Raw genomic sequence first — 56,486 nt, 5'->3', positions numbered from 1 at the left:
TAGAGTGTGCCCAAAAAATCAGCTCCATAGGATCATCCTAACCCTTCACTCTGTGGACGAACCGTCAACTGAGGGGGTCTACCTTACACAAATTGAAACCACAGGAGGTCTACTTGTAACTTTTTACAGATGTAAAGTTTCCATTAACTATCAAATACCTTATAAATCTAAATTTCTTTGCAATTATTAGATATCCTAAACAAGTAAAATTCTGTACAGCTATCAAATACCATATAAATGTGAATTTTTCTCATTTTAAAGCTCTAGCGTTATTTTTTACCTCATCAAAATTTAGTCACAAAACATTTATTTTTGCATGAATAATGTTCGTGTTTTTTTTTTGTTTAAATAAAATAAAATTACCAAAATATTTGATAAAAGAAGAAAAAGGTAAATGGGAAATAATAAGTAGAATCAAAAGTTTGTCATTAAAATCTGTTATCAAATGCAAAAAGTTTACATACCACACTATGTGATCATTTTGTAACATGAGACCTGAACTGTTGTGTTAACTCCTGGACATGATCGCTCTCTCCTTCAAGAAGACGTATGACCTACAGTCATTTGTATTTGGATAAAAAAACTGTAAAATATACTAAAATAGATGATAAAAATGAAAAACAGGAATGCTCCACAGATTCTATAAAATTTATAGAATAAAAAAAAATATTTCATTGGTTTAGATAGAAAATGAACAAAGAAAATTATTATGTACATAGTAACTAGTAAGTGAGAAAGAAAGCTCCACAGATCATTTTATTGAAATTTTCAACTTTATTTTCTCTTGTTGTTAAGATATCATGAAACCGATGGTGCCCGACTGTCAAGTCCCTTGTGAGCGGTACCACCCTTGATGTTTGATCCAACAGCAGATCACTTTTTAACTACATATTGTTGTTAAACTAGATGAAAAACATCATGTGTGCAGAATGTAAGGAAATCAACAAACTATCAACAAAAGCTCATAAAAAAGTGTCATTATAAAGCAACTTTTAGTACCTCATCCATGGATGGGCGCATTTCTGGATTTCTCCGAACACATAAGTACGACGCTTTAGCCATATGATACAATTCGTATGTGTCATAGGATTCTCCAATACAAGGATCGATGAGTTCATGTAGCGCAAGCCTCTCAATCAGCGGTTCTGCCTAAAATTACAAATCAGCACACACGTACATCTTTATCAATATTTAAAACACTTGCTTAAAATGTACCGGATTTAAAGGTGTCTAAAATATAAATAAATGTCCTTCTCATTTCTTATAAAAAATAAGATAAATTGAAAAGAACAACAGGAATTAGTTCATAATAAACAAAAACTAGAAATACATAGGAATAACATACCCATTGGAGCAAATATTGGTCCTGCCCTTCTCTATTTACATCAACTACCTTGCGCCCGGATATCAGTTGTAAAAGAACAATTCCAAATGCATAAACATCTGTCCTTACAGAAACAATACCATTCTCTGCGTACTCTGGTGCAAGGTATCTGCAAATGTTAAAAGGTTTGATGGGGATTTTCAATTGAAAAATATCCAATTGTAACAAGTAAACCTAGAAAGCTGGATGCAGTAAGTACTCTCACCCTAATGTGCCAATAACCCTCGTACGAGTCCAATCATCGGTTGTCTTCCATTTTGCAAGGCCAAAGTCACCTAGCTGCGTAAATGATTCCGTCAATTGAAAAATCTGTTTACAATGTATTCCATGTGTAACCTCAAAATTTTACATGCATATGGCGAGGGGTTAAAAAAAAAAACATAAAGAAACCTGTCAGAAAGAGGCTGGAAAGCATTTTGCACATATTCTTATAAATGGGTCAAGTATATGTGTTGACAGGGGTTGGTTTTGGAAATACATAAACTCAGCCACGACACATAGAAGTTTGTCTCTATTTTCTTTTTTCTTATTGTATGCATGTATGCAATTGAACATTTTATTTAACCCGGAATTTAGCTCGAGACTTGGGAAAGCACCTTGAATTTATAGATGAGAGAACAGAAAATACAAAGTGGAGGCAAGCAGGTAGCCTCTTTATGTAACTGTACGTAAACACAATTTAAATTCCTCATAGGCTTTTGAGTTATAATTTTCTGATTTTAAAGCTTTGTTGATGTTACTTCTACATAGCACATTATTCTAATGTAAAAAATCAATTCTTTTCTACATTGATTGATATATGCTACTGAAATGATGAATCGTGTTTAAGGGGTTATTGAGTAAAATATCTTTACCTCCTCTACCTGAAAATCTTGCAGTAAAGTAACATCTTTCCATATAGATTCTTTCATATCTATGGGATATATGACACACCACACAAAGTACGAACCACTCTATCGGACATCTTTATCTTGACCGTCCCAATTCTCGTGATGTCACAAGTTGACCTGTCACATGCTCCTATATCTTGGAAAGTAACAAAATATTCCATCTTGGAATACCTTGAATCTAAAATCCACTCATCATAAGAAGTACGATTACCTGTAGAGATTGTGAGAACATCTCCAACCTTTATACTCTGCTCATCCGCTACCACTGCCGTATTTGTAGCATCGTTGTCCGACATGTAAGCTCATTTCACACCCTTTCCGCTGACCCTAGATTTTGACTTTCCTTTTCCTGATCCCCTGTCAGACGACCTTCATCTTTGATTCTCCCAACAAACAATCAACCCATGCTCTTAACCAGCATCTTGATTAGGCCTCCTAATCTCATTTGATAAGAGTGTCATCATGATTTCTTCCCTCTTCACGATATCCTTACCAAATAATAATGTAGTCACAAGATTGTATTACAAATCAGTAAGTGAAGAAGTAAAAGGTCCTTGCCTTCTTCCTTCATCTTTTCTTCAACCTTGTAGAGCTGATCCACAAGCCCATTGAACACCGTCATATGTTCCAGAAGATCCCTACCTTCCTGCATCTTCAACCGTACAACTACCACTTCAGATACAATCAATTGGAGAAATTTTTTGACATGTAAAGCTTTTTCCAACTATTCCCATAACTCAAGTGTTGATTCTTCTTCCATAACGTTAAACATAATGTTATCCAGCAGATAGTCGAGTTATGATGACAACCTTCGATTCAATGTCTTCCTAAAAGGCATTCATCATCTTCTCCATCTTCCCATCGTTTCCCTACAACACATTAACTAGGCCTTGTGCCCTTACCGTCATACCTATCGATGTTGAACTAGGTAGAACTTGATTTTACCTCCATCTCAAACGACTCCACACTTCTCGTTGTATGGCTTCACCTCATACGAGAATCTCTTGAATAAATGTTCTACTTGATCCAATCACAACACTCAAGCTCGCTCCACCCGCCTCAACGATCTCTCCAACCTCAGCACTGATACCACCTGTTGGGCAAATCCGTCGGGCAAATTCGATCTGATCGTGAATAAGTAAATGGAAAAGTAAAAATAAACACAAACCATGAGATGAACAAGATTTTACGTGGTTTGGCCGAAATGCCTACGTCCATGGGCGAGAACATGATCTTCACTGTGAGAAAGAAAATAATACAAGGATTACAATGGATTATAGCCCCAAACCCACAAAACTTGCAACCCTTACCCCTCTCAACTATGATCGTATACGGGAGAAGCCCGAGAGTAAAGCCCAAGTCAAAACCCAAGAAGAACCCAAGAAAAAACCTAATAGAAATAATCAAGAGAAAACCCAGAAGAAACTCTCCTCTCCCTCTCTCTCTCTCTCTCTCTCTCTCTCTCTCTCTCTCTCTCTCTCAAGCCTTAGCCGCAAGTTCTAGGAGAAAATCCCTGTCTCTGTTGCAGCCACCCAGTCTCTGTTGCAGCCACATAGTCTCCTGATCGTGTAATAGGAGCCTATTATATCTAAGTTTTACAAGAAAACCAAACAAAGCACCTTTCTCATCTTTGCTTCCCACTAAAGGTAAGAGTGGGAAACAAGGCAACTTTCCCAATCAGTAATTGGCTTCCAAGTGTCTTAATGTTCAGTTTGCAAATAAGATTAGTTTGAAATAATTTTATTAGCAAAAAAAGACCATATTGGTGTCGAAAGAGTCCTTCAATATATGATGTTTTTCCTCCGGTATATCCTACACAAAATATAAGAAGAATAATTCATTTCAAAGCCAGCTCCTACGTTGTCAAACTTCAATTGCAGTCAAGCGAAAAAGGTAGAAAGACTTTATTACCAAAATTAAAAGTAGAGACTACTACATAAATTTACCATCGGAACAAAGTCATGAGTGAGTAGTATATTGCTTGGACGCAAGTCTCGATGAATAATAGGACCCCCACGGCATTCTTCATGTAGAAAACGCAACCCTTTTGCCGTTCCAATGGCAATAGCATGTCTTTGGTGCCACTCAAGTACAGTTCCAGGTTTACCTAATGATATCAGTAACATAAACGATCAGTATTAAAAGTGAAGCAGATCAAAGAATTTTTTTTTTAAAAAAATAAAAAATTAGAATCTACTCTTGTAGCATGGAATTCAAGCCTGTTTAAAAACTAAAAAACTTACTAAATAGGTGTGACTCCAGAGATTTGTTGCAGATATACTCGTACACCAAAATAGTGTGGTTCTCTTCGGAACAATACCCCAAGAGCATAACAATATTTTTGTGGCGTGCAAGGCTTAGAACATGTACTTCAGAACGAAATTCAGTATATCCCTGTCCACTTTCTTCTTTCCGTAGCTTGGCAGCAATAACTTGTCCATCTATAAGTCGTCCTTTATATACACGGCCGAATCCACCTTCCCCCACCAGGTTCTCTTTTGAGAAGTCAGATGTTGCAGCTTGAATTTCGGATAATTCGAATTTCATTGACTCCTTGGCATACAATATAGTCCTCAGCCCACAGCCAGTGCAAAGGATTGGCTGTTCCGAATATTGATGTCGAAAAACGATATTGTGTTGGCTCAAGAGAACATGATGAACAGAACGGTTCTGTTGTTTTCCTTTCAAATGTTTTCCTGTATTAAAGAGTAAAATCCTTTTCAGATTGAAATATTCATCTCTTCAGTAAAATCCTTAAAGAGCAAAGTAAATGTATCTTATGCATTGGATGTCAGATCAGTACGGGACCAATAACACTCTGTAACTCTATGTGGTATTGACATAGAGTTTGGGTCCTTGGGGGAGGGGGGACTGGTCATTGTACTTTCTTGCACTTCATTACATTGTACTTCTTTACTGACTTTACTGTCCCAGACATGCGAGAACATGCATGTCACTAGGTGTTCGATGTGATCAAGCCATTATGGATGGATTTCTTACTTATGTCTGATGGTTTCTAAGTTTGTATTTGTGCTTATTCTAGCATTTCCCATAGTTTCATCTTAAAATTTCATCATTTACATATATTTCAATACGTTTCCGTATTTTTTCAAGATTTCCTCCAAAATTTCCACCGAAACTGAAATGTTTTTTTTTTTGGGTTTGGTAAGCTGGGATCGAACCTGTGACCTCGAGGTTGAGAAACAAGGTCTCAACCATTGAGCTACATGCTCGAACCCTAAACTGAAATGTTCCCGTGTTGATCGAACTGAAACCAAAATTTAAAACCTTGCCCCAAAGAAGGTTATGACTCCTACAATTTTAAAAGTTTTATGGCTGAAACCAAAGACATTGCAAATAAATTTAAACACATATGGAGCGTCAAGAGGCTATCCGGGCATTTATGGTGGTGGAGGTATCTTTAGAGATCATGTGGGTAAGCTTATCTTGGATTTTTTCTCATTTTTATAAAGTTGGTACTAGCTTTGAGGATGAATTGAGAGGCATTTTAGATGGCCTTAGATATTTTAAGACCTTGGGGTTTCTCCGAGGTTTGGATTGAAGGCGAAAGTAGGGTTTTGATTGGGATGATCAACACAATAAGGAGCATTCATTAGTCTATAAAGTTATTACTGACAGGATTTAAAGGATCTCATTGCTAAGATCAAGCGAGCTTTATCCACCAATATAGTCTAGGCAATCAAGTACCGTACCCTCCTGCTAATTTCGCCTGTGATATGAATTGTAATCAAATCTTTTGGGAATGGAAAGATATCCCTAGTCCTGCTAGAGGGCTTTAAGGTGTGATGTATTGGAAATTCCTAAAATTCTGTCTAAATGATTTCTTACTTATTTTTTGAGCTTTGAGGGAAGGGAAGGCATCAAGCCCTTCCATGTTGTATATTTTGCTCAATATAAATAAATTTTAAGGTGCTAGGCCTGGCAGTTAGATAAATTATGGTTTAAGATATATAGATATAGATATAGATATAGATGTAGATAGATACATCAAGAGAGGGAGAGGTGAAGGAGAGAAGAAGATGAAGAGAGAAGGTAGGGGGAGGAGCTGTCATTTATGAAAAATCAAAAGTTCAAAACAAACTAGCTGACTATTAGACACACAAGATAAATAATAAGGTGGTATGTATATTTTTGGGGTGTCAATACTGGTCTCCATCACTCTGTGTATATAATTAGTGAATAAGCTGAACTCAAGAAAATATTGAAGGAAGGATAAATTCTGCAGTAATCAAACATCACAAACACTTCCCCTGCACATGACCAAGTTAAAAGCGACAAACAATCACAAATCACAAGCATTTCCCTGCCAATGATACGAAAATCTGATGTATGTGGGAGTCATGGCGTGTATATGATTTGAAAAGTTGTGGAATGTGACTATATCATATAATTACACAAGAAAACACAATGTGACACACATACCCGTTATTTCTTGCTTAGGAGAAGAGACAATCTCATCATACACCGATGTATTGTACTCCTGCAACCTGTAACTGGATGAAGATGCCAAGTTGCACCTATTGTCATCAAAGGTTTCTTGGGAGCTTATTGATACAGAATAGCTTCCACAAGAAATAACAGACAGATCATTGTTTACAGTTGCACTATCTTGAACATTCAAGGTGGGTGCAACAGACTTCCGTAGTGAATAAAAAAACTTTTCTTCTGAGACATCTGTATCATTCATTATTGTGACAAAATTCCTCATCGGTTTCACAGATAAGCTATCTTGAATGAGCGCAATCTTGCAAGGTATATGTTTGATGAAGAACTTCAAATCCTTTCTTAGGTGCCTGCAAAAATTTGCTACCCATCATTAAGAAATGAAAAACAAATAAAGAAGCAAGGTGAGAACAACATCTAAGTGAAAATTCTGATGTCCCTATCAAGAATTAAGAAGTAATTGTTGATATAATACGACAATTGTGTGTTTCTACGGTTCCAAATTGCACTGACCAGTAATTAAAAAAAAGAAGAAAATGTGCCAAAAACAAAGTTGACTCGTCAATGCTATTATGATTCAGGTTGTTCGAAGGGTATTTACTCTTTATTATCTTGTGTAATTGTTACGTGACTAAATGGGTCCCACTTTGGTTGAAATAAATCAGTTTAGATATCGTTATTTTTAGATTTGCTCTCTAGTTATTAAGTATAAGTAGGACTCTTAGAGATAAGGGTTATCTTGAATGGCTTGGGTAGGAGTTTTACATGAAGTGCTATATTGGGTTTTCTATAAACATTAAATAACATGTAACTAGTCATTTTCAAATTAATCAAGAAATTATCCCAGAAATTGTGTCTTTGAGCACAAAGGAGAACAGACCCTTCCCTTGAAGTGGGTCGAGAGGCTAATCTTCCCTCTAAGAAGATCAAACCTATTGCGAACCGATTTGGGATCGTAAAAATTGGTATTAGAGCAATCGATCCTGTGCTACGGTTGCATCTTGGAAGATTTTGGATTCTGTACATTATGATTTTCATTAATGTGACATGTCTTCATGATGATTTAGTACATTTCTTGTGATCTACGTGAAATTTTAGGGCATGGGCATTTGCACATACTAAAACTTCACAATTATGGTATTACAAGCATCTACGCACAAGAACGTGAAAGGAAGAATGGATGGATTACTGATGACTACTTTTGGAGGTATATTTTGGATGTTACACATTTTATGAAAGATAAAGAATTTTATTACAGAAAGAAAGTAGGAAACACCTCAACCGAGCTATGTCACAAATATCTCTGATATTTTCAAAATATCGCATTTTGATCACGCCATTTTGAGAAAACAACAAAATCCCGAAATAATCCCCAGATTTTAAACGTATAGCGATATTTTCATTTTTATCATAAAAATATCGCAATAATATCATGATATTGTCCCGGTACTTTTACAATATTTTTTCTTAAATTTTATATATTCATATTTTTTTAAATAATTTTTTCTCGTTTTTTCCCCGATATAAGCCTGAAAAAATAATTTTTTTTAATATATGCTGAGATTTCCCTTGCCGAGAAATGGTAAAAAACAAAGAGAAGAAACCACAAAAACAAAGAGGATTGCAACAAGAAACAAAGGAACTCAAGGAGGGAGGATATCAAAAGTCTACAAAGACTACCTTCCAAGTCTCGCATGGGCTAACCTATATACATCAATATTGCCCGATCTAACATGCTGGAAATGAACTGGGAAATCCACCACTATCTCATCGATCATATAATCGAATCTCTTGGGATGATGATGGCCCCCATCTAGCCACTTGATGACATTTAACAAATAATATCAACTTGGCCAGGTCTCTGCTCTAGGTAATATTGATGCCCTGAAGAACAGGCATCAATTCCACTTCATTGGAATCCGTAAGCCCAAGAGGACTAGAGAAAGACCAGCTAGTTTGACCCCTCTCGTCCCTGAGAATTCCGCTTGGGCCTACAAGCCCCATTTTGCCTTAACTCGAACCATCGAAATTAAGCTTCATCAATATTGGGTCAGGAGGAATCAACTGCAGAGATAGAACCTCCTTGTCACCACTAGAGAAAATCTCTCTCCAGCACCGCCTCAGATCGGAGCATGAGATAAACCTGAAGCAAGGGAGGATCTTCACCCATGCAAATGGTGAGCAATATAGCCTTCACATAAATATATAAAAGATGCATGTGACGCTACGTGTTACATGCCATGTTATATTTTATAGACGATACTTGTTGTGAAATAGGCTAGAACTAAGCCTTTAAAGCTGCTTTTCAAAAGAAAATCACACATCTAGGTCTAGGAAAAAGTTTCAGCTTCAACAATCAACCCTTATTGAATAGCTCTTGACGTGTTTGATCAAGATATGGTATTTTCAACATCTGTCCTACAAAACCTCTCTCTAGACTTCTTTGCTCTATTACCAAACAGATGTTTGGTAAACCTTTTGAACTTGGCAGCCTACTATCACAAGGCAACAATTTAGCTCACCACATCTGCTTTTATACCCCTAAAGGAGGGTCAAAGACTCAAAGCAGCCTTGGAAAAGTGGAGATCATTCCAAAACTCCATAAACGTGTAGAAGACTCTTGAAGACAGTCGGAAGTGTCTAGATACTTGTAGATATTAGTATGAATTCTAGTGTCATCTTGTAGTCTCTTGGTATAAACATGTATGGAGAATTCTAAAGAGCTTAGAAGTTTCTAGGAGGGTCTAAGTGTCCTACTTGCCTTTGGTACAAGACTAGGCCATTTGAAGTAGACTGACTCAGGGCTAATGTTGGAGTGTAGCAGAAGTGTCGAAGGGGTGTGAGGCTAAGGATTAGGGCTGGTGATAAATGGTATCAGAGACTTGCATTCATAGACGCGAGAAGAACAATGGCAACTTTGAAGGTCACTATGTCAGAGATGAATATTGAACAGTTGAATAATCACTAGAGACGCCAAAGGTATGAATTCTTGAGCGCAAGTGTTATAGGGGAGTTAGAAATGCCAGGATGGTTGCCATTCAAAAAAAAAAATCCCCAGGAGATGGGGAACCTCTTGCGAAAATTGGAACAGTACCTTGAGGCTATTAGGATTGAGGATGAGGAAGACAAGGTGTACACGACCCCCATATACCTCATCGACGACTCCAAGCTATGGTGGCGTAGGTGACATGGTGACACAGCAAGGGGACTATGCACCATCAGACCATGAGAAGATCTCAAGAAGGAATCAACCCATCAATTCCTTCCTAAGAACGTAGAATACTTGGCTCAAAAGAGACCAGTGTGCCTCAAGCACATGAGGTCAATTTGTAAGTATGTGAAAGAGGTCACAACACTCACACTTGACCTTCTGGACATGGCAGAGAAGGACAAATCCTTCTTTATGAATCGACAACATCCATGGGTCAAGCAAGAACTATAACGCTGTGTCATACAGGACTTGGCTTTAGCCTTGGATGCAGCGGAAAAGATGTTGGAGTTCACCAGAAAGAAGTCTTCCAAAAAGACCAAGTCCCAAGATGAGAAAAATAGGTGAGACAAGAGGTCTCCTTCTAAGGAAGGACCAAGGAAAAATTCTAAGGATAGGAGCAAGACCATATCTTATAAGAAGACATCAAATTTCTTCGTAAGGTTTAGAGGCTATCAGGAGAGGGATTGCCTAAAGAAGGCCCCTAGTGCAATGAGGGTCAAATACAAGGAATGTGAGATGGCAAGCGAAGGTGAAAAGGAGGAACCATAGGTCGGTGCCTTAAGCCTCAAAGCAACCAGGGGCCAAGCAAAGGGCCCTAAACCCTTGAAGAGAGTTAATGTATACATGGTTTAAATTTCCACAAAAACCTATATGAAAGGATTGAAATGTTTCTGTCTCCATCCTCACTGAAATGCACATCGAACCTGAAATGCATACGAAAACCTAAATTTTAAGTACATATATATTATAGTATTTTGGTCAAAACTTTGGTATACGTCGATTTTAGTCAGAAATATCAGTGAAATCTTATAAATTCAGGAAAAAACAAAGGAAAATATAGGCAAATGGTGGATATTTAAGATGAAACCTTTGGAAATGCTAGAAATACATGTGCAATTTGTTATGTACAGAATTATCAGGCATACATGAGAATGTAACTCACTACGTGTTAGATGTTGTAAAACCCTTATAGGTTGGGATTTTGCTTATGTGATGGTTTTGTAGAGTGTATTTGTGCTTATTCTAGCACTTCCTAAAGTTTCATCTTAAATGACCATCATTTGCATATGTTTCCATACATTTTCGTGATCGAACAAGATTTCCATCAAAATTTTCATTTGAAATCAACATGCTTCAATTTCTATCACGACCAAAACGCACCGAAATTGAAACCTAAAACCTTGGATGCACATGGACGTGCACATCAACGGCAAGGTTACAAAGGCCTTGGTGGACACAGGCACAACTCAAAACTTTGTATCGAAGGACAAGGCCGAGTGGTTAGGCCTTCAACTTGAGGAGACAATGTCGGAAAAAGCCTTTAACTTGGAGACCAAGCCCATCGGTGGGGAAGCCAAAGGAGTGGAGCTCAACATCAGTGGATGGAATGGTGTAATCGACCTTGCAACAATTCCATTGAATGGCTACCAGGTAATATTAGGCATCGAATTTCTGTGCGCAACAAAGGCAATTCTCGTGCCTCATCTCGGAGTGGTGACCATCATGGATGAGAGATTCCCATGTATGGCTCTCATACACGGATGGTTGGGAGGCTCTCAACATTACAATTAAGCGAAAGGCCTACAAAAATGTTAGGGCTGGCAATTTCACCCATGAAACCGGGGATCCGCCCCGTCCCACCCCGAACGGGGCGGGGATTCCCGGACTTGGAGCGGGGACGGAGACTTAAAACGGGCGGGGATGGAGATGGCCCCGCCCCGCTCCGTTTTACTATGCAAGCCATTATCAATATCCTCTTATAATAGTATTGTTTTAGTGTTTTTTAAGTTAACAGTAAATATTTTTTTTATGCTAGTGATATTGGCACTACCATATTTTGAAAAGTGCACAAATACGGCTTGTCTTTTTCTTTTTTTGGGATGTTAAAAAGCTTTTTTGAGGTGAGGATTTTTGTGTGAGGCGGGGATGGGGATTAGGTATTCCCCGAGGGGCGGGGACAGGGATTCCCCGCCATCCCTAAATCGGGAACGGGGACGGGGAATGCAACATCCGGCCCCGCCCCGCCCCGCCCCGCCCTAAAAAATGTGGATGGGCTATGGGGATTGGATGCTTGGAGTGTCCAAGCAACCTGAAGACTCGATGGGAGGATCGAGCTCTTCATAGGAAGACAAGCACTTCATTGGAAGAGCAAAGGAGTTGTCTAAGGAATCAACACAATGAAGTTGCAGTGAGGATGTCAACAAAATCAAGTTTTTTTTTTTTTTTTTTTGTGGGGGTGGGGGGGGGGATGGACATTTCACGGGGTTAGAATTTGGCACACCATGACTACTTTTATAGGCATAAAGGATGCTCAAACAAGGCTTAAAGAAGTGGAATTTAAAAACTATAGAAAGGTGTAGAAGACTCTTGGAGAAAAAAAATTTAAAAGTATCTAGAAACTTGTAGGTATTTGTAGGTATTCTACTATATTCTTGTAGTCTCTTGGTAGAGACATGTATGGAGAATTCCAGATAGCCTAAAAAATTCTAGGAGGGTCCTAGACCATTGGATGATTTCCAACTGGCAAGATCTAAATAATTTGTATGAGGGGATACCCTATAAATTAGGTCCTAGACCATTGGATGATTGCAAGATCTAAATAATTTGCATGAGCTCCATATTCTCAAATCACTTATGAACTTCCAGACCTCTGATACGTAACCATTTTTCCTGAGAGTAATAAAAGGCATTCATTCTATTCTTGTGAGCTTCCTTCTGGTAGCGTCTAAGTGTCTTGCTTGCCTTGGGTATTCAGCTAGGCCATTTGGGGTAGCTGATTCAGGGCTAACGTAAGAGCGTTGCACTAGTACCAAATGGGTGCGAGGCCAGGCTGTGACAATACTCATAACATATTAATCTAAGTTGGAATGTATAGTAAACTATAAAAATGCCCTCCATTACATGAAATAGGTAAAATTGGAGGAAATGGCTTAATGCTCTCAAAAGACTAGTAAAATCACATCTCTCAACAAATTTGCCATTGATACTAGCAAAAAAACTCAATTAACTAAAGCCTCCTTCATATAGGTATATTCCAATTTCCAACTTGCAGATCTTTAACTATCAACTCCAAAATATGAATGCCAATATCTCTTTGGCTCCCAATCTATGAAACCAGAACAACGTATAGATAGTAAAATTTTAAACTAAGGCATTATGAAATATATATTTTCTGCAAATAATGACCAGATTGGTTCTCAACTTTATAAAATGAAAGAAAAGAAAACACAACACCAATAAACGTTAGAAATTGGCCTAGGTACAAATGCAAGTATCAAAATCTAATTATAAATGTTGAAGCATCGAAAGAACAATACATATGACATAATGCACCAAAAGTTCGACCAATAGGAACTGGTAGTTTCAGATGGTATCAGAGCCAAAGGTCCAAAGTTCAAACCTCCTTGATAGCAAAAATCCACATGAAATAGTCAAACCCAAAAGAGGGGCCACATGTGAGGGGGAGTGTTAAAGTATAAAAGATTAAATAACGCCTTTTCCAACAGCTTAGCTTTTGGAGTACTTGGTTGTTTCAGAAGAACAAACAATAAGGAGAAAAAAATGAAGTCACTATACATTTTGGATTGATGCATGGAAAGAATTGTAAAAAGGAATAGACCCTATGTGTCTAATAACATAAACCTTCTTTATCAGCTTAATATCATGTACACACCAAAAACAAATGAAAAGAAATGTACCTATCAAGTATAACCCAAGCTGCTTTACAAGATACAATCTCTTTCGAGATAACTTTCTTCATAGGAGTTCCAGCAGTAATTTTGACGTCAATGCATACCTAAGCATGATTAAAGAATTACTAAATCTTAACATTAATGAAACAAACCAAACAAAAAAATAATAGGTCTCTGAATTAAAATTGGAACAACATCATGGCAATTGAATTAGTTAGGTCCATGCCTGGAGTGTGTTACTATTTTTCCATAATTAGTGTCATTTTAAGTCAATCAAGCAGTTAAGCAGGGTTAGATTCATCTGAGGGATTTATGCGTTCACCTACCGCACTAGTCCACATGAATAAAATATAGCGCATGGTACAGTAACCTTCAATTATCTATAGAAGTTTCAGTCGCAAGTACTAGGATATTAACAAGTACTAGGATATTAGAATTCTATAAAAAAAAAAAAGGTTGGTGCATCTTCAAAAGTTACAGATTTCTTTGTGTGGAGTGAGAGATGAATGATGTAGTTAATCATCACCACCGCACAACTAAGCACTGGTTCATTTGTTTCATATGTAAAGTAACATTATACAGGGGTAAAAAGCATAGTTTGGAATTGCAAAAATTGGACACAATGCTTCTATCTAATTAGGCCAATCATTGCAGTGGTATCAGCTTCATATGCATGGACTTTTGTAGTGAATGGGGTCAACAACAACAAAACAAAGGTACTAAGCAATATACAAGCTTATTAGGCATTTTACTCGGTGCATGAGCATGAATGTACTTTATTTCTGTTTGAGTATAAAACATTAACTAACGCCATCCCCAACGGCTTAAGCTTTTGGAGTAATTGGTTCTTTCACATGGTACCAGAGCAACAGGTTCTGGGTTCAAAACTCCTTGATATTAAAAAAATCCACATGTAATGGCCAACCCAAAAGAGGGGCCACTAGGGGTGGACATGGTTCCGGTTCGAACCGAGGAACCGAACCGAACCGGCACATATGGTTCGGTTCGGTTCGGTTCCATAGTTATATGGTTCGGTTCCGGTTCTAATAACCTGGAACCGATGGAAATTCGGTTCGGTTCTGGGTTTGGATCCCGGAACCGAGAACCGAACCAAGAACCGACCCACCTTAAAACCCTTAGTCAGACTGGAAAACAAGTTTTTTAATCTCAGCACTTGCCCAAATATTTTTAATCTCACCAAACAAGCCTTAATATTTTAATGGCAGGAAAGAAGATGTGGGAATCCTTTTTGTTTTTAATATTAACTTGAAAGTTTTTGTAAGTGTAAGAAGAAAGTGAAAGGCTTTTAAAAATAGTAAAATATTATGAGAGTAGTTTGTATAACGCCCCCACAAAGTCATATTCATCATTTCATTAGAGACTTTTGTGCTCTGCTTTTCCCATAATGATGATGACAAGTTGGAAACAAAAAATTATTCTATCTCAAGAAAAGAAAACCAAACATTCAAACAACTATTGTGAAGAAATTCCGTTGATTTGATGAAGATCGGGTAAACCCAGAACCGAACCGAACCGAACCGATTATATATGGTTCTGGTTCGGTTCGGTTCCAAACTTATATGGTTCTGGTTCGGTTCCAATTTCAGGGAACCGATTATATATGGTTCGGTTCTGGGTATACCCCAAAACCGAACCGAACCGAACCATGTCCACCCCTAGGGGCCACATCTGTCACGTGTAGGACAACCCTAAAAGGAAGGGCCACACGTGAGGGGGATTGTTAAAGTATAAAAGATTAAATAATGCCATCTCCAACGGCTTAAGCTTTTGAAGTAATTAGTTGTTTTACAATTTCATGCAAGATACGGTGTTTAGCATAAACTGTGAGCATACTCATCAATAGAATAGCAAATATAAATCAAATGATGCATTTGTATTAGTTGAATGTATTTTAATATTAAATGATTATCAAATTATGCATAATTATAATCCAAGAAGCAACAGGGGAAACATGTTTGAAAGTGAAAAAGGCGGAAAACAAAAAATCAAAAAAGGCGGAAATAAAAAAATCAGAGGCAAGGGGGCTGGTTTTGCCCATCCCGTGCTTATTACAGTTTCAAATGGAGGACTAGGTGTCGATGGTGCTCTTAGAGAAAGAAGAGTTCACCACCCTCAGTTTATTGCCCGGTGGTTTCGGCTCAGGACGGAAATAGAAAGCTTGCTCGGTGGTGGAGGCTCGTCTTGTAATTATTCCAATTTTAAACGACGGAGTAAATGTCGTTGTTGTCACCTGGATCGTAAACAAAAGCCTTCATATCCATCCCCCACCACATCAGGGGCTGGTGGCCCAATAGTTTCAAAATCTGATCCATGGCCTGACTCTGGGGTAATTTCGTCCTCTATGGTGGAAAAAGGATCTCGATCGATCTCTATTTCCGGTAAGGAGGTAGAAACAAGAATGGATTCCTTAAAGGCATGTTTGGTGGGTAGAAGGAATGATATCTCTGGATCCCTTCAAGATCTATGGGAATGGGCCAAAAAGTCTTGGAATTCTCCATCCCTTGCTTGCCCGTGTTTACTCTCCAATGATGAGATCCTTTTTGTTTTTGATTCTGAAGAGGTGGCCTCTAGGATTCTGGATTTGGGAATCGGAAACTGTGGAGTACCCTTATCTTCCCTTGCCCATTGGTCCCCAGATTACATTCATGGATCTGAGACACTATGGGTCAACTTTTACGGTATCCCATAACATATGTGGGCCTCCTCGACGGTTGAAGCCTTGGGAAATCTCTTCGGGCAGGTGATGGAAGTTAAAATGGAGGGACTCCATAATCAATGTATGTGTTCTGTATCAGCCAAAATCTTTGCCCCTCGTTGGAAACTTTCTCCCTTTGTGAAGCTATGGATTTCCAATCATTGTTACATGGTTGGAGTCTCCATCCAGGGATCCAGAGGCCCCCAATTGGACCCTGGAGATGGTCAGAGAGATTCTTCGTTGATTGCCCTACCAGGAAACAGGGCGTCTGTGAGCCCCCTGGAGATTCAGGCCAGGCGGCCAGTTGGTATTCTGAATCCCCCTCATCAGGATTCAAATTTCAAAATTTCAAGGGTCAAATTTGGAAATGTGCAAGGCTCGCTTCCCGAGCCTGGTCTGAAAGGACACCTAAGTCTCAATTCAGGGTCGCGAGATCAGGGCCCTGATTTAGCTTGGAATATTTGCGTGTGGGGTAATCCATCTATGTCCAAGATGAATCAGGATTTTAGAAATAATGGTTTGTTTTAGAAAAGGGTGGGTCCCCATACGTGGCTTGCTTGGTATAAGAGCATTTTTCTTGAGCTGTCTTACTTCCTGCAGATTGGACTTTTTGGGTGAGCGCCTTCTTTCTGCGTAGCTGTCAAGAAGAAGTCCCAATTGATGAAAAAAGAAAGAAAAAGAAAAATGAAATGAAAGAAAAAAGAAAAATGTTAAAGGATATCTTCAAAGATTCTAAAGATCTGTCTAATCCTGGAGGTACTTTCCTGGTGTGGGAAGTTAAAGAGTCTTTGTGTCTTTTGGTTTTTGGCGGTTATTGTAGCGTGCATCCCCTCAACGGCAATGGGGCTTGCACGTTGAGAATCGTGAAGCGTGAAGGACACCATCCTTCATATGATTGGAGAATGGTTTCAATGTAGTAGGGATAAACTTCGTACCTGAAGAATAAATTAATGATGAAATTGGGAAGCGCCACTTCGGCGCAATTAATGCCGTTTCATGATAGAGGGAGTTCTTTCACAAACTTGGGTTCTTGGCCTCCCCGTTGTATCCATTCTGTGGTGATACTTTGTTTTCTGAGTGATCGTTTTCTCTACTTCCTTTGGGTTTGGGATCTTGGGTTTAAATGGAAAGTCAGAGCGATTCGGTGTCTCCTCACCCTTGCTCCTCCTCTTCACTCCGTGGCAAAAAGAGAAAGTTTCAGGTGGATTTATTTGAGATGGAGACCTCCCTAAAAGTTCTGAAAAGGATGGTATATCTGGAGGAATTCGTTTCCAAACACTTGCCAACTCAAAAGGAAATTACTAGGGATTTCTCAAAGCAGCAGTGGAAGATATTTAAAGAAGAAGCTAGCAGGACGCCGGAAGCGCTCTTTAGGTTGACTGGTATGTGGACCATTAAAGAATCTCACTCCCTTTTGCATAAGCACCCTTTTTTCATCAAGTTATTGGAGGAGTAACAGACCTCTAGGCGTCTTCTTTGGGAGGAAAATAAGAAGATGGGGATTCCGAAATTAGAGGATATGATTTCTAGAAAGAGAGCAGCAGAAGAGCAAACCCCATTGGATGAGGAACTCTCAGTCTTGAGCCTCGATGAGGAGGTATTCGTCTCTGAGGTGGTGGGGCATATTCTGGAATTAAAGAAGTCTTCAGCCTAGCTTGTCCCTTCGGGGTTTTTTGTGAGTAGAGATGCTTTAGAGACTTTTTGAGGATGTTATCTGGGGTGCGACGAGTCAGTGATAAGGATTGTTTTTGGGTTTGATGGTAGCCCTTACGTCTGTTAAATGCTAGGGGCTGCTGGTCATCACACTTTTTTGGTGTAGTCTAAAGTACTTCAGAGGGAAAAATCAATTGTATTTGTCCCAGTATGGCTTGAGTGACCATAGTTATTCGCCTAATGGGGTTTTGGCAGTGCTTTACCAATCTAATCATAGGATTGACTCGATGGAAATTACAAGCTCTTAATCGCGTAGATTAGTGAAAGCGGGGATTGGATGTGGGCGATTGGATACCCAATATAATGCTGTCTGTTTTCTATTTATATATTACAATTTTATCTCCTTGGTCAGAAGTATGCTTCTGGCCTTTTTTAATTGATGCTATGTAATACTTGGTGGGACCCCTGGTCCCCAATGTATCATTCACAGTATCAATGAAATTTATGTCATCTTTCAAAATAAAAATATAATCCAAGAAGCATTGGACAATCTACAATATCATCATTTAACCATAATTGATGTGTTTATGTGGACAAATAGGGTTAGGCTACCTATAGAGCACTGATAATTGACCCATTATTCCCAAAGAAACTAACACTCCATAAAATAGAATTTGACAGTTTTGTTCCACTCTAAGCAAAATAATTTGACAGTTTTTGTTTTCGGGCAGACCGAAAACAAGCTGGGTAGAAACAGTGAGGAAAGACTTGATAGCTAGGAACATAACAGAGAACATGACCTTGGATAGGATAGAATGGAAGAAAAAGATCCACGTAGACGAACCCAACTAGAGCCAGGATTAGAGCCGGGTAGATTCCCTTCACCTTCTTCGTGAAAGTTTTCTAAGGATTCATTTAGCCGACCCCAACTAGTTTGGGACAAAGGCTTTGTTGAGTTGAGTTGAGTCTAAGGAAAATAATATTAATTGCAGCACAAATATTAAATATGGATCGACACTGTAATAAATTTCTCACACAGAGATGGCCAATTTTTTTTTGAAGTGTTTAAGATAAAATTCATGTTTATCCTTCCTCTGGAATTAAGAATGTGCCTAGGAAATAATTTAAACCAGGTGTTCAGTTGTTCTTGTTAGAAAAAATAAACCACGATGACAGTTTGAGAAAATAAAATCAGTAACAGAAATTATCCCATCGGCTGAAATGTCTTTGGCTATTAATACCAATGACAAATCACCACAGCAATAGAATCGATCATCAAGAACCCCAGAAAGCTATCTAAGGAAAGCATCATACATAGCTATGACATTATAAGTCAACAGATGCAAGCTGCAGATTGTTACAATTCTTACACAGAGAAGAAGCATGCGTGGGGGGGCATATGTGATGGGAACTAGGAGTACGAAAAAAATAAAATAATAATAATAATAGAGAAAAGAAAGTTGATAACATATCTTAACCTGTAGAGTTTAGCATTCTGACTAGAAAACCTAGAACAATAATAAGAAAGATTTAACTTGCAATCACATGCTCCTTACAGATGTCATGCTTAAATATGGATTCATGAGAAGAACTCAGAAATTCTTTGAAGAAAGATAACACAATGGAATGTCTACAGGTGTGAATATATATATGTACCCATCCTTTAGAAAACAGGATAAGAAATAGTAAAGGGCATCAATGCATAAAGCATTTAAGAACATTATGCATAAAGCATTTAAGAACATTACCCCTTCATGTACACATTTTTCAGCACTTTGCATGAGCATGTGAACAAATAGGTCAACCTTCTTTGAGACTTCCTCTTCCAAGGCGCGAGCATTGGTCCCAGCAAAAGAATCAGTGCATGCTTTAGTTTGATATCCCACTTAAACAAACAAACCAGTATATTGTTAGAAGATCAGTGTGAGCAATATAGTGTAAGTAAATAGTTGAAAATGTTTGCTTTCACACTTAAGGGATATACTTGTTTCTTCTATACCTAAGGGGGATTTATTGTCTGGCAAAAGCTCCCTACTGTTATTTGTTTATATTACAATTCATTCATGCACAAACATGAGACTTAATTTTATCACATGTATAACAGTATAAACTATAAACAGAAAACACATACAACCAACATTTTTTCCCAAGCAACTATAACTCTACAAAAACCATTAAAAAAACACTATAACTCTACAAAAAGCCTACCAAAAAAAAAAAAAACTTTACAAAAAAAAAAATCATACCCAAAGTTTATGATGCATTAGATTGTAGCCCTCTGTCATGGTGGTTCTTGTGGAAAGAGAGGAATGCTCGTATCTTTGAAGGGAAGGCTAGATCTCCCTATTGGATTTATATTCAGTTGATAGCTGCGGTTATATCCTGGGCTCGAAGCCTTCCTCTGTTTCGTTTTGTTTCAGCTTTCGACCTCTGGGAAGGATGGTCAATCATATGCTTGGAATCGGCTACCAAAGTGAAAATCCTCCCCTCCTGGATTCCTCCTCCTCCTGGGTCCCTGAAACTTAACTTTGACGGATCGTCTATCGGCAATCCAGGAATGGCAGGAGTTGGGGGGTTATGTAGAAACCACAAAGGGGAAGTCCTCTGGGCCTACTCGGGGCCTATCGGAGTGGCAGACTCAAACGAGGCAGAGGTCCGAGCCGTTCATAGCGGGCTTCTCTCGATGCCTCGTCTAGAGTGCGACAAAATTATCGTCGAAGGGGATTCCTTAAATGTTATTCGCTGGCTTTCGGGTAACGCTTCTCCCCCTTGGCGATTTTTGCCTCTCTTAGAGGAAATAGAGGACAGAGCTAAGGGCTCCTCAATAGTTTTTCGCCATGGCAGGAGATCAGCCAATGCGGAAGCAGACACCCTTGCCAAGAAAGGAGTCTTTCGGGCCGCGTTTGAGTGCTTTGACTATCTACCTCCTTGAATTATTATACTGCTATCTTTGTATTATCTTTGTTCCTTCAGGACCACCTCGGTTCTGTTTTTACATATATATATATATATATATTCTGTTGCCCTTTTCAAAAAAAGATTGTAGCCCTCTGGATTTTTGCATTAAGTCAATAAAAAGGGGGAAAAAGAACTTTTAATATTAACCAAGGACTTGGAACTACATGATTAGAACTCCCAAGTGCACAAGAGGCTAGATCATGATTGACTCCAGATAATAGACTAGAGGACCTAGAGTCGATTATATGGATAGGAATCTTAGACCAGTTCACACACAAAAGCCAACAACAGCATCAACAATTCAGAATAAACCTACAATCCTATAACATTCATTATCTTTGTCAGTGTTAGAAATAAAAGTAGTTGAATTACCTTAAAATTTTGTTTTCACACTTAAGGGATATACTTGTCTCTTCTATACCCTATCAGGGGTATTTATTGTCTAGCAAAAGTTCCCTACTTTTCTTAGGGAAAAAAACAACAACAATTCAGACTAAACCTACAATACAGTAACATGGGTTATCTTTAATTTTTGGTAGGTAAGCTGGGATCGAACCTGCAACGTCAAGGTTGAGAACCAAAGCCTCAACCATTGAGCTACAGGCCCAATCCCAACATTAGTTATCTTGTCAGTGATAAAAATAAGAGCAGTTGAATTACCTTAAATATTTGCTTTGACACTTATGGATATACTTGTCTCTTATATACATTATCAGCTGTAGTTATTGTCTAGCGAAAGCTCCCTACTTTTCTTTGTTTGTCTCTTCTATACCTTATCTGGGGTAGCCAATGGCAGCTTGATGCATGTGATGTTGTGTACTAGGATAGATTTAGCTTATCATGTGGGCCTATTAAGCAGACATCAATGCAATCCCGGTCCTGCTCATTGGGAAGCAGTAAAAAATTATTAAAATATATTAAAGGAATGAAGCAGCTCAAATTGTGTTTAAAAGCGAAAAATCTTGAGGTTCATGGTTACTAAAAGGGTGGCCCAGTGCACGAGGCCCCTGCCATTGCGGGGTTTAGGGAGGGCTAGATGTACTCAGTCTTACCCCTGCATTGCAGAGAGGCTGTTTCCGTGACTCGAACCCGTGACCACCAGGTCACAATGGAGCAACCTTACCGTTGCGTCAAGGCTCGCCCTCTAGACTACTAGGTCACAATTGAGGTTCATGGTTACTCCGATGTGGATTTCACATGTTACAGAGATGATAACACGTCCACTTCTAGACATATGTTCATATTTGGAGGTGCAACTATTTGTTGGTCTAGTAAGAACAGGATTGTGTAGCAAGATACACACAGGAAGCTGAGTATATAACTTGTAAGTTGGTGACTACTCATGCGTCTGGATTAGATGATTTTTTGTTGATTTAGACCCCGGTATGGTTGATGGACCAATAGAAATGCCCCGTGACAATCAAGCAGCAATAAGCCTAATATACATTGAAGCGAATAGTTCTAATGGAAAACATATACGCGCAGGATATCACTATATTAGAGCTATAATGGAAAAACATGAATTTAAGGTAAGTTATAAACCTTTTTTTTTTTGAAATGGAAGGTAAGTTATAAACCTACATGTGACAGGATTGTCGATCCTTTGACGAAAGGTGTTCGAGCAGAAATTTCATTGTGTATATGGGCATGATGTTATGGCAATGGCCTTAGGCCCCGCTGTAACGCCTGCGGAGTGCACGTTTTAGAACATTGTGGAATGGGAGGCATAATAGAACCAGGAATTAAGGGATTCCACCCTTATACTTCTGATCGTGAGGATCGGAGGAATACTCAACTCAACTCAACTCAACTAAGCTTTTGTCCCAAACTAGTTGGGATCGGCTAATGAATCCTTTATAAAATTTTCATGAAGAAGGTGAAAGAATCTACCCGGCTCAAATTGACTAAGTCTAATCCAAGATTGATTACCATGGAATCCCACCCCCAAGATTAAGCCACTTATATGTACAAGGTGGAGATTGGTAACCAAGGTCTACCCATTGACCAATACATAGAAATCGAGCCAAATTTCCTCTAACCAATGTGTGAAACAACCAATTACTTCAAAAGCTTAATAAGGTCAATAAGGGTCTTAGAGCTGGTCTTATTTAATCATTTATACTTCAACAACATGTAGTCCAAAGCAATGTATAAAAACCAGAACAGAAAAAAGAAAAAGAAAAAAAGGCAAGCTAATCAATAAGAGCACTCACTTGGGTGTGGAACACTTTGCAAAATGCCAAGTACGAGAAGAGTGTCACCTCTAATAAGTATGTCCCCCCTCACCCTTATATGATCAATTGCCAACTGAAGCTCGTGCTCTTTGAGATCCTTAGTTGCATCATATGCAATAATCACATGGGATGGAGAGCGAGAATCGTTCTCCATAGATTATTCAAAAATGGGTAGATGGGTTTGGATGAGATGGGGAAAAGATGAAGTTCATGGCGCAAAAGTAGAGATTGGGGGTGCATAAGATTAATAGCAGAAGAGTTATTCTCTCCCTCACCCTATCTATTTTAATAGAAAATTAGAGAACATTCGAAGAATATTTTGGTGTGTGATCATTTATGCCCCGCATATGCGGATGAAGAGACCGTTTGAATGACAGAAGAGACGTTGCCGGCCAAAGCAGTACTACGGCTGGGAAACAAAGGGGGGCAGGGCATCTAAACATTTGCTAGGGAAATAATATATTTGTACCCTTTTTCTTCCCGGGGCACCCCCTTTTTTTGTGTAAAAGGTAGGGGTGCAGATCGGCTCGGGCTGACCCGAGGATCCCCTTTTTCCAACCCAAACCCAACCCAGCCCGAGTTTTTAAGCTTATAAAATAAAATTTTCATGAAAAAATGTCGGGTTTCACTCTTTTCGGGTGCCCAAATTCTCAACCCGACCCGAGTTGCACCCCACTAAAAAGAGGATTTATAACGTATAAATACACTAAAGGGGTGGCTATGGAAGAAAAGGGGCCGGGTGAATATATCATCACTTCACTTGAAACTATGATGATGTGCATCCCACGTGGCAACACGTGTTGTGGTGGAGCTGCTGGCTCTGGATGAAGATACGAAGGAGCTGTTTGATTGTGTGATTGGTATATGTTGGTGCCGAAATCCACTGAGGTCGAATGTGCTTCAGTAGAGCTCCAATATGTGCTCATCATGTGCTCAAAGAACACACGTTAGGGGTCCCGGAGTGTAGACAAAGGGAGACCACTCTGACGCTCAAGTAAGAAATCGTCAACAGGAAGGTCGTCCAAGAAGCAGAGAAGCAGAATAACATTGCTTGTCGATAATAGATGATGTGTAGCTTTGAGCTTGGAGGTCCTTTTATAGAGGTGGAGTCCTAGGTAGCTTAGGAAGATTGCCTTTCTTGGAGACTTTCCAATTGGTTGACTTCTCTAAGAAGTCAGTTTCCATACTTATCCCAGAGATCACCAGGTTTCCTCGTGGGGATTGGTTTCTATTTAAACCTCGAAACTTTTAAGAGAGTTGCTGTCCTAGGGCACTTTCCTCTTTGTTTGGTGTTGCCATTCATGGATGACGGGTAAAAGACCCACTTGCCTTTGTTTCCCAAGTGGCAAGTACAGTTACAAAAGTAGTCTAGGTGCCAAGTGCCTGGTGTTCAATGGATGGATGGATTTTACCCCTAACTGTCTTCATGGACATGACCATAGCCTTGTATTCCAGGATAGATTGATCTGGATAAGTTGTACCCAAATGAAATTTATCTCTGAAAAAATAGTTTATCTTCAAAAAACAAGGCTAAATGCAATTCCATCTTTTGGTAGGAATTACAATCATCTTAATTTTCAAAGATTAAGGTTCTGTTTGTATTGATTATGATAACAGATTGTTACTCCAAAAGCTATTATTGGGTAATTTTGAGTCCAATAATAGGTTTTGGACTAACAATCGGTTGTCATAATCTGAAAAAGACAGGGCTTAAATATTTTTGGGGAGCGATCTTATCACGGATAGTTGTGCAACAAACAATAAATACTTATTATCTTGGAATATACCTAATCGAGGACAATCCATACTAGAAACAAACATGCCGTATGGCCTCCTGTGCAACTCAGATTATATGTTTGGAATGGAAAACCAAAATCTTTGAAATTGAAATTCGACCTCGGATGGCCCCATGGTACAAAATCATCATCCAAAGATGAGATCTTAACCGTCCTATCATTGGATCAACTGATCTTCAGTGCCCTTGATTAGACACTTGTTATGTCCCACTAATAAGTAGATGTGAACCAAAGATGAGATTCTGGCTACTTTCCTCTTCTTTATTTGGAAAAAGAGAGCTTTCATTTGGAAAAATTACAACCAACAATTATCATCTTGTGAATAGTAGATGTGAACCAAACAGTTCTTGGAAAAGGAAAGTATGTCCTTTTACTTGGATTTTCCATAGTTGTGCATCAAAATAAACATTGGTATTATAATTTAATAAATCTTTTTTATAGAGGCAAATTCAACCCTCCACAAGAGGTTGCTCATTAAAAGCAATCGGAACACATGATCTCCCCTTGAGTGTGTGTTGGGGGCGCTATGTTTCTCATTTTATGACCTCTTTACTACTTTGCATATAATCAATAGTGCAAAAAGTTTATAAGTTAAATGTGATTGTTTGCAAATAATGTTAACTGTTGTAAAAGGACGATCTAGGGTTGGGTGGAAATCCAAGATAAATAGAAGAAAAAAAAATCAAACAAGCACATACTATAAGGCAAAAAATTTACTGTGGATCAATGGTGCCTATGTCGGGCGAAAATGATCAAAGAGTTATCTATGCGATAATTATAAAGTTACATCATACGTCTACAACCAAGACCTATAGATATACCAATCTTAATTCAATATAGAAGCTTCAACATAACACAAAACCTATTACAACTTCCATGGGTTGGGATCATCCTATGGATGATTTTTAGAGCACAACGTATTTACGTTGTGGCCCATCAAATGGACGGTTTGGATCATCCTATGGTGTGGGGCGTCCTTTTTGAAAAATATTGGACTATACTATTACTGTCACACCGTATAAATACTCTACAAAAGAGACAAAACCATGATTACAACAAATCCAGAAAAAGCTTTGGTCTTCAACCTTAAGGTCAGAAGTTCTATCCCAACTTACGTTCAGCAGAAAAAACAGTGGATCAGGTCTAGAAAATAAATGGTTTGGATCACCCAAATAATGTGCACCATCTAATTATGGAATCTGATCTGTAAATATTAAAGGAACCATAATAGTTATAAGCACAAGTCAGATGTATACATGGCATGAGAAGTCATTTAGACACATGATCTATGGAGTTTTAATCCAGTAAAATAGCAAATAACAGAACAGCTCTATTCAACATAATGCTAAAATTCATCAATGATTAAATGGTAGGATGAGTTGGTATGTCAAAATGTCAACTCCATGGCACACACAAGCTAGCCAGCACCCATAGTATTACGCCAAAGCTGTAGACATTGCATCTGCAAGAAATTAGTGTCCTCTTCAATATCAATTAGAGACAAAATAATAGGAATGAAAGGGAGCTCCTTATCAATGGTTCCTAAAAGAAACATAGCTAGTACTTACATGAGATTGGAATGGTTCATTTCTTAACACTTCTGGTGCCATCCATTCTGGCTGCAATTAAATGGAAAACACTTAATTTTGACATTACAAGGGCAAAGGAACAAAAGAAAGATAGCTTCATTTAAGCAAAATGCAGATGTCTTAGACTTTTTTTTTTTTTTTTTGTTGAAATGGCTGCAGATGTCTTAGACTAATTTAAAGAAAGATAAGAAATTGCCTTATCCTGAATACATAATATTACTAGACAATCAAATATGGCTCAATATAACTATATACTTGAGAATAATGAGATTTAACCTTCGACTAGATCTCTCATTAATCACATCTGCAACAACCAGCACTATTTACTATGATCAAGGAGAAACAAAGTAACAGAAATATCACAATAGTCCTATTTCTTTGGAGCCAATATATTCATACATAGAATTGATCACATGAAGAGGACCCCTGCACCACAAGCATTTCATTATAAAAAAAATTGGTTATATTCTCGAATGTCTAAGGATCTAAAAGACAGCAAATCATAAACAACTAACTTGAGTTCATAAGAAAAAAGGGCTTTTAAATCTGTAACCCTTGCAGCCAAGTTGCTTACACCACATCAAGCAACTGAAGCAGCACATTATGAGCAATGATGCAACAGCAAGTGCCAAGTGTTTACGACAAACTCACCGGGAACATTTTCTTCCCTCAACAAATCATAATTTGTTGATGACACTTGATTGATCAATGGCTTAAGATCATCTGATCAAGGTGTTTTCAAATGCATTTGGTTGGACTTGTGGTCGCAGGTCACAGGTCGGATCAACATATCTGATCACTTACATATATGGCACAAGTGGTGACCCAAAGGGTGAATGTTAGGAAGGAGCTTACAACCAGTGTCTTTTAAGCATTTTTTTATAGTTTAAAAAGAAGACTCTTATTGTCACACTAATTTTTTTTTCTGAATGTCGATTGAGTAGAGGGCATGGCACACTTACCCTTGTTTGTTTTGGACTTTGAGAATTGATTTTGAGTCCAAAACAGATTATTGGACTTAAAATTGTATTTGATTTTCAGTCCAATAATCAGATTTGGTCTCAAAATCAATTCTCTTAATCCAAAACAAACAGGGAGTTAATGGATTTGATACAGAAAAAAAACAATATGGCATCAGAGGGTCTTATCAGTTTTCTTATTTAGGATATCATTGCATCCACTTCAGCTTGAAAAGTGTGGCATTAAAAGGATGCAAGTTGGCTGGGGATGGCTTGGTCTGTCTCATATTTAGATTGAAATGGTGATGTTGGAATGGGTCGGCTTAATTTTCATGGGCATTTACTTATTGAGCCAAACCAGTACTAGGACCTAATTCCAAAGGACCTTGAAAAGAAAAGCCAATCGCCCAATCCTTAAAAAAATGATTTGCAAGCAATAACATAAGCATTTCCTATGCATCAAAATCATGCAGACCACCTATACCTAAATGTAAACAGATGCTACTGTCAAGCTTCTAACAAACATAATAACAAACACATGAGGGGTTGTGCTTTAAAACTAAAATCTGCTTCAAAATGGAATACCAAATTTCTTATTACTTTAAGCATCCTTTAATGGGTAGAGAACAGGATGGAAAATGCAAAAGAACAATAAGAACTAAGAGAGAATGATACAAGAAGAATAATAAATATAATCATAATCGTTGTTTCGACAGATCACTCTGCTCTGCTATTCATTCAAGTGTGATCCACTAGTTCGTCCTGCACTTTAATTAGTAGTCGGCACGAATACCTTCGTTTAAGAGAAGATGAATGGAGTCACTTTCAGTATCTTTCTCTCCAACTTGATTCTAAAGGTCGGGTGGGAAAATGGGGATAAAAGATCGATTGATCCATCCATAAGGGGTGGAGATACCGTACAGAGTTTTTTCATTCTCTATAAGATAGATTGTGAAATCCATGTGGTAGTAACTTGGAATGCTATTATATCTACAACAAATTAAAGGAAACACAAAGGCATAACACAACATTAGATAAGAAAGGAAATGAAATGAAATTTAACTCATACTAAAACTGCAGTTACATGTCACCTTCGACTCCCCACTTTCATCCTATATCTCTTTTTGATCTACAATTAGATCAAAATGAGACTTGAGGTGTGACATGTTGGCTTCAAACCATGCTTCTAGGATGTTTTCAAGGTTAGGTGCGTTGTGTGGACTTACCGGAAACCTCTTTAAATTCAACCTCTTTCTATTGCCATGGCAGCAGAAATCCTCTCCACCTTCGTCCTCCCACTCTTGAAAAAGAGGTTGGAGGCGTGACATGTCGCCTTCGTCCTCCCACTCCAACCCTTCAAACCATGCTTTTTGTCCTCGAATCTCTTCAAGTTTAGGTGCGTTGTGGGGTCTTACCGGAAACCTCTTCACATTCGGGCAATACGATACCCAAATAGATATCAAGGAAGGGAAATGGAGAAATACATGGGACCCTCCTCCTCTATTGAGATGGCAGCAGAGACTTGTAAGCTTTGGGAGACACATTAAGTGTATAGTCTCTAATCGAGGGAGCAGAGTCTCTTTATCCACCACACCCAATTCCTGCTCCTCTTCCTCTCCACTTATTATCACCTCTATTTCTTCACACCCATATACATGGAGGTATTCCAATTGTTGGAGGCCTCGTGCTATGTTCCACGAGAAGACATCCTTTAACCTGGGGCAGGTTTGGATGATTATTGTTCGTAGATTTTGGAAGGTTAATTTTCTCCAAGCTAAAGCAATCTTCAACATAAAGATGCTCCAATTGTTGAAGGCACTGTGCAAGAACAGGGGAGAATAGACATCGCAATCTATCGCACCCACGCACTGATGGGGTGTGAAAACACCAGCCTCTCACAGGCTGCCACCTGTCCCAGAGTAGGTGAGACTCAGCCTCTCACAGGCTGCCACCTGTCCCAGAGTAGGTGAGACTCAGCCTCTCACAGGCTGCCACCTGTTCAGAGTAGGTGAGATCCAGCCTCTCACAGGCTGCCACCTGTCCCAAAGTAGGTGAGACCCAGCCTCTCACAGGCTGCCACCTGTCCCAGAGTAGGTGAGACTCAGCCTCTCACAGGCTGCCACCTGTTCAGAGTAGGTGAGATCCAGCCTCTCACAGGCCGCCACCTGTCCTGGACACCTGTCCAGGACACCTCAACAGATTTTCCCTATAAATAGGGGACTAAAGCTCAGACTGATGGGTAATGCGAAAATCCCTTCTCTCCCTAAACTCTTAAGACATCTCCCCTTCACTCCTGCTCATACTGACTTGAGTGTCGAAGGGCCTGTCCGGAGTAAAACCCGGTCTGGTCTTCTGACCTCGCTTGCCTTGTGCAGGACTAAGCACTCACCGCAGGACTCATACTCAACCTCCCTCGTCGCTCGCTCTCAGCTCTTACGCCACTGCTGTACCTGTTACCGATTTTTGGTCTAACAGATTGGCGCCATCCGTGGGACCAAGAACTAAAAGCTGTTCTTACATCTCACTTACAAAATGGCAGGGCGCAAGAGTGCGCGATTAGCTTCTGCGCAGAACGACCAAGCCGCGCTACCTCGCAGGACCCGGAGTGGTCGAATCGCCTCGATGGTAGTGGCAGCTTCTGCCGACCAAAGCCTTTCTCGCTCGGAGCATCACAATCCCGTGCCCACCTCGGAGCAAGTCCAAGCCCTCTTCCAGCAGATGACGGCCCTTGTTGGTCAGTACCAACAACTACTTCAAGCACCCCCTCCACCTCTTCCAGAGGCCCCGCGATCTGCCCAAGGAGTCCACAGGGGAGAGTCATCACGTCACGGGGAGGGCAGAACTCATCACTCCGCTAGACAAGTTTATCGCCCCATAGTGAGGCACGCCCAGACAGAACCTCATCACCGCGAAAGATCGCGGTCTCGCTCCACGCAGAGGCGCCGGCCTCACGAAGATCGTTTGCCACCGGCAAAATCTCGACCTCGTCGTAGGAGTCCGGAAAGTCAGTCCGGTTCTGCGGCAAGCCCATTTGTGGGAAGAATCAGGTCCCCAGACCGCAGAACGGATCCGCTGCTACAGAGAATGGAGGAGATGAACCACCGGATAGAGGAATTGGCGAAGGATCAGAGCCGGCCCGCCTCTAGAGCGTTCTCAAGCAGAACGCCATTCACTAAGGATGTCCTGAGTGCTCCAGCACCCAGAGGATTTAAGATGCCTGCCGTCCCTCAGTACGACGGCACTACCGATCCCGTGGATCATCTGGAAACATTTAGAACAATGATGCTCCTCCACGGCGCCTCCGACGGCTTCATCTGCAGAGCCTTCCCAACGACGCTCACTGGCGCGGCAAGAGACTGGTACTCCAGGATCAAACCAAACTCCATCAACAATTTCGACGATTTTGGAGAGGACCTCGTCCGCCACTTCATGAGCAGCCGCATGCCAAAGAAAACAACAGCCTCCCTGATGGCCTTGCGACAGGAAGACAATGAGCCCCTGAAGGTGTTCGTCCGCCGCTTCAACAGGGAGGCACTACAGGTGCCCAATTTAGATCCCTCAGCGGCTATGAACGCACTCCTCACCGGTGCAAGATCTGATGATTTCCGTCGAGCGGTGGCTCGGCAAAATCCGCACTCACTGGCGGATCTCATGGCCGGGGCAGAAGAGTACATAACAGTGGAAGAAACACTGGCAGCTCTTAATTCAAACCGGAGGATAACCTCTGAAGAGAAGAATCTGCCTAAACAGCGTAGGGAGGATAAACCTCCCAGGAAAGAGAAGTCTCCACCCCCTCAGAGAAGAGAAGAGAACTTCACACCTCTCAATACCTCTAGAAAGCACATACTGGCAGCGATCAGTGAGGAGGAGTTTGTGAAGTGGCCGCCCAGAATGATCTCCAAAGGAAACAGAAGAGATCCTTCAAAGTACTGTCGGTTCCACAAGGACCACGGCCATGACACAGAGGATTGCTGGCAGCTCAAGGGAGAAATTGAGCAGCTGATCAGCCGGGGTTATTTGAAAAAATACATCCAGAATGACGGCCGCACCCAAGGGCGCAAAGGAAAGAGTCCCCAGGGCCGTAGCCCTCGAAGATCACCGCAGCCCCCTCCTCAGGATAAGACTTCTCAGGTCACCGACGCGCAGCCTGAGGCACCCCGATCTCAACCAAGGGGGGTTATCAATACAATCATGGGCGGACCAGCCGCCGGGGGCACCTCCTCTGCTGCTCGAAAAGCATATGCACGGCAAGTTAACGCCGTTCACACAACCAGCAAAAAGTCAAGAACGGAGAATGAGATCTCCTTCTCAGACGCAGATCTGGACAGCCTTATTTTGCCCCACGACGATGCATTGGTGTTAACCATGCTCGTTGCCAACTGGGAGGTAAAGAAAATTCTTGTGGACAATGGGAGCTCAGCGGATATTCTATACTACCATGCCTTCGAGAAAATGATGATAGGCGACGACCGTCTAAGGCCGGCGAACTCAGATTTGTTCGGCTTCTCTGGAGAGGTCGTGAAAGTAGTGGGGCAGATTGAGCTCCCCGTTCTTGTCGGAGACCCACCTCGTCAAGCATTCGCCATGGTTAACTTCCTGGTAGTGAAGGCCACCTCGGTCTATAATGCTATCTTGGGACGGCCTGGCCAGAATCTGATCCGAGCAGTCGCCTCAGCCTACCACCAAAAAATGAAATTCATAACCCCTAATGGTGTGGGGGAAGTTCGCGGAGATCAGCCTCAATCAAGGGAGTGCTATGCAATGGCACTGAAAGGTAAAAACGCAGTGGAATCACTGCCAATCGAACTGCTTGATGTAAGGGACGAACTCAGGGGTACTCAACCCGCTAAGGACCTACTCTCCATCCCACTGTGCCCGGAGGACGGTGAGAAAGTCGCTCTGATCGGTTCCTTCCTTAGTAGTAGCATTCAACATCAACTCACCGAGTTTCTCCAGGGCAATGCAGATGTCTTTGCATGGGTTCCTGCCGATATGCCCGGCATCGATCCAGAGATCAGCACTCATAGGCTTGGTGTCGATTCAACCTGCAGACCGGTGAAACAGAAAAGGAGACACTTTGCTTTTGAAAGGCGACAGGCAATAAAAGAAGAAGTGGAGAGGCTTCTGAAGGCTGACTTCATTCGCGAGATTCGATATCCGGACTGGCTAGCAAATGTAGTCCTAGTCAAGAAGACTAATGGAAAGTGGAGAACCTGCGTCGATTTTACTGATCTGAATAAGGCTTGTCCCAAGGACAGTTACCCGCTCCCGAAGATCGATCAGCTCATCGACGCCACAGCGGGTCATGAACTGTTGAGCTTCATGGACGCCTTCTCCGGATATAACCAGATCAGGATGTACGAATCGGATATACCAAAGACCTCATTCGTCACAGATCAAGGGACTTATTGCTACCGAGTCATGCCCTTCGGCCTCAAAAACGCCGGAGCTACTTATCAAAGGCTGGTGAACAGACTTTTTCAGAACCAGATCGGCCGAAATATGGAAGTGTATGTGGATGATATGCTGGTCAAAAGTCGAAGCGCACAGGACCACGTGTCTGATCTCAGAGAAACATTTCAGGTCCTCAAGAAGCACAACATGAAACTCAACCCCACCAAGTGCACCTTTGGTGTCAGTTCGGGGAAGTTCTTGGGATTCATGGTGAGTCAGCGAGGGATAGAAGCAAATCCCGAGAAGATCAGAGCTGTGGTAGAGCTTACCGCCCCAAGAACCATCAGAGAAGTTCAGCGGCTCACGGGAATGATAGCGGCACTGGGTCGCTTCATCTCCAAATCGGCGGAGAGATGCCTGCCTTTTTTCAGTGCGGTTAAGGGCCTCAAAACTGCGCCCTGGACGGAAGAATGCCAGATTGCCTTCGACGAGCTGAAAAGGTATCTGTCCTCCCCGCCATTATTAACAAAGCCGGAGCCAGGTGAGGAATTATTTCTATATCTCTCCGTTAGCTCCACGGCACTGGCAGCTGTCCTCGTCCGCGAGGAGCACCGCCAGCAAAAACCAATCAATTATGTCAGCAAGGTTCTTCACGACGCAGAAACAAGGTACCAGTGGGTCGAGAAATTGGCTTACGCGCTGGTAATGGCTGCAAGAAAATTAAGACCGTACTTTCAAGCTCATACTGTAAAGGTCTTGACTGACCAGCCGCTCCGGCAAGTACTCCATCGACCAGATATCTCCGGACGACTTGTGAAATGGGCCGTAGAGCTGAGCGAGTTCGACATCCAGTACGCTCCAAGGCCAGCCATCAAGGCCCAAGTACTGGCAGATTTCGTAGCGGAGTGCACCATCCCCCAGCAAGTCGCCGACCCTGAAACGGTACAACTCCCAGTTGCAGAGAAAGCGGTTCCTGACGAATGCATAGCAGAAACTCAGACAGAAATCTTGCAACCCCTGGCAGAGCAGGACTCCATGACCAGCACACCAACTTGGGAAGTATATGTCGACGGTTCTTCAAATAAAAACGGCTGTGGAGCAGGCCTCATCCTCACTGGGCCTGAGGAGTTCACTGCGGATTATGCTCTGAGATTCGGATTCCGTGCGTCCAACAATGAGGCAGAATATGAAGCCCTCCTTGCCGGAATGAACCTAGCAATTCAGACTGGCGCCCGGAAATTAAAAGCATACTGCGACTCACAGCTGGTAGCAAATCAGATCCAAGGGGTCTACGAAGCCCGAGATGAGCGTATGGTTAAGTATCTTGCTAAGGTTCATCAACTCTCCAGCCGGTTTGCCAGTTTCGAGGTCATCAGAATACCGCGGACAGAAAATGCCAAAGCAGATGTACTGTCGAAGCTGGCTGCTTCTGGATACACCACTCTTGGAAGCATACGTATGGAATTTCTACAAAGATCTAGCATCGAAAGGGAAGCCGCAGATATAATGCAGGTGGAGAACGAGCCGTGCTGGATGGATGAGATCATTCATTACTTACGGGACGCGAAACTTCCCGAATATAAGAAAGAAGCCCGTAAGGTGATACAGAGAGCCGCCCGATTCTCCCTCAGCGGTGACATTTTGTATAAAAGGTCCTACACTCTCCCGTACCTGAAGTGTCTGGGACCAAGTAACGCCGCGTACGCATTGCAAGAGACTCATGAAGGAATCTGCGGAGAACATCTGGGGGGCAAAGCCCTGGCGATCAAGGTACTCCTCAGAGGATTGTATTGGCCCACCATACGACAAGACGCGCTGAATTTGGTTAAAAAGTGCGAGAGGTGCCAGAAATTCTCCCCCACCATCCACCAGCCTGCTGTGGCGATGGCCCCAATTATCAGTCCACTCCCTTTTGCAGTATGGGGGATGGACATTCTTGGTCCTTTTCCACCGGCTTCCGGAAAGCGCATATTCGTAGTAGTGGCAATCGACTACTTCACCAAGTGGGTGGAGGCAGAACCTCTAGCCCAGATCACTGAGCAGAATATACAGAATTTCTTCTGGAAGGCAGTGGTCTGCAGATTTGGGATTCCCCGTGCCTTAATCACAGATAACGGCAAACAGTTCGACTGCCGGAACTTTCGGAAGTTCTGCTCTGACCTAAAGATTGAACAGAGATTCACTTCGGTTGCTCACCCCCAGACCAATGGGCAAACAGAAGTAACCAATAGGATCTTGCTTCAAGGGATAAAGAAAAGGCTGGATGAAAAGGCTGGCCGATGGGCAGATGAGCTCTACCATGTTCTGTGGGCTTACCGCACCACTCCTCGCACGACGACTGGTGAATCACCATTCAACCTCTCTTTTGGAACTGAAGCCGTGATACCTGTTGATATAGGCACCCCATCTCCCAGAGTCATCAGTTTCCATGAGCAACTGAACAGCGACGGACTCCGCGCCAACCTCGACTTATTAGAAGAAATCCGGGAGGAATCTCGAATCCGGGTCGCCGCTTATAAGCAGAAGGTGTCGAATTATCACGACTCCAAAATCCGCCCCAGAGAATTCAGGACAGGGGATCTGGTCCTGAGAAAGGCAGCCGTCTCCCAGCCGACGAAAGTAGGGAAACTTTCCCCAACTTGGGAGGGACCCTATCGAGTGAAGGAAGTTATCCGGCTAGGAAGCTAAAGGCTAGAGACACTGGAGGAGCACCTATTACCTCATGCATGGAACTCCAAAAACCTCAGGAAATATTATCAGTAGTCGAATTATCCGGCGTGAAAAGGTGATCTTGTAAATTTGTATATTTGTTATTATGAATAAATAATCTTCTTGCAAATTCAGTGTCATTTTTATATCTGGAAACCCAGTTCTTAAACTTGGGTACGCACTGGAAACCCAGTTCGCAAAACTTGGGTACTCACTGGAAACCCAGTTCTTAAACTTGGGTACGCACTGGAAACCCAGTTCATAAAACTTGGGTACTCACTGGAAACCCAGTTCTTAAACTTGGGTACGCACTGGAAACCCAGTTCACAAAACTTGGGTACTCACTGGAAACCCAGTTCTTAAACTTGGGTACGCATTGGAAACCCAGTTCACAAAACTTGGGTACTCACTGGAAACCCAGTTCTTAAACTTGGGTACTCACTGGAAACCCAGTTCTTAAACTTGGGTACGCACTGGAAACCCAGTTCACAAAACTTGGGTACGCACTGGAAACCCAGTTCACAAAACTTGGGTACGCACTGGAAACCCAGTTCTTAAACTTGGGTACGCACTGGAAACCCAGTTCACAAAACTTGGGTACTCACTGGAAACCCAGTTCACAAAACTTGGGTACTTGTTAAAAGACCAGTTCGTCGCAATTCGACCATCAACGGCCTCACTCACAGGTTATCAAAATAAAAAGACAAAGTCAAGCAAATCACTCAGCTGAGAAGTATCAGAGACAGACAAATTTCATTGATCAGAATATGTGGGGCCTCGAGGGCCATTACAAAATTCACTTTAAACATGCTGGTAAAAGCTGTAGGGTCTCAAGGACCATTACAAAAAGAGGTCAAAACAAAGACAAAACAAAAAAATAAATCTCTAAGCATCTGGAAGAGAGGTGATGTCAGCAGGAGTATCAGCAGGAGTATCTGGCTCCTCATCAGTAATCTTCGGCCTGGCAGGGAGAGTCATGTTCTGCATCAATAGATTTGGATTGCAGGCCTGGAGCTCCTGGAGGCAGTCGTAGTATCCAAGACTGTAAGCCTCGCTCGACAGGCTGAAAAGTTCAGCCTCCTTTGCCTCTGTGGCCTCTTTTACTGCCTTCTCCTGCCTGTCAGTGGCCCTTCCTCTTTGAGCCTCCATGGCTTCAGCAGCCTTGGCCAGTTTCCTCTTCTCTGCGGCCAGATCTTCTTTTAACATCTTCTTCTCCTCCTCTATTCGCCCAATGCTCGTTTGAAGCTCCTGCACCTCAGCGGCCAACTTTCCGTTCACCTCTTCAGATGAAGTAATGGCTTGGGAGAAGCTCTTACTCTTCTCCTTGAGGTCATTATAGTATAGCAAGATCTGAAGAAAGAACAGAAAGAAACAGGCATCAGTATGGTGAAAGGAAGAAATGGGCAGAAAGTTAGCAAATCAAAGCACTACTTCCTTACCTGGTAAGCGGAGGACAACACAGCCTCCTCTCCTGTAGCTGGCGGCTCGTAAAGGACCTGTTGCTTGTCCTTCTGCAGCAAACACTTGCTCATAAGCTCTGCTGCTACCCGGCTCTCGCCTAAGGCAGTGTCATCCTTCAGAACGGCCCAATTGGGTCGAAAGACTTGCTCACTAATCCCCGCAGGAGGGCGAGCCCCAGAACCGGCTCCGGTAGAAGCACCACCGGACTTAGAAGAGCCACCGCCCTGAGCAAAGGGGCCTACTAGCTTCACCTTAGTCTTGGGCCTCTGGGATGGGGGAGGAATGCCCTGTGACGGGGCCGGACTCCCCAGCACAGTCGCTTTTCTCTTCTGGCGCTCCTGCTGCGCCTGTTGAGCACCTTCTTGTGCCCGCGGTTGAGCTCCCTGCCTGATTTTCTCGACGGTTGATTGTTTCTTCATCTCTGCAAGACAAATGAGCAGCCAACGGTCAGAAGCAAGTATATAAAAAAATAAACAGATTGCATAGACAAGTCTAGCTACATACGTTCTGGAGTCGCGGCACTCACGCCCAGCCCGACCAGAATCGCCTCTTCAGAAAACTCCTTACAACGGATGAGGCCCGATTGCTCAATCTCCTTCCGCATCAAGGCGAATGTTATACTGTCCTCACCTTCGAGGAGCGGCTTTCGACTCAGTTTTGAGGTATCTGGAGTGTCCCACACTAGAGGGACGGACCAGGGCTCACTGGCCTCCTGATCCACAACATAGAAGAATCTGTTCTTCCACGAGTGAATCGACGAAGGAATGCCAGTGATTATCTTCCGTTCAGGGCGCTGGCTAATGTAGATCCAGCCCCCTTCTTTATGCTTCTTCAGGTGTGCACAAGCACGGAACAGTGACAAAGTCACGCTCCTCTCTAACCGACCGTGGACGAGGTATAAAAACCCAACTAATAATCTCCATGAGTTCGGAGCTACCTGGGCCGGGGCTAGTCCGTAGTATCGCAGCACCGCTGAGAAAAAGGGGTGCAACGGAAATCGGAGTCCTGCCCTCAGTGACTCCTCATAAATACAGAGATCCTGGCTCTCGTTGCAGGCTCTGTCTCCCTCTATAGCTGCCCTCAGCTCAAATCTCGGGGGCACACAGTATTTATCCCTGATATCTCCCAGCATAGACCTGGTGAGGTAGTTCTCCTCGACTAGAGCTCGCAAGTTGTATTTTGGATCGGCATCCATCCGCGCTCTAGCGATCACCTCCACGGCCCGGCCAGGAAGGAATGTTGTGGACGCTTCAGCAACGTCGCTCTCAACACTCCCTCCTGCTCGCGGGAGACTGCCAGTCAAGGGTGGAGTGGCATTCAGATCTAAGATCACTTCATCCCTATCCCCTCCGTCGTCACTATCTACAAGGTCTATCCTATCAGACGGACTAGCCAAAAAAGGCTCCTGAGGCATCCTAAACTCCGAAATACTGCTAGTGGAGGACCCCGTACCGGACTCGGAATCGGAAGTACTATCAGACATAGTAAAAGGAAGGGCTGAGAGGAATACCGGTGAGTGGAGCTCTTAAAAGATCTTGGAACGCGACTGCGAGCTACGGGCTGCGAACTGCGATCTGCGATCTGCGGACTGCGAGCTGCGAACTGAGAAGTGGAAACTCCCAGAGCAAGAAGAGAAAAAAGATGAAAGGTAAAAAGTAAAAAGTGAAGGGGGGTAAACCTCCTTATATAGTTTTTCAGAGGCGGTGGGGTAATAAATGCGATGCACGCATCTCGAGGCCATCCGGATTGCGCCACGTGTCCCCTATTTATGACGGACACATTCTCCCACCATCAATACGATCAAGCACGCGCGTAAACATTCACGTCCCAAAGATGGATCTCCGCACTCCGCACTACGCACTCCGCACTCCGCACTCCGCACTCCGCATTCAGTCCGGAAAAAACCGTACTGGATATAACGCGTTCTCACAAGACGACAAAAATCAGTCCGGTCCGCACCGAACTGGCCGCTAGAAGACAAAATTCAGTCCGGAAAAAACCGTACTGGATATAACGCGTTCTCACAAGACGACAAAAATCAGTCCGGTCCGCACCGAACTGGCCGCTAGAAGACAAAATTCAGTCCGGAAAAAACCGTACTGGATATAACGCGTTCTCACAAGACGACAAAAATCAGTCCGGTCCGCACCGAACTGGCCGCTAGAAGACAAAATTCAGTCCGGAAAAAAAAACCCGTACTGGATATAACGCGTTCTATGAAGCATTAGGAGCCAGTCCGGTTGAAGCCGTACTCCGGACTGCGAACTCCCAACTCCGGACTCCGGACTGCGAACTCCGGACTGGATATTTGACTCTGTGTTGCGCCAGGAGCCAGTCCGGTTGAAGCCTTACTCCGGACTGCGAACTCCCAACTCCGGACTCCGGACTGCGAACTCCGGACTGGATATTTGACTCTGTGTTGCGCCAGGAGCCAGTCCGGTTGAAGCCGTACTCCGGACTGCGAACTCCCAACTCCGGACTCCGGACTGCGAACTCCGGACTGGATATTTGACTCTGTGTTGCGCCAGGAGCCAGTCCGGTTGAAGCCGTACTCCGGACTGCGAACTCCCAACTCCGGACTCCGGACTGCGAACTCCGGACTGGATATTTGACTCTGTGTTGCGCCAGGAGCCAGTCCGGTTGAAGCCTTACTCCGGACTGCGAACTCCCAACTCCGGACTCCGGACTGCGAACTCCGGACTGGATATTTGACTCTGTGTTGCGCCAGGAGCCAGTCCGGTTGAAGCCGTACTCCGGACTGCGAACTCCCAACTCCGGACTCCGGACTGCGAACTCCGGACTGGATATTTGACTCTGTGTTGCGCCAGGAGCCAGTCCGGTTGAAGCCGTACTCCGGACTGCGAACTCTCAACTCCGGACTGCGAACTCCGGACTGGATATTTGACTCTGTGTTGCGCCAGGAGCCAGTCCGGTTGAAGCCGTACTCCGGACGCCGGACTGCGAACTCCGAACTCCGAAATCCGGACTGCGAACTCCGGACTCCGTGCTAAATTCTTCGATTCACCCCCGAACAACGTCTCCCCATCCAGAAAAACGAGTGATCACACTTTCCCAAGTCCTTCAATGACTTGGAAAACTGGGGGGCAACTGATGGGGTGTGAAAACACCAGCCTCTCACAGGCTGCCACCTGTCCCAGAGTAGGTGAGACTCAGCCTCTCACAGGCTGCCACCTGTCCCAGAGTAGGTGAGACTCAGCCTCTCACAGGCTGCCACCTGTTCAGAGTAGGTGAGATCCAGCCTCTCACAGGCTGCCACCTGTCCCAAAGTAGGTGAGACCCAGCCTCTCACAGGCTGCCACCTGTCCCAGAGTAGGTGAGACTCAGCCTCTCACAGGCTGCCACCTGTTCAGAGTAGGTGAGATCCAGCCTCTCACAGGCCGCCCCCTGTCCTGGACACCTGTCCAGGACACCTCAACAGATTTTCCCTATAAATAGGGGACTAAAGCTCAGACTGATGGGTAATGCGAAAATCCCTTCTCTCCCTAAACTCTTAAGACATCTCCCCTTCACTCCTGCTCATACTGACTTGAGTGTCGAAGGGCCTGTCCGGAGTAAAACCCGGTCTGGTCTTCTGACCTCGCTTGCCTTGTGCAGGACTAAGCACTCACCGCAGGACTCATACTCAACCTCCCTCGTCGCTCGCTCTCAGCTCTTACGCCACTGCTGTACCTGTTACCGATTTTTGGTCTAACACGCACCATCAACAGGGTTAGGTTGTGGAATGTCCCAGTTGGTGGTATGGCCCCCATCCATATATACACGACAGTCCGGGCAGATTTCCTAATTTCATTTGTTTCAATGTAGAGAGAGGTGATGTAGTAACAGCAGCATGAATCTCTTCTCTCATCCCCTCTTCTTCGTAGTCAAATACCTCCTCTAACTCTTCACAATCGACTACTATGAGTTTCTCCAAGCTTCGCAACCCTTCAAGCAGATCCTATGATGGGATATTTTTTAATTTCCCACAACTGAAAATGTTCAGCTCTATCAGGTTCCGAAAGAATCTAATAGGAAGCGGGCCGTGACAGATTTTCTCTAATTTCTTCATGCGAATGAGGTCCAAACGTTGCAAACTTGCAATAACCTAAAAGCATTTGGTTGAACCCGAGTACTGATGAAATGTTCCATTTCGTCACAACGGTAGAGATTGAGGTGCACCATCACGCAGGAGGTGTACAATATTGGAGACGCCCTTCAACTCAATTTCTTCGCTTCTTTCTAATAAGAGTTTAACCCACTTTGATAAAGGATACGACCTTATGTTAATGGATGTACACTCGTCGTAGTCACTAGACGAGTACCCTTCTTCCCGCACACAGATGTGGAATTTCTTTAGTTTCTCCCAAGGGCCTGGGACTTCTAGAGATAAACAATTCACGTCTTTAACATGGATGTATAGATCGGTCAAGCGAGCCAAAGATGCCACCTCATCAAAGCTAGCTCAACTTCCATATCCACTGCTGCCTCTTACCTCCCACTCATTGAAGCTATCTCCCATGTACAGTTCTTCTACTTTAGACAACCTTGAAATGACATTTGGGGCTACCAGTGTAAGAGCATCACTCCCTGTCAAGTCCAAAACCTTCAGATTGGATAATCGCCTCATTTCTATTGGAAATTCTTTGATCGCAGTGTCTCTTAGGCTAAGTACTTCAAGTTTCTCCAAACCTCCAAGTTTGGATATGTTATCTAAACGCCGGCATTTATCTAAGCATAGTGTATTCAGGTTTTTTAAGTACGATAGTGATGGGGGCAATGCTGAAATCTCGGTATTGCTTAGATCCAAGACGACAAGGGCTTCCATTCCTTCAAAGAAATTATTTGGGATTTCTTTCCAACCATTCATTCGTTGTAGTAATAAGGTTAAGAGACGTGGGCAATTCGGTGGCTTAGGGAGCATACCAATTGACGTTCCCATAAGTGAAAGCCTCTTACATTCATCCAAATTCTCTTGCCACTCTGTCAATTCCACTCCCACTTTAACTAGAAACCCATGCTCTTTTCTTGATGCGATCAATATGGCCACATCTCTAACAACATCGTGCATTTTTACACAACCTTCAATGTCACCGTCTAACAATAAACAAGAATCCTTAAGTTTTTCAACCTAGGTGTGTATTCTATTCCATGCTTTCTCAAAATTGTTGACACAATTGAAAACCCTCTCCCCCATCCTGTATCTCATCAATAGACCCACTTTAATGTTATGATCTTCGGGAAAGACACAACAAAACAAGAAGCACAACTTTGCTTCCTCACTTCCGATGTAGTTGTAACTCATCTCGAGACGAGAGTACACCTCTTTATCAACACCCTCTATGTTTCTTGGAGATGACCGCTTTAATTCTTGCAGTGCATTAGCCCAAATTGATGAGCCTTTGCCACTTAGTGCCCTTGCGACCGTGACAATGGCTAAAGGCAAGCCCTTGCATTCTTTAGCAACTTCCCTTGCCAAACTCTGCAATTCATTAGTTTCAACAACTTCTGCTTTCTCTTTGAATAGATTCCATGAATCTTGTTCAGGTAAGACTTGGACTTCGATCTTTTTCTGGCAATTCATCATGGAACATACATCTAATCTCCGCGTTGTGATTATAATTTGGCAGCCCTTTTGTGTACCTCCGCAGGGGATTCCGACCTTTGTTAAGTTCAATCTATCCCACAAATCGTCCAAAAGATTATGGGTACCTTCTTTTCTTGCTTTAATCTCTTCAACAGTAAGCCTGCCCGCACTTCTTCATTATTTTCTTCAAATTTCATGCCTAATTTCTCAGCAAGTTCACCTTGGATCTTTTTCAAGTCTTGGTTTTAGGAAACAGTGACCTTTACAACCTCATCACACAACTTTTCATCCTTAGCTTGCTTTCCCACCTGTTCCACTAGGGTCGTCTTGCCAACACCTCCCATCCCATATACCCCGATGATGTTGATTCTCTCCTCTTTCAATGCCTTGATGACCAGCTTCTTAGCTGATTCTGTGGATTCAAAAGCCTCAAATTCTCCTGCTGGGTTAAAGCTTGGACAAGGGCGGGGAGTTGATACATGAGTGAAATCCCCTCTTGCTAGTAGGCCATCAACATCAACCATCTTCTTTGTTGCTTCTCTACCTAGAGAATAGCGCGAGCTGAAATTAGGACACCATCCCTCGAAACATCTCTTGTTCTCCATCATCCCCTCATCCAATCTCTTTGTGATTGCCTAAAAAATGGCATCTACTTGTTGTAGCCATAACTGCACTTCACCGGTGATTTCTTCTACATTCCTATTAGCAGTGTCCACTAATCGTTGCACAACATCTCTCCTCAACCTAAGATTTTCAGCTTGGAGTTTAAGATTTTCAACACTCTTTTTATAGTGAACAAGATAATCAACACGGCGCTTAAGAGGAGCAAATGAAATCTTCACCGCTTCTATGATGAGTGTAGTTAAAACATCCATGACGAGTGTTGGAAGAAACAAGGGATCTCAAAGAGGAAAGTAAGAGTGGAAGGAATAGCAAGTAGATGAGAAGCTCAAGGAACTGAAGGAATGCCTGTGTACCCTTGAAAGAGATCACTTTGAGAGGCAATAATTGAACCTTTGACAGCTGTAAAGAAAAAGTCTCAAAACCGATGCTAACTGATGACGTTATTGCGTACTTTCTTTTTCGACTCTTTCATTTTATTCTTTTCTTTTTTGTCCACCCTGTGATCGAGGTGCGTCTACTATGGCAAAGTTTGGAACCCTTCATCTAATAGGCCTTAATTTGGATCTCATATGGCAAATAAATCATGATTTCTTAAAGGCCTATCTATGCTTTCCATTTATCACAATGGGGTTGCTCGATTTGTACAAATTTCTAACTTATCTTTTGCCTTAATATCAAGGAGTGGAGTTTTTTATATGGTTTAATCCCCTATACTCTAAGTATTTTTGAAAAAGTACTGTACGGATTACACTCTAGCATGACCCAAACCGGCCATTTGATGTGCTACAATGTAAATAGGGTGTGCCAAAAAAATCATTTCCATTCCTAACCCTATGATCATTAGAGGAACTTCATATTATGGGAATCCGAACCTCTATAGATTGGTGGGTTGGGATCATCCTATGGAAATGATTTTTTGTGCTTAAAGCATTTACGTTGTGGCCCATTAATGGACAATTTGGATCATCCAATGGTGTAAGCCGTACAGTATTTTTTTGAATAAATACTTGTGGATCATCCATGCGGGTTGTCGCCTTGTGGGGTACTCTCTCTCTCTCTAGTCTCTACTATTATTCTAATTTTAATCACCATCTATTCAGCGTCCTCTTTTGCCATCTTTGTTTCTTTTATTTTCTTTTTGGGAAATGGACGTAAAACATTGCTGAATAAATATCTTTTATCAGAATTACATATAGTTTGCATGCTTTTAATTCTTGGTTGGCCGCGTATTGATTTTTATGGGTGTTACTTTTTCTTACCTTTGATTTTTCTTTACTATCTCGCAATCTGCAAACATTATCACGATTTTCTTTTTTTGATATATTTGACAAATATTAAATAATCAGACTTTTTTCTTCTTCTTTTTTTTCATTTTTTCCTTCTTGTTTTTGTACACCCTTTAGGAGGTCACATGTGATCGAGGTGCTCCCATCTTTGATTGATCGGAACCCTCCATCTAATAGGCCTTAATCTGGATCTCATATGGCCAATAAATCACGATTTCTTGAAGGCCTATCTTGGCTTTCAATTTATCACAATGGGGTCGCTCAATTTGTACTACTTTCTTAGGTTTTGCCTTATTCTCAATTTTTAAGGGTGGATTTTCATATGGGGGAAGCAACTATAGTCTAGTATTTTTCAAAAAGTATTGCACGGCTTACACTCTGATGATCCAAACCGTCCATTTGATGGGCTATAATGTAAATAGGGAGTGCCAAAAAAATCATTTTCATAGAATAATCCTAGCCCTATGATCATTAGAGAAACTTCATATTATGGGAATCTCTATAGATCGGAGGGTTGGGATCATCCCACAGAAATGATTTTTGCGGCACAACGTATTTATGTTGTGGCCCATCAAATGGTAGGCCTGGATCATCCTATGGTGCAAGCCGTACAGTTCTTTTTGAAAAATATTGGACTATACGGGCTTACACCATATCATTTCTATTATTTTGGAGTTGTTATATGGTGTAAGCCCCCATTTTAGAATGAATAACTTGTTTGGAGAAATCTTAAATGATGTTCCTTCCTCCTCATCCTTGATCAAGAAGCACAGATCAAGCACCCATTCTAGCCATACACATAGAGATGGGTTCACTGGGTAAGCCCATTTTTTCTACCTAAAAATGGGAATAAAACAGAACGTAAGCCCATTTTTTTCTACCTAAAAATGAGTGTAAAATTTATTTTACTTACGCGCATGGAAGAAACGGAGTCTAGATAAAAATGGTGATACTACGGTCCTGAGTTGGAGGCTTGGAGCCAGCCTAGGTACTGGATTTGGTGCGACCCAACTTGGTGTGGGATGGGACAGGTCTCTGAAGGGCCATTACGCGGGTCCTGAGGGGTACTCCGTCTCTCTGTCCCTTTCCCTCTCTCTCTACTATTATTCTAGCTTTAGTCACCATCTATTGAGCATCCTCTTTTCCCACATTGTTTGGATGATCCAAAGCGTTCATTTGATGGGTCCTGACATAGATAGGGTGTGCCCAAAAAATCAGCTCCATCGGATCATCTTAACCCTTCAATCTATGGACGAACCTTCAGCTGAGAGGGCCTACCTTAAACAAATTGAAACTACAGGGGTGTATTTGTCACGTTTTAAACTATAGGGGTGGAAGTGGATGTGTCAGAAACTAGAGGGGGTGTAAATGTATGTAGACACCCCATTTTGACCGTGCCCTAAACCGTCCATGTTTGTACAAAACCCAACCAAATCATAGTTTTAAAGCCCCAAATTTAACCCCAAGGTAGGTTAGGGTCCCAGCAAGGTCCTTGCAAAATTTCAAAAAATCCGTCGCGGTTTACCTAGCGAACAAGTGAGGTAGGTAACTTAGTGTAAAATAGTGTAGCAGAAGGGGGTGGTTTATCCAATCCGGGGGTAGCCCAGTTAATGTATTTTTTGCAGTAGGGAGGCTGTCCCAGGTAGCTTAAAAAAAGCACGAAATTATCTTTTAATTTTCACTAAAGCTCTTTCTTATGTACCACCTTTTTCAACCGAAACCATGTGAATATTTATCAAAAGAGGTTGTTCGAAGGAAACTTAAGAAGCCCGAAAACTTTGCCCAAATAGCTATAAATAGACATTGGCTTGCAAGAGAAGCTAAGGAGGCTCTCATTTTCTTTATTTTTACAAACCCTAGCAGAGCTCAAAAGAAAAAGAAAAAAAAGAGAAATTCCCCAAATCACCGAAACCCTAGCATTTGTTCTTGATTTTTCCAATCAAATTTATTCTTCTCCGATCAAACCTTAGCTCCAGCAAGATCATTCTCGCCGCGATCTCTACCTTCAAGTTTCAATTTTCGTGGAGAAAATTAGAAGATAGTACTCTAACTAAGGATCATTTTCAGATCGAAAAATTAGAGAGAAGAAGAAAGACGAATTTATGGCTTCGATCATGTTTTCCCTTCTAAATTGCCTTCTCTGGTAATTTGCAGGAGCTCCGATTAATTTCAGGTTGGATCGCATTCTCAGTTACTTTATGCTTTGTTCTAATAGATTCTCTTCCCTAATTGTCGTTGTTACATTTCTTTTGTGTAGTTTCTTTAGATTTAAAGCTATAAATCATAGATCTTCAAAGTTTTAAGATTTTAGCTATTATTGAATTCCAAATTTGTGCTGATTCCTTTTGAAAGAAAATGAGATTTTAATTCTGTTGGAGTTATTGGAGCTTTAATCACTTTAATTGTTTTCTCCAAGCATTTGTTTGTCATTCTTGAAATTTTATTTTTTTAATTTTGTTTTGCACTACCAGATGAGAATTAGTCAGTAGCAAGTAAAAATTTTTTTAGAAAAAATAAAAGAATCAAATGATGTTTATGATTTCAGTTGGAGTCAAAAGCCTGTTCTCTGAAAGAAAAAAAAAATGTTCTTGAGTTTTTAATTTTTAGTCTATATCATTCTTTCAGGCCGATGATCTTATTAGAGCCTATGTTTAATATACTGAAGGAATGGACTTTCTTCTTGATAGCTGTAGGTTTAGTAAAATTTCTTGGTTGTAAACATTTGATTTATTAAATAATGAAACATTGTTAGTAGCATTTTTCTAGGAAGTTCGTTGATAGATTTAAAGAGAAGATAATAAATGAGCCCAATTCCATGAGTTTTTACAGGGACTGTACTTTAATTTATGGTGAACACACGGTTATGATTTCATATGTTGCATATATTTTTGTGCTGGAATCTGTCATATGTTGGATGTTCATTGCCCTTTGGTGTTAATCTTGGATAGAAGGAAATTGATTTTTGAAGTTCAAGGAGTTGTTTTTATTGAAACTGAAATCTTCATTTTGAACTATGTTCTGTGTTTAAACATAGAAGCTATCATCATCAGTTAGTTGAACTAGGAGGTTTGCTGATCATTGGTGATTTAATACACGCCTCTAACTTCACTATCACAAGCTGCTACTTATGTAAGTCTTTATAAGGAAAGTGTGGCTTGCATTATGTGGTTGTTCCTTTATAATTTTATGGACAGTGTCTGCACATTCCAACTTCATGTACAAAATGGATAGAATTGGTTTTTTCACGCCCTATCATTTTTACTTCATAGATCTATTCATTGATATGTAAAAGAAGCTTGCTATTATTATTATTTTAGCATAGACACCTTATAAACTGGTTGGGAGTAGTGTAGTAGTTTTGTTGTTGAAAATGTTTCCCTTATTTAAATGATTTTTAATAATAAAATTGTTCTTCCATAGCTATACAATTGTGTGGCTTTAGAAATAGACAAAGATGTTCCTTTTAATCGGATAATCACGAGTAGATAGAATGGTTATGCATACGAGTTCTGAAGGAAGATATACCAACTGAATAAATAAGAGATGTTATGATGATGTGTGAGTGTTTAAAGGATGTCATGTCATGCTTGAGCAAGGTATTTTGGCTTTGGTTTCGGTTTGCATTTTTTAGGGGCTGTGTGTCTCCTCATTATTTCCAGCTTTCCCATTATTACCGACCTCCCATCCGAACCACCATAACAGCTCTCATACCACCATAGTAGCCTTCACGTTCTTTTAGTATTTACAACCCTCACATCCTTGTGATAATAACAGCCCACTAAAATGGCTATTACTCCCTAACCACTTTGCCAAATTACGAGTAGAAATACCCGTAAGAATTCAAGTAGCTACAACTTTCTAGTTTACCATTTTCATTGATTCAGCCCTCTAGTAGCCTAAAAACGTGCTAGAAAAATGTTCAAAAACATTGTGACGAAAATGCCCCCTGAATCAATGCATATGAGTGGTATATAAATGCTTGAAGGATTCCAAATTAGTCTGATAATAGGCAATACAGAATCTGTTGATGCGTGCTACTGATGGTCATATTAAGCACAACTTGGGAGCGTGTGTGTGTGTGTGTGTGTGTGTGTGTGTGTGTGTGTGTGTGTGTGAGAGAGAGAGAGAGAGAGAGAGAGAGAGAGAGAGAGAGAGTGGGGTGTTCATGTTCACTTACATAGAAAAACTATATATACTGTTGTGGGCCTTATTTATCCTTGAGTTTCGGTGTTGGTATGTTTTAACTGATTGTCATCAGTTGAGTCAAGTAATGGATTTATTTTACGATCATGATAATTAATTATAAGCCTGAGTATTTGAAAAGGTCAGGATGGAGCCATGGGATTACTGAAATATGGTAGTGTTTATATATGAATCTTTAGATTTTTGATATTAACACTAATCAATTTTAATGGTCACACGAAGTTATTTTGTCTCCCTGACTTCAGCGGATTCACTTCATTTTGCTCTAACTGTTGTTCTGATAATCTTTAAGAATAGAAATGAAATGGTTGGTCATCAGTTATATAGAGTAATGAAAATGAGAAAGGGTAATGATGGTATAAGTTCATTCTAATAGTTCATGGATAGGTTCTAATTTTTATTTTGATTGGGGTTAGTTTAGTAGCCAGGTTCTAATCTGTATGATTTTAGGATGGTATCTTTCCTATCATTTGTCAGTTAAGAAATGGATATTATGCATGTACCTAGTGTGTTGGTCTTTTGTAGAGGTTACAAAAATTATGTTAATTCCTAAGCATTTCTTTCTCTTTCTGCTTTTAGAAGGTTTCCTAGTTTATTAGACATCTACCAATATACATAACCCTTTATCATTGTGAGGGTGATGAAGGTGTTAGCCCAAGCCCATCATTTAGGGGACTTGTTAAGTCCCAGTAGTATTTTTTCTTATCTTTTAGGTGTTTTCCTAGTCTTTTAGACACTAGTTTTTCCCTCATTGCAAGGGCGATGAAGGAGTCATCCCAAGCCCCTCTTTTAGGAGAAATTATTTAAGTCCTGTAGCACCCATTTCTCTTCATTTTAGAAGACTTTCCAAGTCTTTTAGATATTCCCTTTAGACATGTTTTATCTTATTGACATTTCACTCGTTTATGATCATGCTAGTTTACTTGTTTGTGACCACGCTGGTGTACCTGTTTGTGAGCACGCTAGTTTACTGGTTTGTGAATCGCAGGTGTTTACTTGTTTAGTGTTTTTATCTCGGAATAGTTCGTTTCGAGGCTTGATCCTCTTCCACGAGGTACGTAGTGCAGCTTGGGATTCACATCCCAGGTCCAGCCAAACTTTTAAAAAAAATAAAAATAATAAACCTTCCAAAAATACAAAAACTTCTTCAAAACCTTTTTTCAAAGAGATCTTCCCCTAGAGTTAGGAGTATGTCCTAGATATTTGGGGTGTTTTAGAGTTAGGAGTCTGTCCTGATTTGTTGATATGGTGTGTCCTGTTGTGTGAGTGTCACTAGAGTTAGGAGGCCTCAAGTTGATCGGTTAGACACTTAGTCAAACCGATGGCTAGACTAGGAAGCATATAGTCAGCCCATGGTTTTCCTTAGGTTGCACAGCCTAGATACACGTAGGATGTAGGGCCCACCTGCATTAGCTTAAGGTTAATCAACCTGCATTAGTTAGGACATATAGAGTCCTAAATATTACAATTCACCTGAACTTAAGCAATCGTACAAAAAAGCTTTAAAAATCAGTCGAGTCTAGTGGATCGAGTCTAGGATAGCGGTTCTAGATGGTTAGGCATAGTAGTTTAGAATAGGGCATCGAACTACGTTGACTCCGATTCTTCCCGAGGCCGGGATACGTAGAGCAGCTGGGATGGACGGCCATCTTGGTCCGAGTCAAGTCGCATTAGAGTTAGGATTTGTCTTGTCCTGTCATATATATGATTGATTTGTGTTTTATGTTTTGACGTGTTTTCTTATTTTCTTGTACTGATACTATACCTTTAGCTGTAGCTTGCATGTGTATGTCCACCAGAACTTAGACACCCATTAGGCATGTCCCTCATAACCTAGCTTTGCTTAGGTGACACATTTTTCATTTCATTTTGTGTATGCTTATTTCTTTATCCTCAGGAAATGCATGCTTAGGTAGACGATTCCTGAGAATTGTTCCTATTTCATATGATTTTTACCTAAAATTCTTTGGATTTAATAATAAATGGCATAAGAGACCAAGTGCTTGCACTCGGACGAATTGGAGGCGCTCTTCGGACCTTCTCCATTCGTAATCAGGCACGAACCCATTCATTTCTGGTTATCCATGGTATACAGAGCATATTTTTTTTTAGGGATCCATGGCCGTATACCATGGATGGCGACTCTGAGTTTTGTTTTTTGTTTCGAGAGTTCCTTGGTAGAGCTCTCCTTCACGTGTGGATGATCCAAGAGGCCGCTGGGGGCTCGTTCCCTCACCTCTCTCCCGGATCGGGGTGCCACAATGTAATTTTCCCTTCTTTATTTGTTTTGTTTTTGGGAAATGGACCCCCAAAACATTGATTTTTCTTCCACTCAATTTGCAAACATGACCATCGTTGCGAACTTTCTTTTTTGACTCTTTCATTTTAGGCTATGTTCACTTGCGTTCTCAGGAAATCACATCCCGGGAAAATACCTCTTTTTCTCGAGAAAGCTAAAATAGTGGTGTTCACTTGTTTTCCCGAAAAACTAACAGGATTAGGTGGAAAATGTAAAAAATGGCATGGAAAATGCCAGAAATGACATGGAAAAGACTCTTTTCTCGCAAGTGTGATAAACCAAATCCCACCACTTTGGTGCAATTTGGTTTCCCGAGAATCAGTCGTGTGAAAAAAAAAAAAAACATTTTCCTGCACAGTTTCTCGGGATTTCTTTTCCTTTTGCCACGTCAGTTTCTCGGGAAACCTTTTCTTTTCCTTTCCCGAAAAAACAAGGAAAAATACAGATACACCCCCTCTAATTTCTGACACATTCAACTCTAACCCTGACTTTCAAAACGTGACAAGTACACCCCTGAAGTTTTTTTAACATGACGGAGTAGACTGCGAGGCGGAAATGACCAAAATGCCCTCCTCTTCCTCAACTGAAAATTAGGGTTTTCAGACTTGAAAATTCAAACCCTAGTTTATTTATCAACATAAACCCTCGATTTAGGAGTTTTATCTGTCTTCATTCGTACCATTATCATGATTTGCACATAAATCCTAATATTTTAGAATTTTTTTTTTGTTTTTATAAATATTTTTTTCTTGAAATGTGGGTTTGATGTAGCCATGGCGTGGGGTTTCATTGTCTGTGGTGAGGTGACGGCGGTGGCGGTGACGGCGGCAGTGGCTGGAGGTGCGACGGCGGCAGTGGGAAATGGCGTAACCCTAATCTCTCTACAAATGAGGATATTTCTGTCCTCAAAATATTAACCATGGTTAGTTTCAGTCTTTCCATCAGGTTAAACTGACGGACTGTTGATGAAGGGTGTGTACTTGTCACGTTTTGAAACCTCAGGGGGTGTACTTGTTACATTTTGAAAGTCAAGGTTAGAGTTGAATGTGTCAGAAACTAGAGGGGGTGTAAATGTAATTTTCTCTTCATTTTATTCTTTTCTTTTCTCTCCACACTTTAAAGGAGGTCACAACTGATCGAGGTGTGTACTACAGCAAAGTGGTCCCATCTTTGATTGATTAGAACCCTCCATCTAATAGGCCTTAATTTGGATCTCATATGGCAAATAAATCACGATTTCTTAAAGGCCTATCCAGGCTATCCATTTCTCACAATGGGGTCGCTCAATTTGTACAAGTTTCTAACTTAAATGATGCTCTTTTCTCCTCTTCCTTGATCAAGAAGCACAGATCAAGCACCCATTAGCCATACACGTAGAGATGGGTTCACTGGATAAAATGGGCATCAATTTAAACATGAGCCCTTTTTTTTCTACTTAAAAATGGGCGTAAATTTTGTTTTGTTTTACTTACGCCCATGGAAGAAATGGGGTCTAGATAAAAATGGTGATGCCACGGTCCTGAGTTGGAGCCAGCATAACTATGGGACTAGGTGGGAGCCAGGTTGGTCTGGGATGGGACATGTCTCTAAAGGTCAGTTGTGGCCTTGTGGGATACTCTCTCTCTAGTCTCACTCTCTACCATTGTTCTAGCTTTAGTCACCATCTATTTGAGCATCCTCTTTTCCCATCTTTCTTTATTTCTTTTCTTTCTGGGAAATGGACCCCCAAAACATTGCTGAATAAATATCCTCTTTTCTCTATCAGATTTACACATATGTTGCTTGCTTTAATTTCTTGGCCGTGTATTTGATTTGCATGGTTGTTACTGGTTTCCCTCCGAAATTTAAGGAGTTTCACCCAAAAATCTAGATTTTGGATAATTACTTAATATTTTTCCGAAATTTGCCGAAATTCTATACGGGATAAAATTCTATGTTATTGTATTTCGGCTGAACTGAAACCGAAATTTGAAACCATGGAGAAATTACCAATGGGCAGACCAAAATGCGAGAATTGCCAAAAGGGGGACACTCTTTTGAAAAATTATAAATGGGTCAAAACTGAATATGCGGGATAACCTTACCAAAATACCCCTCTTGGTTATCAAGTCTAAAAAAGGGATTATCAAGTTCAAAGAGAGTTGATAACCCCTGTTTAGACTTGATGTTGACGCCTTGTGGGGGTAATCTCTCTCCCTCGCTCCCTCCCCCGCGCTCGCTCTCTCTCTCTCTCTCTCTACTATTGTTCTAACTTTAGTCTTTTTCCATCTTTTTCCCCCTCTCTTCATTTCTTTTCTTTTCTTTTCTTCTTGGAAAATGGACCCAAAACATTGCTGAATAAATATGTGGTATTAGAATTACGTGAAATTATATGGTGTTAATTCCTGATCGGCGGCGGATTTGATTTTGATGGGTGTTACTTTTTCTTACTTTTGATTTTTCTTTACCATCTCTGCTAGGCAATCTGCAAACATGGTCATTGTTGCAGACTTCCTTTTTTGACACTATCATTTTTTTGTACACATTTTAAAGGAGGTCAGAAGTGATCGAGGTGCTCCCATCTTTGATTGATAGGAACCCTATATCTAATAGGCCTTACTTTGGTTCTCATATGATCATATGGCCCCAATAAATCACCATTTCTTAAAGGCCTAGGCTTTCAATTTATCACAATGGGGTCGCTCAATTTGTAAAAATTTCTTAGTTCTTGCCTTGTTCTCAATTTTTATGAGTGGAGTTTTTAAATGGTGTAAGCCCCCTATAGTATAGTATTTTCAAAACGTATTGTACGGCTTACACTCTATGATGGTCCAAACCGTCCATTTGATGGGCTACAATGTAAATAGGGGTGCCAAAAAAATCATTTTCATAGGATGATCATAGCCCTATGATCATTATAGGAACTTTATATTATGGGAATCTCTATAGATCGGAGGGTTGGGATCATCCCACGGAAATGATTTTTTACGCTGTGTCCCATCAAATGGACGGGCTGGATCATCCTATGGTGCAAGCCGTACAGTTCTTTTTGAAAAAATATTGGACTACACAGGTTTACACCATAGCATTTCTATTATTTTGGAGTTTTTATATGGTGTAAGCCCCCAGTTTAGAATGAATCACTGGTTTGGAAAAATCTTAATTTTATTTTCTCCTCAACCATGATCAAGGAGCACAGATCAAGCGCCCATTCTCCATACATACAGAGAATCACGGTACAATGCAAATTCTCCATACTTCGGATCCGAAGTCCGACCCAGTGGAGAGAAAAGAGACCAAATCAAGAAAACGAGGCAGAGTGGGAACGAAGCCCTATGGAAATTGTTTGTTGTTGGAAGGACGCCCAAACGGTTTTTTTTTTTTTTTTTTATATGGATCTGCTAATTTTATTGAGTATGTTACGTTGTGGTGTTTTTCGCAAAATCACTGGTTCTAACAAAAGTGAGTTGTGCCATTATCAATATATGGTGAAACGATTGGAATTTCGTAACTTTTTAATTTGTAGTGGTCAATGGTGAGTTAGGAAAGATGAGAGGAGGGAATTAATTAAAAAGGAGATGAAAACTATCTTTATCTTATTATATTCATATCTTAAGGAGGTGTAATTTGAATAGAATTTTGAAGAGGAATTTGATTAAAATTAGGAAATGAGGGAAGAAGGAAGAGAGAATCTATAAATATGGGAGTGTGCTTTGTATAGAATTAACTTATCATTTCATTGAATAACAAGAGCCTTATTCAAATGGGGCGTCCAAAGGTGAACCCGGTGCAATTGGTGGGGGAGGAGGTTTGAGAAATCATAATGGTAATGGAGTTTTTTATTTTTTCTCACTATTATTATATGAGATTTGCTAGCATCCATCGCAGAAGGCATATGGTCTGTTGCATGTCAGAGTAACCACCTCATGAATGAAGACAAAATCTGCTGAAAAGTGAGGCTTGGTGGCTGCTCTAACATGCAACAGACCATCCGTGAAATGCCTTCTGCGATGGACACTAGCAAATCCCTTATAATATTGGTACTAACATGTAGGTAGAAGTTAGAAGCATGTTGGACGATCTTAGATATTACAAAGCTTTTGGCTTAGTGAATATATGGATGCAACATAAAAGTGAAAAGAAAGACCCTCCAATGTCTATTAAATTTTAAGGGAATGATATTTTCCCTCCCTTTCACAGATAAACCCACAGATTGAGCTGATCTACCGGAAAATATTTACACCCACAGATTGAGCTGATCTTAGTGGGGGAACAGCAAAAACACCAACCCAAGGATCCAAATCTACCGGAAACACAACTGCTTCCTTGTATTAGAAAAAAGAAGACAAACTACACTTAGAGCATGAGCTGGTCATGAGTGGGGGAATCAATGAACAAAAACACCAACCCGAACCAAAGATCCAACTCTATTGGAAACACAACTGCTTCCTTGTTGGCAGGCGATGAGTGTGTTGGAACACAATGCTACGCCCATCCACTGCTCAAAATGGTTCACAAAGTGCCAACAATAACCATCCTTATCCTGGACACTTTTGATGACATTCCTTGGTCAAAAGTTTGAATCCTAGAATCTAACTCCCCACTTGAGAGCAAACTTTTTCACTTGTTAGTTTTTGGAGTTCCTTTGGCATGTATTCTGCACTTTGCAGTTATATTTTGTTAATCTAAGGGAACTTTACTCGGATGTTTTTCTATGTTATTTGGTGGTTTTGTACTAATGGAAAATGATATGGTAACCGATGGTAAGACCGATGGGAGAAGCTAACAATGAGAATGAGAATGTGCCATGTGGTACCTTTTTGGTATTTTCCTAAACGAAAGGACTGATTATATGTCACTTGTGATGCTGTGGCAACAACACATTTGTTCGGTCCCCTGCTTGGTTGTAAAACCGGTTTCCCTAGCATTACTCTTAAATGATATTTGATTTACTAATTACGTTGGAACTACCCCAAACTCTTTGATTCAACTTGGCATATGTAGAAGTGATGCCAGCTATAGCTTTTATAGCTGTTACTATTATATATGTTTGAGCAAGATATGTATGCCCTAAATGAGACAATGATTGAATGCGATGGCATTTTTAAGATTGGCATGCTCTTTCTTTTGTCAATGTATTGATTAATGTGGAACTGAATGTTAGCCAAATGGCAAACATGGATTTAGATGTGTAGAAGTGATTTTGAATTGGATCTATATTCATGGAAGGTAATAAGGCTATTATATGTTCATGCATGAAAGTGAATTCGTTACTCTATATATGTGCCAAAGTGCCATTATATGCTCTCATGCAACAAATTTTATCCATTCTAGAAATATAGTTCAGGAAGGGTACAAAGTTTCGTAACATTTAAAGTAAATTAGATTATGCTAGTTTTCG

The 56,486-nt window shown here is 41.2% G+C and overlaps 4 protein-coding genes and 1 long non-coding RNA gene across 5 annotated transcripts; 1 reads left to right on the top strand and 4 right to left on the bottom strand.

The window, feature by feature from the left end:
* Positions 1-407: 407 nt before the first annotated feature.
* On the bottom strand, positions 408-24,355 carry LOC143848727 (uncharacterized). Its single transcript, XM_077357731.1, has 10 exons — positions 23,182-24,355; positions 19,759-19,895; positions 13,648-13,745; positions 6,718-7,088; positions 4,518-4,970; positions 4,221-4,381; positions 1,590-1,663; positions 1,346-1,493; positions 1,000-1,149; positions 408-554 (listed from the first exon to the last, which is right to left on the bottom strand). The coding sequence occupies exons 1-10, from the start codon at positions 23,354-23,356 to the stop codon at positions 477-479; spliced, it is 1,845 nt and encodes a 614-aa protein (XP_077213846.1). The 5' UTR covers positions 23,357-24,355; the 3' UTR covers positions 408-476.
* A 1,821-nt stretch (positions 24,356-26,176) lies between these two features.
* On the bottom strand, positions 26,177-43,679 carry LOC143848730 (uncharacterized). The gene is made up of 5 exons (XM_077357746.1): positions 40,830-43,679; positions 29,194-29,415; positions 28,773-29,159; positions 26,567-26,617; positions 26,177-26,460 (listed from the first exon to the last, which is right to left on the bottom strand). Exons 1-5 carry the CDS (start codon positions 40,878-40,880, stop codon positions 26,416-26,418), a joined length of 756 nt encoding a protein of 251 aa, XP_077213861.1. The 5' UTR covers positions 40,881-43,679; the 3' UTR covers positions 26,177-26,415.
* LOC143848821 (uncharacterized) lies at positions 34,278-38,937 on the bottom strand. Its single transcript, XM_077357887.1, has 4 exons — positions 37,615-38,937; positions 37,089-37,531; positions 36,736-36,999; positions 34,278-34,469 (listed from the first exon to the last, which is right to left on the bottom strand). The coding sequence occupies exons 1-4, from the start codon at positions 38,591-38,593 to the stop codon at positions 34,278-34,280; spliced, it is 1,878 nt and encodes a 625-aa protein (XP_077214002.1). The 5' UTR covers positions 38,594-38,937.
* On the bottom strand, positions 42,239-43,299 carry LOC143848849 (disease resistance protein At4g27190-like). The gene is made up of 2 exons (XM_077357909.1): positions 42,955-43,299; positions 42,239-42,679 (listed from the first exon to the last, which is right to left on the bottom strand). Exons 1-2 carry the CDS (start codon positions 43,297-43,299, stop codon positions 42,239-42,241), a joined length of 786 nt encoding a protein of 261 aa, XP_077214024.1.
* A 2,762-nt stretch (positions 43,680-46,441) lies between the features above and the next one.
* On the top strand, positions 46,442-52,199 carry LOC143847781 (uncharacterized). Its single transcript, XR_013235228.1, has 2 exons — positions 46,442-46,777; positions 51,878-52,199. It is a non-coding gene; the product is annotated as an uncharacterized LOC143847781 (long non-coding RNA).
* The last annotated feature ends 4,287 nt before the right edge of the window (positions 52,200-56,486 follow it).

This window comes from Tasmannia lanceolata, unplaced genomic scaffold, assembly GCF_043159265.1.
Source record: "Tasmannia lanceolata isolate RefF3 unplaced genomic scaffold, GAP_Taslan_0.1 ptg000016l, whole genome shotgun sequence".
Classification (NCBI taxonomy): Eukaryota; Viridiplantae; Streptophyta; class Magnoliopsida; order Canellales; family Winteraceae; genus Tasmannia; species Tasmannia lanceolata.
Note: the sequence above shows the minus strand (reverse complement) of the source record. Positions and strands in the feature narration are given on the sequence as shown.

What these genes read in the sequence shown, in the direction of transcription:
- LOC143848730 (XM_077357746.1), bottom strand. Translation starts at nt 40,880, where the DNA reads ATGGGGGCCATACCACCAACTGGGACATTCCACAACCTAACCCTGTTG. An exon ending in GAATACCTCCATGTATATGG is followed by an intron (nt 29,160 to 29,193) that starts GTGTGAAGAAAT and finishes ATAAGTGGAGAG; the next exon opens with GAAGAGGAGCAGGAATTGGG. An exon ending in TGAATTTAAAGAGGTTTCCG is followed by an intron (nt 26,618 to 28,772) that starts GTAAGTCCACAC and finishes ATTTAATTGCAG; the next exon opens with CCAGAATGGATGGCACCAGA.
- LOC143848727 (XM_077357731.1), bottom strand. Translation starts at nt 23,356, where the DNA reads ATGGAGAACGATTCTCGCTCTCCATCCCATGTGATTATTGCATATGAT. An exon ending in AAAAATGTGTACATGAAGGG is followed by an intron (nt 13,746 to 19,758) that starts GTAATGTTCTTA and finishes AATCATGCTTAG; the next exon opens with GTATGCATTGACGTCAAAAT. An exon ending in AGGGTTATTGGCACATTAGG is followed by an intron (nt 1,494 to 1,589) that starts GTGAGAGTACTT and finishes TAACATTTGCAG; the next exon opens with ATACCTTGCACCAGAGTACG.
- LOC143848849 (XM_077357909.1), bottom strand. Translation starts at nt 43,299, where the DNA reads ATGGAGAACAAGAGATGTTTCGAGGGATGGTGTCCTAATTTCAGCTCG. An exon ending in TGTGTGATGAGGTTGTAAAG is followed by an intron (nt 42,680 to 42,954) that starts GTCACTGTTTCC and finishes ATGAATTGCCAG; the next exon opens with AAAAAGATCGAAGTCCAAGT.
- LOC143848821 (XM_077357887.1), bottom strand. Translation starts at nt 38,593, where the DNA reads ATGTCTGATAGTACTTCCGATTCCGAGTCCGGTACGGGGTCCTCCACT. An exon ending in TGTTGTCCTCCGCTTACCAG is followed by an intron (nt 37,000 to 37,088) that starts GTAAGGAAGTAG and finishes TTCTTTCTTCAG; the next exon opens with ATCTTGCTATACTATAATGA. An exon ending in CAGTAAAAGAGGCCACAGAG is followed by an intron (nt 34,470 to 36,735) that starts GCAAAGGAGGCT and finishes TCATCCATCCAG; the next exon opens with CACGGCTCGTTCTCCACCTG.